The sequence below is a fragment of the Mirounga angustirostris genome, unplaced genomic scaffold (assembly GCF_029215605.1).
Source record: "Mirounga angustirostris isolate CCGP_5_RB_7025 unplaced genomic scaffold, mMirAng1.0.hap1 SCAF_1, whole genome shotgun sequence".
In the NCBI taxonomy this organism is placed as follows: domain Eukaryota; kingdom Metazoa; phylum Chordata; class Mammalia; order Carnivora; family Phocidae; genus Mirounga; species Mirounga angustirostris.
This window is the reverse complement of record NW_026991709.1, coordinates 74,573-135,520: the sequence shown is the minus strand read 5'-3', so window position 1 is coordinate 135,520 and position 60,948 is coordinate 74,573. Positions and strand designations below refer to the sequence as shown.

General features: G+C 45.3%; 1 protein-coding gene across 1 annotated transcript; it reads right to left on the bottom strand.

Annotated features, from left to right (window-relative positions):
- Positions 1–420: 420 nt before the first annotated feature.
- Positions 421–43,831, bottom strand: LOC123842647 (aryl hydrocarbon receptor-like). The gene is made up of 9 exons (XM_064577205.1): positions 43,773–43,831; positions 42,969–43,083; positions 17,818–17,907; positions 13,045–13,171; positions 9,740–9,882; positions 8,919–9,121; positions 6,786–6,895; positions 6,496–6,637; positions 421–2,623 (listed from the first exon to the last, which is right to left on the bottom strand). Exons 1-9 carry the CDS (start codon positions 43,829–43,831, stop codon positions 733–735), a joined length of 2,880 nt encoding a protein of 959 aa, XP_064433275.1. The 3' UTR covers positions 421–732.
- Between the last annotated feature and the right edge of the window lie 17,117 nt (positions 43,832–60,948).

Genomic DNA, 60,948 nt, shown 5'->3' with positions numbered 1-60,948 from the left:
TTTCTAACTTACAACAGGTGGAAAATAAAAAATTGGGACGGGGGTATGAGCTGAGGGACCCCGAGGATGCCAGAAATGAGAGGTGGCAGTGTGACATGAGAAGGGGGCAGAAAATCCAGAGAAGTGAAGGGGAGCTCCCAGTGAAGCTATATCGGGCTGCCTGGGGTTCAGGGAAACCACATTCCAGCTGCGCCCTGAGGGCAGCCCTATGTCACCGGAAAGGCACATCTGCTCCTCTGTGTGAAATGGGAGGGGTCACAACGCTGCTGGTGTGACTTCTATGCGAAGCTGCATTTGAGGGTGTGCATTACGATTATTTGCAGGGTCTGTATGTGTGTCCTCATTCCCTGCCAGCACCAGGCAGTGAGCAATGCTTCAGCACTAACCTGCTTATTGGTGTTGGAAATGGTAGCAGGGGGAGCACAGCAGAAGAGGGTGTCAAATTCAAAATACAACCAATCCAACTCTGGGTGTCCAAAGCTGGGCTAAATTACATTACAAAGTAGGTGTCCAGGTGGCTTAGTGATGCCCAGAAGACTGCAGCTGGAGGGCCCACCAGGTCATAACCACACTATTCCCAGGGGTAAAGCTGCTCCTGCCACCATTACTAGCCTCAGTAGACCAACACTGACAGTGACCTGCTACATTTGAAGAATCCCTCCACGTATCCCTGCACTGCAGCTTCACAATAATGCTGTGCTTAGGACCAGCTGGGCTGGTGGGATACCCCTCCTATACTGGCCAGCTGGGCAGATGCCCCCTCACATCCAGATTTGCTAGGAGCTCTGCACTTGACCAGTGAGATAGAGTGCCCCTCCCTGCTACCCACAAATCCCCGTGGTCCTCCTTGCTAACACTTACCTGGAGCTGGACGTCATGGCTGCCCTGCATAGATGCAGGTGGCCAGGCAGAGTCAGGAGGGCAGGGAGGCAGGGTCAGGCTAGACTGCACCTGGGGTCTCCCCACAGCCCCTGGGGCTGCAATGACCAGTTTGTCCTTGCTGTGCCTTGTGGCTTCAGCTGGGCTCTTGCCTTGGCTGCTGCCTATGCCTAGGGAGCTGTTCTTGGAGGACAGGAAGGGGCTTGGCTCCAGGGCCTGGGGGATGGCATCTCTTGGGCAGCCACCCAAGGGCTGGGCACTTGGCAACCCTTCTCTCACTGGCCCGCAAGCTTCCTGGGTCTGCAGCCCCATTTGTACCCACTGATGTTGCTTGGCAGCTGGGCAGGGGTCCATGCTGTAAGAGTCCTGCATAGCCAAGGGTATATGCAGGAGCTCCTGCGAAGGGCAGGCAGAGCTCCCCGAGAGCTTGCTCACCACCAGGGAGTGGGGTGGGTGCTCTTGACTCCCAGCTGTATCCTTTGGGTTACCCGCTTCTCCCTGCACAGATGGGGGCAAACCCCAGCACAAGTTAGGAGGAATGTCACTGGCTGGCCCTGCCCATGGAGGGCACAGGTTGGCCATGGTCGACCACAGGTGGTGGAAGGGGTCAGGCTGGGCCTGCCTTGCTACCTGCCCTGCCTCCACCTCCACAGGGACTAGTGCTGGCTGGCCCTGGATCGGGGAATCCCAAATGCTTTCCAAGGGATAGGTGCCACAGGAGGTGGGATCTGAGGTGATCAAGGGCTTTTGACACTGACCACTGTGTGAGGCTGTCCAGGGCATGGGTTCTTTGCAAAAATCCAGAACACCAGCACCTGGCTGAGCCAGGTGTCTAGGGATATTTTCTCCTAAAGGGAGTGAAGATGTGTGGTTTGGCTGAAACACCTGGGCAGGTTGGCTGGGGCTGGAGGCCTCAGGGAGGGGGCTGAGGTCAAATATTGTTGGTTTCTGGCATATCCTGAAATTCAAAGGCATATCCTGGCTGTGCTGAAGCTGCCACTGTGGAGAACTCTGGAGTGTAGGGCCAGAGATGAGAAAATGCTGGGTGTGTGTGTGAAGGTAGCTGGGCACTGTGCCCATGTGCTGAGGTGGAGCCACTTCCACAGTAAGCTGACCCGAGCCCAGCGAAGGCTGTGGCTTCAGGGTCTGTGGAGCAGTTGTGCTGGATGGTGGGGGCAATGCCACATTCCCACTGTCATGAAAAAGCACTTTCTTTCCCCTGTGGGAGCCCCCTCCCTGGCTGGGTGGTAGTGGGTGGCAATTCTGAGACCCTGCAGGGCCTGAGTCAGCCCTGAGAAGGCTCTCTTCCCACACACACTGGCTGAGGTCAGTGACCCCCAGGTGCTGGAGAGTGCAGCAGACATTAGGCTGTTCTTCTGTGTCCTTCTCCAGCAGGGTCTCAGTGAGAGCCAGGAGGGAGTTGTCTTCCTCCTCCTCTTTCTCTTCCTTGTGCTCATGACTGTCATTGGACCTCCACCTCTCCAAGGGTGAGCCTTGTGGGGTTGGGGCAATGCACGACAAGTATATGGATTCATCTTGCTGCATCATGGCTCCCAGAAGAGAGCCTGGGTGCACAGGACCCTGACCAGTGGGGGTGCCCTTCCTTGCCCTGATCCTCTTCCTGGCTGGGAGGGCATCCACAGGGCTCAGGGGGCTGCTGTCATATAGGATGGCTTCCCCTGTGGTGAAGATGAATGGCAGCTGCAGGGCTCTCTTGCGCAGGTGCTCCTCCCCCTCTGCATTCCTGTGGTTAAGGAAACACAAGACCACATCTGAGAATGGGTATATGAGTGAGAAAGGGAGTCTCCTGGTCAGGGGACAGTAATGGCCAAGTAACTGAACAAGTGAGCAACGCGCTGGACATCAGCTGTTCTGGTTTTTCCATCCAAGGGAGAAGACATAATATTGAACTTGCTTCTCTTTTGCATTTTTTGGAGTAAAAAATCTTGGCCAATACTTTCTGTCTTGAATTCTGAAGAAGTCTCAGAGGAAACTGCTTATTTGTGGGATGAGTATTCCAAAAACACATGTAGAAATTCCCTAAACTTTATGTCGAAAAGAATAAATCATTATGCAAATATGATACATGCAACTGTTTTTCACTGGGAAAAATAATTTTCCCGTCCTTCCTCCTCTCCCTTCTTCCCTTCCAAAAGACACATGGTATATGGCTGCTATAGGCCGCCCCAACAGCCATGTAACACCATGCTCAGCAAGGTGAAAAACCTTCACTTGCTGGCCTGACTCCACTTGGAATCTCACATTTGGTTTTTAGCTCCACAAAGGAAAACTGAAGTAACATGGAGTGTCTTTGACAGAAGATGACCAGGATGCTGTGGGCATAGGAAACCCCATCACTGGAGGGACCTTTAGAGAAGCTGGTATCTCACCTTAAGATCTCTGGTCATAGCCTTTGTCCTTAAGTCTACTTTGTATGATATGAATACAACCACTCTGGCTTTCTTGTACGTACTGTTTGTACCACATATCTTTTATTTTATGTCTTATTCCTTTCAACTTATTTGTGTCACTATTTAAAAATATATCTCTTGTGCTTGCTTCAACAGCACATATACTAAAAATATATACTAAAAAAATATATAAGGCATATGGTTGAGTGCTTTTTTAAAAATCCATTTCGACAATCTGTGTGTTTTAATTGGAGTGTTTTATCCATTAACATTTAGTGGCATTATTGCTATGTCTGGATTTGGGTCTTTTATATTATATTTGTTTGTCCCCCTTCTTCCCCTCTATTCACCCCTTTCCTGCCTAGATACATTAATTTTTTAAGAAATTCATTTTCATTTATATACTGGATTTTTGGTTCTATCTTTTGCATTATATTTTTAATGGTTGCTTTAGAAATTATGAAATATACCCTCAAGATTTCAATGCCTACTTAGAATTAGTACTGTGCCACTTTACATAAAACATATGCATCTTGCAATGGTCCATGTACTCCTAACACCCATCCTTTATCCTAGAGGTGTCATATATATTACATCTATATATGTTATAAATCCCATACTATATTTTTGGCTTTAAGCAGTCACATGTATTTTTTAAAAAGGAAAAATAATATTTTATATTTATCCACATGTTTACCATTCCTCATCCTGCCCACTCCTTTTTCAAGGTTCAAGGTCTTAGTGGATATCATTTCCCTTCCCCCTGACATATTTCTTTTAGCATTTCTTATAGTACAGATCTACTGGCAATAAGTTGTTGGATTTTTTTTTTCTTTAATGAAAATGTCTTCGTTTGCTATTATTTTTGAGGGCTATGTTCACTGTTCACAGAATTCAGAGTTGACAATTTTTTAAAAGCACTTCAAAGGTATTGTTCCAATGTTTTCTGATCACCATTTTTTCTGTTGAGAAGTCCACAATAATCTAATTGTTTCTTATATGTAATGTGCTTTTTATCTTAGACTGCTTTTAAAGTTTTCTCTTTAGCTTTGGTGTACAACAATCTGACCAGAATACGCCTTGGTGTGTTTATTTTTTGTATTTATCCTGCTTGGAATTCACTGAGGTTCTTGAATCTATAATTAAAATTTTTCCCAAACTGGAGACGTTTCTGGTCATTATTTCTTCAAACATATATACACATCCGCACATAAATATATAGACAGACAGATATAGGTATAGATATACTGCCCACTCTCTCTGTTCTTTTTCTGGGATTCCGTTTACTTATATATATATATAAAACTATGTATAGGATATAATTTCAAGTATAAAACTTAAATATGAGCCAAAACATACCTGAAGGAAATACATCGATATATTGACAACAATCTTGACTGATCCGCAATCACATTAGCGTCGGACCCTTCCTTGGGCCCTCCCTTCCGGCCCTCCTTTGCGTGGGACCCTCCCTTCCGGCCCTCCTTTGTGTGGGACCCTCCCTTCCGGCCCTCATTTGCGTGGGACCCTCCCTTCGGGCCCTTCCTACCGGCCTGCATTTGCGTGGGACCCTCCCTTGGGGCCCTCCCTTCAGGCCCTTATTTGCGTGGGACCCTCCCTTCAGGCCCGCATTTGTGTGGGACCCTCCCTTCGGGCCCGCCCTTCCGGCCCTCATTTGTGTGGAACCTTCCCTTCGGGCCTGCATTTGTGTGGGACCCGCCCTTCCGGCCCTCATTTGCGTGGGACCCTCCCTTCGGGCCCTTATTTGCGCGGGACCCTTCCTTCAGGCCCGCCCTTCTGGCCCTCATTTGCATGGGACCCTCCCTTCGGGCCCTCCCTTCAGGCCCTGATTTGCGTGGGACCCTCCCTTTGGGCCCTCATTTGCGTGGGACCCTTCCTTCAGGCCCGCCCTTCCGGCCCTCGTTTGCGTGGGACCCTCCCTTCGGGCCCTCCCTTCAGGCCCTCATTTGTGTGGGACCCTCCCTTCGGGCCCTCATTTGCGTGGGACCCTTCCTTCAGGCCCGCCCTTCCGGCCCTCGTTTGCGTGGGACCCTCCCTTTGGGCCCACATTTGCGTGGGACCCTCCCTTTGGGCCCTCGTTTGCTTGGGACCCTCCCTTTGGGCCCTCCCTTCAGGCCCGCATTTGCGTGGGACCCTCCCTTCGGGCCCTCCCTTCAGGCCCTCATTTGCGTGGGACCCTCCCTTCAGGCCCGCATTTGCGTGGGACCCTCCCTTCGGGCCCGCATTTCCTTTGGGCCCGCCCTTCCAGCCCTCATTTGCGTGGGACCCTCCCTTCGGGCCCGCATTTGTGTGGGACCCGCCCTTCCGGCCCTCGTTTGCTTGGGACCCTCCCTTCTGGCCCTCCCTTCCGGCCCGCATTTGCGTGGGACCCTCCCTTCGGGCCCTCATTTGCGTGGGACCCTTCCTTCAGGCCCGCCCTTCCGGCCCTCGTTTGCGTGGGACCCTCCCTTCGGGCCCACATTTGCGTGGGACCCTCCCTTTGGGCCCTCGTTTGCTTGGGACCCTCCCTTCGGGCCCGCATTTGTGTGGGATCCTCCCTTTGGGCCCTCCCTTCAGGCCCGCATTTGCGTGGGACCCTCCCTTCGGGCCCGCATTTGCGTGGGACCCTCCCTTCGGGCCCGCATTTCCTTTGGGCCCGCCCTTCCAGCCCTCATTTGCGTGGGACCCTCCCTTCGGGCCCGCATTTGTGTGGGACCCGCCCTTCCGGCCCTCGTTTGCTTGGGACCCTCCCTTCTGGCCCTCCCTTCCGGCCCGCATTTGCGTGGGACCCGCCCTTCGGGCCCTCATTTGCGTGGGACCCTCCCTTCAGGCCCTCATTTGCGTGGGACCCTCCCTTCCGGCCCGCATTTGCGTGGGACCCGCCCTTCGGGCCCTCCCTTCAGGCCCGCATTTGCGTGGGACCCGCCCTTCGGGCCCGCCCTTCAGGCCCTCATTTGCGTGGGACCCGCCCTTCGGGCCCGCCCTTCCGGCCCGCATTCGTGTTGGGGCCTCACTTAGGAGCCTTTATTTCCGTCTTGTTTCAGGATCACACGTACGTCGGGACCTCGCTTTTACGACATGGTCCTCACCGCGGGGGAGGGGGCGCAAGAACCTCATTTCTGTCAGTTCGCTCTGCCGTCGGCCCCGCGGACGTCGGGCCCGCGTTTACGACGGGGCCCTCGCTTCCCGCCCGGGCCCTACTTACGTCAGGGCCCGCTGTCGGGCGACGATGCAGTCGGGCTGGCCGCCGCGGAGCAGCAGGCGGGCGTTGGACTGCACCCACAGCCAGCCGGCCTGCTTGGTGAGCAGCCGGAACACCGTGAGGCCGCTCTCGCCCGTCCTCATCACTGCCGACAGAGACACAGAGAGAGAGGCTGCGCGCGCGCCGAGCCTCGGACCCCCCCCCCCCCCCAGCCCTCTGCCGCGGGCGCCGCGGGAGGCGGCGGGAGGCGGCCGCGGGGCGGGCTGGGCCCCGACAGCGCCTCCCGAACTCACGCCGCACGTGGTTCTCGGCGCAGTGCATCACGTCGGCCGCGTGGATGAACTGGTAGCCGGAGCCCCTCCTGCGGAGTTCGCGGTCGGTGTAGCCCAGGGCCAGCTTGCCTCTGCGGACGAGACACGGCACCCCGCGGCTTACGGCCCTGCCGCCCGCGCGTCCCAGCGCCTCACGGGGAGCCTTGGCCGGCCGCCCGGCTTGGCGCCCGGGCGCGGGGAGCGGTCTTCTCTGGGCGGCCCGGGTCCGGAGGGGGCGCCTCTCCTCGCCGCGGGGCTGGAGCAGACCCCGAAGAGGCGTCGGCCCTGAGCGGGGTTGGCGCCCTGTCAGACGCTTCTACCGCACACCCGTTCCCAAATCCTGCTTTAAACCTGTGCTGTGGGCCGGGGGCCGGTGCCCACGTTAACTTTGTGGAGGACAGATTCCACCGCCTTCATCAAAGCATCTTTGAGGAAGAAACAGAACTGGTAAGTTCCAGTACTAACAGTGCGTTGAAGCGCTTGTTCTTCTTTAAAGATTTTATTTATTTATCTGACAGAGAGAGAGAGAGAGAGAGAACAAGTACGCAGAGAGGCAGGCAGCGGGGGAGGGAGAAGCAGGCCTCCCGCCGAGCAGGGAGCCCGATGCGGGGCTCGATCCCAGGACCCGGGGACCGTGACCCGAGCCGAAGGCAGCCGCTTAACGACTGAGCCACCCAGGCGCCCTAAAGATTTTACTTATTTGACAGAGAGAGACACAGAGAGAGAGGGAACACAAGCAGGGGGAGTGAGAGAGGGAGAAGCAGGCTGAGCAGGGAGCCCAACATGGGGCTCGATCCCAGGACCCCGGGATCATGACCCGAGCCGAAGGCAGCCGCTTAACGACTGAGCCACCCAGGCGCCCCTTTATTGTTATTTTTTTAAAGATTTTATTTATTAGAGAGAGAGAGAGAGACAGCGAGAGAGGGAACACAAGCAGGGGGAGTGGGAGTGGGAGAAGCAGACCCCCCACAGAGCAGGGAGCCCGATGCGGCGCTCGATCCCAGGACCCCGGGATCATGACCCGAGCCGAAGGCAGACGCTTAACCATCTGAGCCACCCAGGCGCCCTCTTTTTCTTTTTTTTTAAGATTATTTATTTATTTATTTATTTGACAGAGAGAGAGAGAGCTAGAGAGGGAACACTAGGAGGGGGAGTGGGAGAGGGAGAAGCAGGCTGAGCAGGGAGCCCAACATGGGGCTCGATCCCAGGACCCTGGGATCGTGACCTGAGTGGAAGGCAGCCGCTTAACGACTGAGCCACCCAGGCGCCCCTTTATTGTTATTTTTTTAAAGATTTTATTTATTAGAGAGAGAGAGAGAGACAGCGAGAGCAGGAACACAAGCAGGGGGAGTGGGAGAGGGAGAAGCAGGCTTCCTGCTGAGCAGGGAGCCCGATGTGGGGCTCGATCCCAGGACCCTGGGATCATGACCTGAGCCGAAGGCAGCCGCTTAACGACTGAGCCACCCAGGCGCCCCTTTATTGTTATTTTTTTAAAGATTTTATTTATTAGAGAGAGAGAGAGACAGCGAGAGAGGGAACACAAGCAGGGGGAGTGGGAGTGGGAGAAGCAGACCCCCCACAGAGCAGGGAGCCCGATGCGGCGCTCGATCCCAGGACCCCGGGATCATGACCTGAGCCGAAGGCAGCCGCTTAACCCACTGAGCCACCCAGGTGCCCCGAAGCACTTGTTCTTAAGCCAGTGCTTTCTAGAATGTGTTCTAAGGGGCATTGGCATTGTAGCATGTTAACTGATTCCCCCAAGAAAGGTTCAATGGTCAAATAAAATTTGGGAACAATTGGGTCAAACCTAGTTAGTTAGATTTTTCATAGTGGGACTTCTTGGGGCTTCACTATGTTTTGTTACTGGAAGGTTCTGAGAGGGAGACAAGTATTACTTGGGATTTGCTTTCTGCATCATACCCGAAACCCCATACTCCTACAGTGCCCTTATAAGGGGCATCTTTTCTACTAACTCTCATTACAGAACCTGTTTGGACAGGATTGGCCAACTGTTCTTGCCTTGCCTTTGGTTCTAGACTCAGGATTTGGGCCATAATTACTCTGGGAGCACCCTTGGTTCCCTAGGAGTCATGATTTCTGGTCAGAGGGATGTACCTGGAATCACAGGCTATGGGTGTGAAATCCAATTTGTGTTTTGTTTGGAAAAGAAATGTTTCATCTTGGAGCTCCAGGATGGTGAGTGGCTGGCGAGGTGCTGCAATGGCAAACAGGGTGCGTTGAGGAGACATGAGGATACCATCTTCTGACCTATTGTTCTGTCCAGGGAGGAACTTCAGATGGCCATGGAAATTCAACTCCTAGAAAAAGCAGACCCCAAACATAATGAGAAGAGAAAAGAGAAGAGGATGTTAAGTAGCTAAAATAGTCGATATGACTTTCCTCTTATGGAACTCAGAGGGTCCCATACCCTCCTTGTAGTTGAACAGGTAGGACTCAGTATAGGTGTGTGCAGGTTTGGAGCTTCCTCATTCTGCTCTGCCCATTAGGCCCTGATCATTTTTCATGGCTTCTCAGTCCTCCCTTCGGTCCCTGACCCACACAGCCTTTTTCAAAGAGCTGCGGAGTTCATTGAGCTGTGAGAGGGTATACAATTCCAGGAATTGGTAGGCACTTTTAGCTGATTTGGGGGATGGTGAAGAAGGTGGGTGTTAACATCCTGAGTTCACCAGGGATCTCCACTTAGGATGTACTATAGGTAACAGGTGTAACTAAATCCCAAGTAAATAAATCCCATATCTTAACCAGGCAGAGGAAGGTTCAAAAGACAACTTGGTATTCTGAAATGGCAGTGAGCTGAAGGCCAGATTCACCATCCTGGGATGGTGAGGAAGCCTGGCTCAACCCTTGGGCAGTGTACCATCTGGGCAGAGCACTGGTATAGGAAGTTCCTGAGCCTATAAGGACAGTGTGATTACCAGAAACCCAGAAGAATTGTCCAGCAGGCAGCGGAAGCGACAAACAAAACTTCTTTCCAGATAGGAGGGGTCATCCAAGGGCTGATGCTGCAGGCAGTCGGTGGAGGAGCCACTAAGTGAGAGAAACTTCTCTCCTGCCAGAGCTGGGAAGACAGACAAATGAGGAAGCTCTACCAGAACACTCATCATCACAGAACTGAAATATCTCTAGTTCCCAAAGAAGCTGGTGGGTGGAGAGAATGTGGGGTCACAAGCCCTGTGGCCCAGTGAACCTTAGCCTTGCCCAGTAGAATGACCTTAATCCACCACTCCAGCCGGCTTTCTCATTCATCAGATGATGCTAGCAGTCCTGCCTGCCTCCATGCCTTAGAGTGTCATGAGAATCAAATTAAAAATGAGATGCTGTACATAGCATATATATCCAGGAACCCTATTGGTTCTACTGTTGGAGCCAAATACTTCTCATCACTTCACTCTGCTGTGCTGGCCAGTCTCTCATTATCAGCTGGGTGGAACATCTAGTTGAGAAGAGCATGGACCCTGGACAAGTTATGTAACATCTCCATGGGCCCCAGTTATCTGATCTGACTTAATAAGGTTGTTAGGAGAAATATATTTATATATGTAAAGCAGTTGCAATAGTGCCTGGCACATTGTAACCTCTATATAAATTGGCTGTTACTCTCATCATTTTTTCCCCCTTGCTTTGAATTTGCCATAGCCTTCTAACTGGTGTCCCTGCTTCCACCCTTGCTCCTATGGTCTGTCCTCCACTCAGTAGCCAGAGTGACTTTATTTATTTATTAAAGGTTTTATTTTTATTTTATTTGACAGAGAGACACAGTGAGAGAAGGAACACAAGCAGGGAGAGCGGCAGGCAGAGGGAGAAGCAGGCTTCCCGCAGAGCAGGGAGCCCAATGCGGGGCTTGATTCCAGGACCCTGGGATCATGACCTGAACCGAAGGCAGACGCCCAATAACTGAGCCACCCAGGTGCCCCCAGAGTGACTTTAAAATATAAGTCAGATCATGTCCATTTTGTGTTTAGAACTCTTCAGTGACTTCCTCCCTTAAAGACTGATTCCTTCCCGCACCCTTTCCTGCCCAGGCGCTGGCCAGTTTCCCCTTCCCTGTGCCCTTCTCAGTGGCCTCCTGGCCATTCCTTATCTATGCTAAGTGCACTTCTGCTTGGGGGGCTTTGCATTCATGCTCTTTCTTCCCCCTGCACTCTCCTGCCCCGTTTATCCATGAAAAACAATGCTGCTTTCACCTGTTCTGGAGTGCTGGTTCAGTTTGCTCTCTTTCCTGTCCTAGAGGTTTGTAGGGAAGTCTTTGCAAAGGATAATGAGAAAAATCCCAAACTCTTGGGTTAAAAACAGAAGTACCAATGAAGCTTCATTAGAAAGTCAAAGATGCAAAAACCAAATTTGTTCTCTTTTGCTGTAATTTTCAACCTGACAAGTCAGATTATAGTTACACGGATGGTTTTCCCTGTGTCACATGAAAATTGATTGGTCTAGACTTAAGTGCTGCAGAAGAATAAAAAAGCAGGCTAGAGGGAGGAACAAAGGAAGGCTTATGATCTGATAAGTTTTACTACTTTTGTAATCTCATTTAATAAAACCCCTAGCACAGTGCCTGGCACATGATATACCCTCAATAAATGTTAGAACATATACACACATGTATAAAACACATCAACTTGAATTTGGTTTAGTTGGGTGGTCTTCAGACATTTTTCTGGCATTTTTATAGCATGGCATTAAAGTTTTACTTTTATTCTGAAGAACTGTCATGCATATATTTATAAACATGTAGGTACACTGCTGTATGGTTTCTGCTATTGCAGGGGTATAACAGTGTAAAAGGTATTTAAAAGTATGAAATTATATGCAAAATTCCAGAGTATCCATTGTGAAGGACATAATTCAAACTTGGCAGTGTCAGGAGCTGTATGAAAGTCGGAACTTCAGATTTCTTTTTTTTTTTTTTAAATTTTATTATGTTATGTTAGTCACCATACAATACCTCAAATTTCTTTTCCTTTCTCTTTTGACCCTAGCTGGTCAACAGGGACAGGGGTGGAGGCACAGAGGTGCAAAGCTCAATGCTGAGAACAGGGTTCCTCCCTTCAGTGAGCTGATAATCTTATGGGAAAGAAAAAAAGTGAAGACCTGTTTTGGGATAAGTAACTACCCTGCTGGACTTATGGCAGGTCAAGACAGAATCTTAGGCGGAATGTCTGGACTGAGAGCAGGCTTCAGAAAGAGACGGACTAAAATCACAGCAGCCAAAGCTGAACTGAATAAAGCTGCGTCTTATGAAGTTACACAACCATATCTTATAGTAAGTCTTGTAAGTTTATTCTGCTTAGTATTTTAAGTTATCCATCACAAAAGCATGTCATTATTAGTGTGCAAACATTGGCATATGGATTCATTTTTTTCTAATTGAAGCCTCTGTTTTTTGAGTATTTTATTTTTTTCTAACCATCCTTCACAACAAAACAGGGAAGAGCCTTTCTTTGCAGCCTGTGTGGGTGCATTAAATGTACTGTAAATACTTGGAAAGGGGTCCTGTATCTGGACTTACAAAATAGCATTTACTTGTAAATGACAATATTGCCTTTTGCCTATGGTATCCCAGCAGTTGGCAGAGTAACACGCTATGGCCATAATGGCCTCATATCTTGTATACTCACCAGATACACAAATATGAGTCCCCTACCAGCTCGATCATCGCTCGGGATGCACCTGTCTGCCGTTAGGGGATGCTCTTACCTGGGCAGGCAGGATATTTCCTCCAGCGTGAGTCTTATCACTCACCAGTTGGATCCATCTGGGCAAACATCACTCTCCTCATCTGAACATTTACATGTTTACTTTGTCTCAGGTACTGTTCTAGGCACTGGGAATACACCAGTGAACAAGATCGGCAAAAATCCCTCCCTGTATCCTACTGGTAGTAAAATCAACAGATGCTCATGCCTTATGTGTATTTTCCAGTTCCTAGGAGGATCACATTAGGTCACAGATATGAGATGGTTCTGAAAGATGCAGAGTCCTGTGCCAACACACACTACCCAATTTCCCGATGCAGCCCTTCCTCTTTTCTTCCCCTCATACACCTGGGACTTAGTGAGTGCTCCATCAGTGCTTAACGAAATATACATTGGAGCTGAGAGAGCTTGGCTTCCTGGTCTGATTTCTTCCTCATGGACTATAAGGGTTGAAACACATGTACAGGGTTGATTCTGCATTTAGCCCTCCCCCCCCCCCCCCGCCCCCGCAAGCCTTGGTGACTTACAGTGGATGTCCTGCTCACCCTCTCTGCTGACAGGTGCTGCATCTGCAGGCCAGAGAAACTGGCTCTGGAACATGGCTCTGTCCTCCTTGTGGATCAGCTCAAACACACTCTGATAGATGACATCTGACTGCAAAGACCAAGTGACAACATCACCCTCCTGGGGATGCTTCTTGCTTCTCTGAGGCTACATGTGACCTGTTCACCTCAGATGTCCCTGAGTCATCTCTAGCACCTCTGATCCTTCCAGGCATCCTGGACTCGCCTGTCCTTGTCCCTCCCCATCCTGGAGGCTGGCTGGTGCATACTGTTCCTGTTTCCCTCTTCTGGTTTTGCACAGCCAACTTCTCAGGCTGCTGCTGCCCCCAGACCCAGAAAATACCCATGAGATGGGCACTCCCATGGTGTTGGAGGCCATGCCCGTGTTGTGTCTTGAAAAGGGTGGCAGTTCTTGGGGCCAAGGGAAAAAAAGACTGCCTAGCAGACAAGTCACAAATCATCATCAGGGATGTGTCCGAGGTGGGGAGACACATAGGAAGCCACTGAAATAGCCCTGGAGAGTTGGCTGAAAGCTTTGTGGAAGGAGAATGTTGAGTTTCCCGGGAAGTCAGTCATCAGCTCTTCTGGATAACACAATTAGACTGAATAAGAGCAAAGATCTCATTTCCAGCGAGATCCAAGTTTGTTCTGTCATTTGTTGAAGGAGATGAGTGAATATAAATGCTAATGTAAACTCAAAAGAAAGGGGTTTGGCAATGTAGTGACTTGAACATGAACAATAATTAAGGTATCCTGTCCTCATACAGATTTTGCAAATATTTTACACATAAAGAGAATGTTAAATAGTTTTCAGATCAGTTTGCCTTGAGAAATCTTAGTGTGTTCCTTGTAAATCACACAGGTTTAATTTAAAAAGTGTAATGAGTCTCTCTACCCTTGCCTGTAGTTAACCATTTATTAAGTTACGTTTTATTTGGGTAAAGTTTGGGATTCTTCTTGATCTTCTGAGAGGAATTAAGTGCAGATGAAAGTTTTCTGTCAGCATTAAAAAGTTCTGATGGCCTAAATTCTACTCCAAATAAGTTATATTCTTCCCCACTCTTCCCCTGCATCCCCCAACCCACACACAACATGATTTTTAGGAACCTCTTGTACATAACCATTTTCTGCACAAAATTCAGGGAAAATGAACTTTTCAGGAGCATCTCCATCTCAGTACATGGCAAGTGCTAAATAAATTATAAGGGTCTGGTCTAATCTATGAAAGGACAAAGATGTTGAGTGAGCCTCCAGGCTGGAAGGAGGGGAAGGGCCAGTGGCATGAAGACCTGAGGAGAAATCACAGGGATGGCAGCATGGGAGCTGAGGCCAAGGGAGGCAGGCTTCTGGGGGACCACCAGGGCAACACAGAACAGACCCCGTGGAGGAAAGCAACAGGGCTCTAGTGGAGCTCAGCACCCAATATGCTGGCGCTCTCTGCCTCCACCTGGTCGCTCTATAAAAACAGCCGCACGCAGTAGTGGAATGGGAGAGCTGTGCACACAGGCAGAGGCCCCAGGCTGTGACCTTGACCTCTCTCCTGTTCACCCATGTTGCTGTCATTCTGCCTGCAGCTCTGCTCACTGCCCCTGGCGTTTCTGAAGGGGAAAGGCATTGCAGCCGGGCAGCACCTCCTCTTCTAACCACGTCACACAGAAAAACCCACAGCATTTCTCTGAGATGAAGGGCTTTAGCCAAGTTTATTTTTTCTTTTGGAAGCTCCTCTTTATAGGGGTTTCTGTCTCTGAACCCTCCCCTACATTATGTTTCTCCTCAGCAACGGCAAGGAAGCAGGTAGCTCGATGCTGCCAGTGCGGGTATGACGAGTGCGCAGGCCTCCGGTCTGCCTTTGACAAATAAAACTCCTTCTCAGATTCTCATCTAAAAACCAGATACAGCATAATGGTACTGACTTTTTTTTCCTAAAGGAAAGGTGAAGGGGCGCCTGGGTGGCTCAGTCGGTTGAGTGTCTGCCTTCAGCTCAGGTCATGATCTCGGGGTCCTGGGTTCGAGCCCCGCATCGGGCTCCCTGCTCAGTGGGAAGTGCTGCTTCCTCCCTTCCCCGCTCGTGCTCTCTCTTGCTATCTCTGTTTCTGTCTCTTTCTCCCAAATAAGTAAATACATAAAATATTTAAACAAAATAAAGGGGAAAAGGCTGTAAAACTCAGCAAGTGTATGCTCATCACAAGTGAGGGATAAAGTCCAGAGGTGGTGTTGGGTATGAGCTGCACTGCCCAGGTGTAGGGTTGGCATGGGAACATGAAAATTGATTGGTCCAGACTTAGGTGCTGCAGAAGAATAAAAGGTAGACTAGAGGGAGGAACCAAGGAGTTTTGAGTCCTATCGCCCCGATTTCAGAAAACCTTCTGTTGCCATGGCTTTGTATGAGCCCCTTCCACTACGTGGTGTGCAATGCACTTGCACAAGCTCTGCTGTTTTCAGTCTGCACAGCAGTTTTGTGGAGCATGGGCTGTCTTCCCTCAGCAGCAGGCCAGGAAAATGCCCCTCAGGTCTCCAGCTGCAGGGAGTGTAACTCAGAGGTGTCCCAGCTGCTGCCCACTGAAATCCACTGGGGCGGCAACTCTAAGGCAGGCCTGCTCCTGGGAGACGGGACTTCTCTGGTGGGCAACTTGGCCTTGAGGGCTCCCCTTTGGCCTTGTCCAATTTCCTCAGAGCCATATGGTGGGGTAATTCTCCTTCCCTAGGGTCAGATCAGAACTTTCAGGACACACAACTTTACACCCTGGCAGGAACCTCAGGAAATGGGACAAACCAACTGCTGGGATGGCTCTTAGGTTTAGATGCTGGGAGAAGCCAGTGGTCAGTGAGGTGGTAATACCTGAATTGTTCTGGCAGATGGCAGAAGAAGGAACAAAAAGGCTGAGGGAAATGGGTGTATTGGAACTAATGCAATTCATTAGTCAAGAAGACCCAGCAGAGATTGCATACCATGGGAGGGCCCAGGGACAAACTATACACCAAGGCCATGAGGAGTGCAATATTGGAGGGACATCAACACCACTAAGAAATTTGGTGGTAGGTGACTGTCCTATTGCAGGTCAGGGCTGATGGAAGGAGAGGAAGACACTGGGCTGGGCTCAGAAGAGCTGGGCTCATGAATGTCCATTGGGATGATGGAGCCCTGAGGTAGGAGAGGCCAGATGGCTTCAATTACAGTGATGGCTAGCAAGGCAGAAGAAATAATCAAGGGGGCTTGGACCATAAGGTGTTGTGGAGTTGGTTAATAGAGCATGGCATCTCAAGGGGCAAAAGAGATGGGCAGCCAACAATGATACTGCTTAACATCTACAATTAAAGGCAACAGTGCAAAGTCAGGAGGCTGAGGGCTGTTATCTCGGTGAAAAATGACAATCCTTTGCTCAGTTTCTGGACCTGAGACAAATTTCAGATCTGAAATCCACTGACTGAAGAGGTGGCATGGTCCCTAGGTAGAAGGGCCCTACAATACCATGGCAAGGTATTTACTCAAGATACTCAAGATACTGACCATGCCTTCTACCCAACAGCACTACTTTCCACGACCTCCCTGGGATATGATATTGCCTGTGATTTACTATCTTGACTGGTGTTGGAGGGGGTAGTTTCAAGGGTTTCCTCTTGGACTTTTCTACTGTGATATCTCTCACTTTATGGGCCAAGAACCTAGTCTGGGGGTTACTCCAGTTGTCAACTAGATTGATTCCAATTACATGCTCAGGAAATGGACAAATGACCACTGGGTGGGTCCTGGACTTGGTAAGTTTGCTGTGAACCAGACTAGAGCTGGCACTTCATGTATTATCTGGCCCCAATGGGCCTTCATCCTGACGTGAGGACCATGATGGTGCTGGGTCCCTGGACTCAGAGATGTGCTGGGGTGATGGCTGAGGGTGAGCAGAATTCAGAATGGAGAGCAGAGGAGGGCCAGGTGCTACCCTGAGACCAGCTGCAGTTTGTCCCACTCACCTCTCTCTTTTGAGGTCCCCCCAGGGAGAGAGGCTCATGGGAATTCCTCCTGTGGAGGAGTAGATTGGTGCAGCACAAGAAGTCAGTATGTGCCTCTCAGGTTTCTGACTGAGGTGCATGTGAGGTTGCCCCTCTTGGATGCACACTTGTTTGTGCTGGGGCCACTCTTCCTACAGATTGCTCCCAGCCAGTGACTGAGCATGGCAGGGACACCAAGGCAGGCCTATTCCTGGGAGCAGAGGGGCTTTTCTGCCAGGTGACTTTGGATTGAGGATGCCCCATTCTGCCAGGTGACTTTGAATTGAGGATGCCCCATTTTGCTGGGTGACTTTGGATTGAGGATGCCCCATTCTGCTGGGTGACTTTGGATTGAAGATGCCCCATTGATCCTGTACTGCAGTTGAAGACACTTCCACCCACCCCCATTCTTTCTGTCTCCTGCCCAAGGGTCAGACCTGCTGCCCCCAACCCCTGTTCCCTTCCAGGTCCTCCCAGGATTTTCTCCTGAGGAATCTCTTGCTCATCTCATCCTGCCTTGGCATCTGCTCCTCAGAGGATCTAGGCTACCATGCCCTCCACCAGATGAGGAAGTCAGTACTCTGGGAAGGCTCAGTTGAAGACTTAGGATGTGCATGTGGGAGACTGAGATGGAGACCCAGATCTTTGAAATTCCATTATAGTCCCATGGAGACAAGCGTCACATGGCCCTGTCTCCCTCCTCTCCCAACTAGATTCACCCAAACTCTTCAAATGAAAAGTACAACCACTCACTTGATGAAATCCTAGGTAGTCCTGGACTGTGGGAGAGACGTAGAAAACATAGCCATCCTCTGTAACAGCCATGAGGAAGCCGTTGAGAGCCTGGGGAGAGGCAGAGAAGAGTTAGTTTGGGTTTATTCCTTATTCCTCAGTCTTGTGGAGCTCCTAAGGGCCAGGATCCAGGTCTGTGAGGGGTTTCTCTGAGTTTCCTTTTGGTGAGCAATGCCACTCATATCCTGAATTGTCTCTTCTAAAGCAGGGCCTGGGATATCCTGTTACAAATATCTCTCACTCATACCAGCTCCTGGAGAGAAGACAAGTGTGTGTGTATATGTGTGTCTGAGGCGGCAAAGTAGAGCCAATTCCAGCTTCAATCTATTGAGAACACTGCAAACTGAATAATTAAACAAATACACACGCACATATTCTGTTTTTCCCTCTGCATCTCTGTTGTGGGTCTCACCCTTTGGTTAAAAAAAATCCATTCAAGGCTTCTCATCTGTAGGAGATGAAAAAGCAGCTCCATGTTCTCCATTGGCTGAGGCTGCATGTTGGTCTCACCTGGGCAGGTGGCTAAAAAAAAGTGCTCATTTATCCTCCCACCCTTCTGGGATCCACCCTATTAGAAACCCTGAGTATAAATTTTTAACCATTTCCCCTGGGGATCCTGAGGAGGCATCCAATCTAAGGACATGGTTTTGGTCATGATTGAGATGCATTTTAATTTTAAGCTTTCAGGGGAACCACGTGGTTATTGTTTGCTTGTAAGTAAATAATAGTTAATCTACTCTGCTCCAGAAACCTCATGCTTGCGTTCAGGATTGTGGAAATAAATGAACACCAAACAAATGAGAAAAGCAGAGGCTATGTATTCAAAGCTTGCTAGAGCAAGGGAGTCAGCCGTGGTCACTTGAGTTTTAGCAGAGACTCAAAGGCAGACAGAGGAGGAGGGAACGCTTCATAGTGGAGAAGAGGGATGGCTTCGGGTGTGACCTGCCTGGAAGCTGTTGGCATGGTGAGCCTGGAGGTGGCTAACTAGAGGCAGGGTCTCCTACATGACTGGTTAAGGGAGCGTATCTGGCTTTCTCTCTTTGGTTATAAGTTGGAAGCAGGGAGAAAAATTAGGGAAGCTGTCAGTTATTCATCACGTCCTGGCCATTCTGGGTAGATTGTTACAGAAGTCATTGTCCTGATTCCTGAATGTTACTAAAGATAGTAGTCTGATTTTCTATAACTCTGACTTTTAAAACAGGCTGACTTTTGGGATAAATGTTTATTGTAAACAAGGGTTTGGATTCCTGGAAAGGCTGCTGCAGGCTGTGAGTCAGAGTCCTATTTTTATATATGGTCTTGCCATTGTCTCCTTGTATATTCAGTCTCCTAGGATAAGTGTAATAGAGAAAATGAAAGATGTGGTTCATATATACAATGGAATATTACTTAGCCATCAGAAAGGATGAATACCCACCATTTGCATCGATATGGATGGAACTGAAGGGGATTATGCTAAGCGAAATAAGTTAAGCAGAGAAAGACAATTATCATATGATTTCACTCATATGTGGAATATAAGGAATAGCACAGAGGACCACAGGGGAAGGGAGGGAAAACTGAATGGGAAGAAATCAGAGAGGGAGACAAACCATGAGAGACTTTGGACTCTGGGAACCAAACTGAGGGTTACAGACGGGAGGTGGGTGGGCAGATGGGGTAGCCGGGTGATGGGCATTAAGGAGGACACATGTGGTGATGAGCACTGGGTGTTATATGCAACTAATGAATCATTGAACACCACATCGAAAACTAAGGATGTACTATATGTTGGCTAATTGAACATAAGAAAAAAAATAAAAATGGAGGGAAAAAAGCCCCAAAACAAAAAAACCCCAAAATAAATAAAATCTTTTAACAAAGACCCAAATAAACTCAGAAATGAAAGACATTAAAATTGATAACAAATAAATATGTAGTATCATAAGAGACTACTGCAAACATCTGTATTCCAAAAAACTGAAAAACCTAGAAGAAATGACCTATATTTGGAATCTGAAAAAGCTGAATTCAGAGAAACAAAGTTTAATGATGGAGCTAGAAGGTGGCGGAATTGGTAAGATGTTAAAGGGTACAAATTTGCATCTAGAAGATGAAAAAGTTCTGGGGATTATGCACTGCATTGTGATTATAGTTAATATTGTGTTATATACTTCAAAGTTGCTAAGACACTAGACCTTAAATGTTAGTGCAGAAAAGAAATAGTAATTATGGGACATGGAGCTGTTAAGCTAATGCTATAGTGTGTCATGTTGCAATATATAAATGTATCAAACAACATGTTTTACACCTTATATATACCTTTGCACAATGTTATATATCAATTATATCTTTAGGAAATGTTATAACAAATATGATCGAAGAGATTAAGGTTACTGAGAGTACAAATGAGACTTCAGGAGTGACATCAGCACACTGGCAGAAGGTCCCATAAACCCTCCTGTGGCGGAAAATGAGAGCTAAGTGAAATAAGCCAGATGCAGAAAAAGACAAATGCTATATGATCTCATTTATATGTAAATTCTAAAATAGTCAAACTCATAGAAGCAGAGAGCAGAATGGTGGTTGCCAAGGCATGGGGAAATGTTGATCAAGGGGTACAAAGTTTCATTTATATAAAAGGAGTAATTTCTGGGGATCTCATGTATAAAACTGTGACTGTAGTTAAAGTGCTATATTGTATGCTTGAAATTTGCTAAGAGGGTTATCTTAAATGTTTTCATTACTAAAAAGAAGATAACTATTTTAAGTGATAAATATGTTAATTAGCTTGTTTTATATTATTTAACAATATATACATATAAAACAAGATGAAAGCAGAGAGGGAGACAAACCGTAAGAGACTTTTAATCGTAAGAAACAAACAAGGTTGCTGGAGGGGCAACCTTGGGGAGTAACTGAGTGATGGGCATTAAAGAGAGCACGGGATGTAATGAGCACTGGGTGTTACATAAGACAGATGAATCACTGAACTCTACCTTTGAAACTAATAATACACTATATGTTAATTAATAAATTTAAATAAATGGGAAAAATTAAAAAAAAGAAACATCAAGTTGTATGCCTTAAATATATGCAATTGCAATTGTCAATTAATCTTAATAAAACTGGAGAAAACACAGGCAAAAAAAAAAAAGGGATAATGAAAGATTTTCAGTCTCTCTTCCTGGGTAAAATCTCAGAAGTGATTATTGTGAAGCGATTACTAAGAAGTGGTGAGTCGAGCCAGAGGAAGCCTGTGACTCGTCATAGCTCCCCAGCCCAGAGGGGGTAGGAGAGCCCCTCTGACTGACTTATTTCACTTAGCATAATACTCTCTAGCTCTACCCATGTCATTGCAAATAGCAAGATTTCATTCTTTTTTATGGCTGAGTAATATTCCATTGTGTATATACCACATCTTCTCTCTCCATCCATCAGATGGACATTTGGGCTGTCTCCATAGTTTGGCTATTGTAAATAATGCTGCTATAAACATCAGGGTGCATGTATCCCTTTGAATTAGTATTTTTGTATTCTTTAGGTAAATACCTAGTAGTGCAGTTGCTGGGCCATAGGGTAGCTCTATTTTTAACTTTTTGAGGAACCTCCATATTGATATCCACAGTGGCTGCACCAGTTTGCATTCCCACCAACAGGGCATGAGGTCTTCCCTTTCTCTGAATCCTTGCCAACACCTGTTATTTTTTGTGTTGTTGATTTTAGCCATTCTGACAGGTGTGAGGTGGTATCTCATTGTGGTTTTGATTTGCATTTCCCTGATGATGAGTGATACTGAGCATCTTTTCATGTGTCTGTTAGCCATCTGTATATCTTCTTATAGATAAAATGTCTACTCATATCTTCTGCCCATTTTTTAACTGGATTATTTATCTTTTGGGTGTTGAGTTTGATAAGTTCTTTATGGATTTTGTATACTAACCCTTCATCAGATATGTCATTTGGCAATATCTTCTCCCATTCTGAAGGTTGCCTTTTAGTTTTGTTGATTGTTTCCTTTGCTGTGCAGAAGCTTTTTATTTTGATGAAGTCCCAATAGTTTATTTTTGCTTTTGTTTCCCTTGCCTCAGGAGACATATCTAGTAAGAAGTTGGTTGATGTCCAAGAGGTTGCTGCCTGTTTTCTCCTGTAGGATTTTGATGGTTTCCTGTCTCACATTTAGGTCTTTCATCCATTTTGAATTTATTTTTGTGTATGGTGTTAGAAAGTGGTCTAGTTTCACTCTTCTGCATGTGGCTGTCCAGTTTTTCCAACACCATTTGTTGAAGAGACTACCTTTTTCCTGTTGGATATTCTTTCCTGCTTTGTTGAAGATTAGTTGACCATACAGTTGTGGGTCCATTTCTGAGTTCTCTATTCTGTTCCATTGATCTATGTGTCTGTTTTTGTGCCAGTACCATACTGTCTTGATGATTACAGCTTTGTAATATGGCTGTAAATCTGGAATTGTGATGCTCCCCACTTTGTTTTTCTTTTTCAACATTACTTTGGCTATTTGGGGTCTTTTCTGGTTCCATACAAATTTTAGAATTGTTTGTTCTAGCTCTGTGAAAAATGCAGGAATTCAGCAAAGTCACAGCATATAAAATCAAGGCACAGAAGTCTGTTGCATTTCTATACACTAATAATGAAGCAGCAGAAAGAGAAATCAAGGAATTGATCCCATTTACAATTGCACCAAAACCCATAAGATACCTAGGAATAAACCTAACTGAAGAGATAAAAGAGCTGTACTCTGAGAACTATAGAACACTTATGAAAGAAGTTGAAGAGGACACACAAAAAAAGGAAAAACATTCCATGCTCATGGACTGGAAGAACAAATATTGTTAAAATGTCTATACTACCCCCAAACAATCTACATATTCAATGCAATCCCTATCAAAATAACTCTCTTGTATTTCTAATTTCAGTAGTTTTCTCCTTTTTCCCCCCAATCTAACTAAAGATTTGTTAATTTTGTTGATCTTTTCAAATAACTGTTCCTTAGCTTTTCTGTATTGTTTTTCTATTCTCTATTTAATTCATTTTCATTCTAGTCTTTATTACTTCCTTCCTCTATGTGCTTTGGGTTTAGTTTGCTCTTCTTTTTACAATTTCTGAAGATGAGGTTATTGATTTGAGATCTTTATTTTTTTTAAATATAGGCATTTATAGCTGTAAGTGTTCCTCAAAGCAATGCTTTAATGGCATTTGATAAGTTTTGGTATGTTGGTTTTGTTTTCATTCATCTGAAAGTATTTTCTAACTTTTCTTGTGATTTCTTCTTTGACCCATTGGTTATTTAGGAAAGTGTTCCCTACTTCCTAAATATTTTAGATATTCCAGTTTTCCTTCTGTTAGGATTTCTTTCTTTTCTTTTTTTAAAAATATTTCTAGTATTTTATTTGTTTTATTGTTTTATTTGTTTCCTATGGTTAAAAGTCTCTTATGGTTTGTCTCCCTCTCTGGTTTCATTTTGTTTTATTTTTTCCTCTCTTCCCCTATGATCCTCTGTTTTGTTTCTTAAATTCCACATATCAGTGAGATCATATGATAATTGTCTTTTACAATAGCACCAAAAACCATAAGATACCTCGGAATAAACCTAACCAAAGAGGTAAAGGATCTATACTCTAGGAACTACAAAACACTCATGAAAGAAATTGAAGAAGACAGAAAAAGGTGGAAAAATATTCCATGCTCATGGATCGGAAGAATAAACATTGTTAAAATGTCTATGCTACCCAGAGCAATCTATACCTTCAATGCCATCCCGATCAAAATTCCAATGACATTTTTCAAAGTGCTGGGACAAACAGTCCTAAAATTTGTATGGAATCAGAAAAGACCCCGAATCCCCAAGGTAATGTTGAAAAAGAAAAACAAAGCTGGGGGCATCATGTTGCCCGATCTCAAGCTATATTACAAAGCTGTGATCACCAAGACAGCATGGTACTGGCACAAAAACAGACATATAGACCAATGGAACAGAATAGAGAACCCAGATATGGACCCTCAACTCTATGGTCAAATAATCTTTGACAAAACAGGAAAAAACATGCAATGGAAAAAAGACAGTCTCTTCAATAAATGGTGCTGGGCAAATTGGACAGCCACATGCAGAAGAATGAAACTCGACCATTCTCTAACACCATTCACAAAGATAAAGTGGATGAAAGACCTCAATGTGAGATAGGAATCCATCAAAATCCTAGAAGAGAACATAGGCAGTAACCTCTTTGACATCAGCCACAGCAACTTCTTTCAAGATACATCTCCAAAAGCTAGTGAAACAAAAACAAAAATGAACTTCTGGGACTTCATCAAGATAAAAAGCTTCTGCACAGCAAATGAAACAGTCAACAAAACAAAGAGGTAACCCACAGAATGGGAGAAGATATTTGCAAATGACACTACAGATAAAGGGCTGGTATCCGAGATCTATAAAGAACCCAAAAAACAAATAATCAAGTCAAAAAATGGGCAGAAGACATGAAAAGACACTTCTCTGAAGAAGACATACAAATGACTAACAGACACATGAAAAAATGTTCATCATCATTAGCCATCAGGGAAATTCAAATCAAAACCACATTGAGATACCACTTTACACCAGTTAGAATGGCAAAAATGGACAGGGAAAGAAACAACAAATGTTGGAGAGATTGTGGAGAAAGGGGAACCCTCTTACACTGTTGGTGGGAATGCAAGTTGGTACAGCCACTTGGGAAAACAGTGTGGAGGTTCCTCAACAAAAAATTAAAAATAGAGCTACCCTATGACCCAGCAATTGCACTCCTGGGTATTTACCCCAAAGACACAGATGTAGTGAAAAGAAGGGCCATATGCACCCCAGGGTTCAGAGCAGCAATGTCCACAATAGCCAAACTGTGGAAAGAGCCGAGATGCCCTTCAACAGATGAATGGATAAAGAAGATGTGGTCCATCTATACAATGGAATATTACTCAGCCATCAGAAAGGATGCATACCCAACTTTTGCATCAACATGGATGGGACTGGAGGACATTATGCTAAGTGAAAGAAGTCAAGCAGAGAAAGTCAATTATTATATGGTTTCACTTATTTGTAGAACATAAGGAATAGAATGGAGGACATTAGGAGAAAGAAGGGAAAAATGAAGAGGGGGACATCGGAGGGAGAGATGAACCATGAGAGACTATGGACTCTGAGAAACAAACAGGGTTTTAGAGGGGATGGGGGATGGGTTAGCCCAGTGATGGGTATTAAGGAGGGCACGTACTGCATGGACCACTGGATGTTATACAAAAACAATGGATCGTGGATCACCACATCAAAAACTAATGATGTATTGTATGGTGAATAACATAACATAATAAAATTAAAAAAATAAAAAATAAAGTAATTAGTATACCCTTAAAAAAAAAAATGGAGTAGGGGGAGCCAGAGGTCGGAACTCTCACACCCTGCTACTCATCATCAACTGCAGACCCCAACAGGAAGAGACAAGTCTATACCACTTTAGCTACTTTACTATTCCCCAGGAAAAAGAATGGCTCTTCTCATCCCCCTAGCAATAGCCCAGCCAATGAGAGGCTGTCACAGCCCAGCCAATGAGAGGCTGTCACAGCCCAGCCAATGAGAGGCTGTCACAGCCCAGCCAATGAGACAGTCACAGCTCAACCAATGAGAAGCCATTACACTGCCAGCTCCCAGTTTACTCCGGTGGACTTTTTGTTGATAAGAGCTCTTCCAACTCCCCCTTTCCTCTATAAGAGAGCATTCTTATTGTTTGTTCTCTGGACTGGCCTATGGTTTTGCCCTAGCGTGCTTGTCTCAAATTATAATTCTCTGCTATTCCCAAATAGACTTGCTTTTGTTGGTAAAATAACTGACAGCTTTATTTTTAAGGTTAACAGTTCTTTATCAATTGAAAGAAGTTAATTTTTTTCCTTAGCAACTAAAATTAATTTTTACAGATAGCCATTTAAAATGCAACTAAACATAAAGTTGTGACAGTTAGCTTTATGTGTCAATTTGGCTAGGCTGTGGTGCCCAGAGATTGGTTCAAATACTAGTCTAGATGTTTCTGTGAAGGCATTTATTTTTAAATATTTTTTAAAAACAATTTTTAAAAATTTATTTTAGAGAGAGAGCACGAGCGAGCAGGGGAAGGAGCAGAGGGGGAGAGAGAGGGAGAGAGAATCTGAAGCAGATTCTACACTCAGCATGGAGCTTGAAGTGGGGTTTGATCTCATGACCACGAGATCATAATGAGCTGAAGCCGAGTTGGAGGCTTCATCAACTGAGCCACCCAGGCACCCCAAAGCCATTTATTTTTAAATGTGAATAACATCTAAATCAGTGGACTTTGAGTAAAGCAGATTACTTTCCATAACATGGGTGGGTTATATCCAATCAGTTGAAGGACTTAAGAGAAAAAAAACGCTGAGGTTCCCCCAGGGAGAAATAATTTTGCGTTCAGTCTTTGGACTCAAGACTGCAACATCAGTTCTTTCCTGAGTATACAGGCTTCCAGCCTGCCCTACAGGTTTCATATTTGTCACGGCCCACAATCACATGAGCTAATTTCTTAAAATCTCTCTTTCTCTCTCTCTACACACACACACACACACACACACACACACACACACACACACAACCTATTGGGTCTATTTCTCTGGAGAACCCTGAATAATTCAGAATTTTGATCATTTTTAGCTAAATAAACATTTGAAATTATTCTTTTTTTTTTTTTTAAAGATTTTATTTATTTATTTGACAGAGAGATACACAGCGAGAGAGGGAACACAAGCAGGGGGAGTGGGAGAGGGAGAAGCAGGCTTCCCGCGGAGCAGGGAGCCCGATGTGGGGCTCAATCCCAGGACCCTGGGATCATGACCTGAGCCGAAGGCAGACGCTTAACGACTGAGCCACCCAGGCGCCCCTTGAAATTATTCTTTAGGAATTTCATTGTAAGAGATGCTTTGTGTTAAAATTTCTATCTTAAGGATAAAATTACAAAACAGTTCAAACTCACTAAAAAGTAGAGATCAAACTAACTAACAGTCATGTATCCAGATTTAACATATACTAATATTTGTAGCGGGTCTCTTTTGAAGTTTAAAAAAAAGATCTGAAGCATTAAAAATGTAGTTCTTTCAGCTTGAGGGTGGGGGGAGGAGACAACAGACCACCTTTAAGTTACTCTGAGAAAAGTCTAATGATTTATCTCAACAGGTAAATGAACCCTTACTATAAAAATAAAAGATGCAGCCATCTTTCATGCCATCCCCTCTTTCCTGAAGAAGAGATCCACCTGCTTCTATGGCCAATCACCCAGTGGTTATGCATGTTCTTCCTGGACTGTCTGTGGAAGTTTTGTACTTCTGGTTTGTGAGAGGAAGATCTGCCATAGTTGTGTCACCCAGAACCTGGATTCCTTGCTAAGGTACCAGCAATATATTATATTTAAATAGAAAATTCCAGAGAAAGAAAGTTTTTAAATGTTCAAAAGTAGTAACAATGAAATATGGTATGCTAATATTGCTAATATTTCCATATACACAAAATATATTTTTCCTTTGTACATTTGTTTCATTTCTTGGGTTTGATGGCTTATAGTATGATTTGCATATACATCCCTCTCCTTGAGTCTCACAACCCTGAGGCAGCTAGGGGAAATCAACATCACCCTTGTGGGGAGAGGTGGCTGCTACTTGACTAGCAGGTGGCCATCAGGGACTGACATTCAAGGTTTCTGACTCTTCCCATGTGTGACTCTCACCCACATGGCAGTATGGTTACAGAATTGTCCAAAAAAATTGGGAATATAGAATACTCTACTCAACCAGAAACTTGACATGATAATTAAAGATAAATTCAATAAGAGTTGAAACAAAATGTTTTCTGGAAAACTCTGAGGTCTGATTCTGTTATAATCATAACCACTGACAGGGAATAGAGATGGAAAATATCATACAGTACCTGAAGAAGCAAGTCCCCTTCAGGAAACAGTTGTAGATTGACCTGTGGAGAGGTATGCTCACTTCCTCCTGGATTCATGGGTGGGTCGGCTGGGCAGTCTTCAATGCTGTCCCTTAGGGTGGCTGAGGAGGAGAAAGCATTATTGAAAACAAATGTTTAACGATCCTCTTTGGCATAGCTCTTGCTTAAGGAAACCATTTTACAGCCACAAAATTTCCCATTAAGTGATCTGGTCCCAATTCCTGGAAAGAAACCCAGGGGCTACTGGAGCTGCTCATGCTTGTTCAAGCTAACATCAATGACAGAGTAGCTGTGAGAAGCCAAGTCTGCTTGAAATCAGAGGAGAATCATTTGTACATAGAGGTCTGGGAGTCATTTTACTTCTTAGTAAGCCCCAAACAAACACCCTTTTCTGTTATTGCAGAGCCCTGTGGAAACCAGGGCAATCCTACCTCTGTGCTCTGGCCCAGGACCACCACAATAGCCCTGGGTCAGATGGTTCTGGAGATGTGGCTGGTTGTCTGTGGAGGATAAAGGTATGGGAAGGGGGCTGGTGTGAGGAAGGAATTCAACCCAAGAGCAGCCCCACACTGAGTTATCCTGGAAACAAGACATTCTTCTCTGCAGAGCAAGGCATTTGGGCCAGGCCCAGGCTAGCAGGGATCCAGAATGCCCACACACCTCTAGTTCTGCACCACCCACAGAGATGCTCCACATCTTCTCAGGTCTGCACCTCCCTGCATGTTGATGGCTAAGGTGCTTGTCCACCAGGTAGAGCAGCCCCAGCCAGGACATCCCCCAAGTTCCCAGAGGATTGTGAGCAGTGGGTTCTCATTCAGCCAGTGGTCTCTTTGGGACATGTGGCAATGTGCTTTTCCCCCATGTCTCCAGCAGAATCTCTCATCTGCTTACTCTGCAGTGGAGCCCATCCTGTCTAAGACCCAAGAGATGGGCCACCCAGTCTCCTCTAGCTCAAGTTTATGGCTTCAAACTACCTCATTTCACATGGCAAAAGAGGCTCTGCCCAGTGCCGTGGGAGCAGGCTCATCCCTGTCTCTCTCTCACTGCCATGCCACCTTTGGAACCCTTCACTTCTCTGAGCCTCACTTTGCTATCTGCATGGGGGATAAATGACAATGCCTCACAGACTCAGATGAGATACCTGGGCAAAAAGCCTGGCTCACAGAGGATGCTCAATAGACAGCAGTTCTTTCTTTTTGAGAATAAATTACATAATATGAAAATTATATAATGTTGAGTCACAGAGAAAGAAAGAAAAGGGAAACAGGGTAGCCAGATTTGAGGAGCATACAGTGGATGAATATGGGCTAACAGTTTAGTTATGAAACTTTTGAAACATGGCACCTGTCCTGTTGACTGTGGAAGTGGGCGGGGGCAGAGAAATGCTCCCCAGAAGCAGTTGGACATATCTACCCCGTTTACCAACCTTCCAGTGGATGCATAGGGAAATGGCATGAAGGTAGCCAAGAAGGGTTGGGATTGATACAACATAGTCAGAAGAAACAAAATCAGAATGTGCTGGAGAATATGCCCAGAGTTAAACATATTGATTCAAAGCCCATTTGGGCCAACTTTAGACTTTTAGGTCAACTACACCTCTTTTGGTTCAGTGATTTCATAACAGTAGCTCAGATGAGGCAAAGGTCCAGGTGGTGGAGCTCCCCTTGCGCTGGGAAGGGGGTGCAACAGGAACATGCAGGAGGCTTTGTTCATACACACCCTTCTCCCAGGAGCCTCTGTCCACATGTCCAGGTCCCAGATACTTTGGGGAAGGTGTTGGTAGGAGGAGTGACAATGGGCAGTGTAATGGGGGTGTGTGGTTAGTGGGTGGAGGAAAATCTCACCCCCACCCCATCAGAGCAGATGGCTCCTCTGCAGCCCCCTGGTCTCTATAGAGCCTCTTTTGGCATCACTGCAGCTCCCTGGTGAGACTAGTGCCTTTCTAACTGCAGAACACTGAGGTCCAGGCCTTGGTGACCACCTGGCCTCCTGCCTGGTGAACATTCCCTGGAAGAGCAAGCGCCCTCAGTGTTGGGGCAGGTGAACTCTATGGGACATGTCCCTACTGGGTTTGGATAGGCGGTCACTCCATGAAAGGGCTGCAGACTTGTCCCTGACTAAGACATGTGGTAAGAGTTACAGGGACAGACTGGACAGGTTCATCTCATTGCCTTGAGCTTAAAAAAACCATTATGGGTCTTGTTGGCTCTTAACCTCTAGCTGAGGTTAAGAAGCATTTTCCAAAGAAAAGTGTGGATTTCTACTTAAATCTTTAATTTTAACTTTAGCCAGTCATTTAAAAAAATATGTCCTTGTTCAGAACATGGAGATTTCTAGAGAAAGGATGGAAGCTGGTCTTCAGCTGCCCTCTCCCCTGGGGATGGCCTGCCTGGCTCTGTGTGCAGGCAACTCTCTCCCCCTCAGTCCACTTGGGGTGTGTGCCATGGGCTCCTAGGAGTAGAGGCAGCTGCCTGGCTGTGTCTCACCACACTGGGTGCCTGCCACCCAATGTGCCTGCATGGAGCCCACCTGACCCCTGACCAATACAGAGGACAGAATGTAACCCAGGGTGGCCATCAGCTGCTGGCCTTGGGGCAAGGGGTTGTGCCCACCCATGCAGCCCTTTGCCTTCTTGTCTGACTCCTGGACTCCCTGCCTTGCCTGGTGCAGCCCCTGAAAGGCAGATGGGAGTTAAATAGGTGCCAAGCTCTCAGGGTTTGGTCTCTCTCCTCCATTTACTGGACACTAAATGATAAAGACAAACTGGCACCTGCTCTTTCAGGCACCTTGGAAGGAAAATAAAGAGGGTCACAGAGTCACACAGTTAGGAGCTAGATGGCCAGAGTTGCAGAGGGTGTCATGAGGGGGCCAAGGGTTAGCTCAGAGGGGGAGGAGAGCAGGGCAGGGGACATGAGGAGTGGTGGAGATCAGGCAGAGGACAAAAATGGGAGGGCAGGGCCATGAGAGCTCCAGAGTTGGGGGCAGGGGAGGAAGACCCAACCGAGCCTCGAAAAGCAGGCTCTAAAGTCCATCCACAGTGGGGAAGGAAGGTCCTAGCCCCAGTCTCAGGCCATGTCAGGAGGAAGCTGGGCCCTTGGGGTAGCAACCCAGTGGATTCTGTGGTTTGGGGAGGCTAGGATCCTATGGACAGCAGCGTGTCTTGAACAAAGCCTTCGGTGTGGATGCTGTGGCCCAGCCTTCTGCCTTCTTGAGGGTCCAGCAGGAGTGGGGACCGTTTTCCCCAGGCTGGCTCTTGAGGTGGCTGTGCCTGTCACCCAGACTCTCCCTACTCCTGTCTATACCAGAAACAGCGTTGGAAGTCATCTATCTGTTCAGAGGAGAGACCCAGAGGAGGAGTGTACAGAAATAATGGGAGAGACAGGACTCAGATCCACAGCCCTGAACAAACCAGGACTTGGACCGGCTGAGGATCGAGGTGTTTCCATATGAAAGCAGTTCACAACACACAAAGGCACACGTGTGCCTCTTTCCTTTGGGCCACGCTGGGGAGAAATCAGACCTAGGGCAGAGGGTCTGAGGTCTCCACTACTGTCAGGGGCCTGCAGCACAGCTGAGTGGGTGAGGACAGGCCCCTGTGCTCACTGGCCCGCACCAGGGACCTCTGGAGGAGAGGAGGCCCTGGCCCAGCCCTGGGCAGGCCACCTGGAGACAGATGGCAGAGGCAAGCAGAGGAGCCACTCAGGGCCTTTGAGTGCTGAGAGGGCTGCAAAGAGCCCCTGCCTCCCTTCCCCCGAAGGATTCCAGCCCCTGTGGGATTCATGTAGCTTAAAATGAACCATTTTAAACTGAGCAGTTCAGTGGCATTGAGCACATTCACAATGTGGTGCAACCGCCACCTCTCTCTAGGTCCAAAATACTGTCACCACAGCAAAAACTAATGATGTATTGTATGGTGACTAACATAACAGAATAATAAAAAAAAAAAAACTCCACCACTAATTTCCTTACCAGCAAAATAAGTAGATCCACGCCAACTTTGCAGGGTTGTTGTGGGAGTTAATAGAGATTGTAGTTTCTTGACTCCGGGGATGTTCTACAGTTTAATTTTTGCTGTAATTGAGCACCTAACCTAGTGTCTCTTACCTTATAGGAGTTTAATAAATATTGATTGAGTGATGAATAAAACAACAACAACAACAAAAAACCCAAAATACTGTCAATACCCCCAAAAGAAAACCCTGTACCCATTCAGCAGTCCTCCCCAACCCTCTGATCCAGCTCCTGGCCACCACCTCAGACGTGCTTGACCACCGCATGGACAGGCCACAGCACTGTTGTACCTGATTACACAGCTGCGGCTTCTTTGCAGTTATCACTACGTTTGGGGCAGTTTCATAATTTCCAGGGTATTTTCAAGGTCGACTGGACCCATTTGATTTTTGAGTTTCTTTTTTGAGCTGCTATTACAATTTGTAACATGTTGTTCAGGCCCAGAGTCTTCCTCTGTCCGTCTTGCTGCACTGCAGCTTATCAGTTATGGGGGGTTACATCCTCCTCCTCCAAGGGAAACAGGAGGCCACAAGCTCACCTGTGTTCAGGTGCATCGCCCAAGTTACTGAGTGCAAGTTCCACTTGCAGGAATGGGTTAGAACCATCTTTCAGCAATGACAGTGAATTATTAGCAGGAAGGACACGGAAGAGCAGACTGTGCCTATTACATGGTAAAGGAGTTTAGAAGAATAAGGGCTCCAGAAGATGATAAGAAATATCCCAGTTCATGTCTTAGTTTAGAAATGTCTTTGTTCTGAGCCAAAGCTCTACGAGGTGGAGGGACACTTGGTTTATCACAAGAAATGACAAAGCAATGGAAGGAAAGAAGTCAGGCCATCAGCTAGGGACTTCTGCACATGCTATTCTGTAAGCCTGATGTGCACATAGGCAGGCTGGCACCCGTGCCCATCTCCTTCCATGGAGAGCCTGAGAGATGGTGCAGAGCCCAGGGTTTGTACATCATGTTGGGCATGAACCGATGCACCTGTGTTCTGGTTCCCCTATTGCACCTGTGCTGAGCATAGTGCCTTCTTCCTCTGCCCAAGACCCAAATACTGTGATGCAGCTTTTGCCTGGACAGCAGGTAAACTCCAAGTGCATGTGTGCACAGCCACCTCTCATAGCTTGTTTTGGAACCACAGCTGTCACTTACCTGCGAAGTAGCTCTTCACCTTTAGATAGCCCACAATCAGCCTGAGGATGGAGAGCTTGTCAAGGCGGGCCCGCACATCCTCAGGGAAGGGAAGCAAGTTGGTCAGTTTGCTTAGCTCTTGATTCAGGCGGTCCCGGTGCCGTTTAGAAGGGTTGGACTTGGCTCCCTCTGGAGGCTGTGGTTTGGGACTTGATGGAGAGAGAGAAGCAATTATTCTCTACCTTCCTCTTCACTTTCATTTTTATCTCCTGTGGGGCCTCAATGCCGTGCCAGACACTATTTGGCCCCAATTCCTGGTGTTTGGAGGCAGAGACCCTTATTGTACAGTTTCACGTTCTGCCCATCCATGAAGCCACACTGGGGTTCTGCCCTCACTACCCTCCTGGCCAGTGGGCCCTGGGTAGGGACGAGGCCACTTCATACTGTGCACATGTTAGACCTGGTGGTCCTCAAAGCACCAAGGCCTGGGGGCTGGCTATCCCCTCCCCACTCTCTGGTAGCCTGACATATTTGCATCCATACATACTTTTTAAATTAGGAAATCTCCATACCACAGTTAACACCGAAAAGGCTTAAACTCCATTTAGGAAATTATAGTTCATTAAGAATTGAGCTTACACACACACAAACATACATTAACATACATCTATATATATGCTCTCTTTCTTTCTCTGCACACGCACACCCACACACACCCCAGACCAAGGTACATCATAATTACATTGCTAAAAACCAGAGATGGAGAGAGTCAGAGAGAAAAGACCCATTTCATACAGGGGAATAAAGAGAATGAATGCCGACTTCTCATCAGAAAAAATGCAAGCCAAAGCACGATGGCATGACATCTTTAATGTATCAAAAGAAGGAAGCTGTTAAGCCAGAATTCCATATCCAGAGAAAAGATTCTTCAAAAATGAGGGCAAAGGAGGAGGAGCAAGATGGTGGAAGAGTAGGAGACCTAAATTTCCTCTGGTCCCAGGAATTCAGCTAGATGGTTATGAAACCATTCAGAACACCTCCAAACTCAACAGGAGATCAAGGAAAAGAATAGCAGCAACTCTCTGAACAGAAAAGCGACCACTTTCTGGAAGGTAGGACTTGCAGAGAAGTGAATCTGAGGTGATATACAGGAAGATAGACCGCGGGGGGAGGGAGCCTCCGTCAGCCGCTACCGGCAAGTGATAGAGCAGCGGAGCACAAATTTGGAACTTTTAGAAGTCTGCTCCACTAAGGGATGTCGCTCCAGTGGTTAAGCAGGGGGTGGAACCCTCATTGGGACAGTGTGGTCTCAGGGCCCTCTGAGTCACAGAAAGACCGGGGGTGCCTGAGTGTGGCAGAGCTCCCAGGTATCAGAGTGGGGAAGCTGGCTGCAAAGACAGAGCCGAGGAGTGGGCTCTCAGCTCGGGGTTGCCATAACCTGTGATCTGTGGCACAGTCGGGCCACTGCTCTTCTAGCAGGGACCCAACAAGCAGCAGATCCAGGGAGACTCCCCTTCCTCTCCTGGGAGAAGCGGCGCGGGAGCACACCTCAAGAATCTGCTGGGATTGGAGACTCCAAACGGGGTCATGTGCCAGAGATAGAAATGCTCAGTCACAGGCTGGTGAGCACGGAGTGCGGCTGGAGACTGGGGAGACGAGAGTACTGACTGCTTTTCTCTGGGGGCTCACTGAGGAGTGGGGCCCAAGTTCTCGGCTCCTCCGGGACCAGAGATTGGGAGACCTCCATTTTCACTCTCATCCTCCAAAACTGTATAGAAAGCTTTCAGGGAATAAAAGCTACTGAGCAAACCCCAGTAGATTACTTAGCCTGGCCGCTGGCAAGGGCGGTGCAATTCCACCTCCAGCAAAGACATTTGAGAATCACAGCAACAGGCCCCTTCCCCAGAAGATCAGCAAGAACATCCAGCCAAGACCCAGCGTACTGATCAATGAGAACAGCAAAACCCCAGCGCTAGGGGAGTACAGCACATAGAATTCATGGCTTTTTTAACATGATGCTTTAGTCTTTCAAAGTTAATTTTTTTACTTTTATTTTTTCTTTTTCTATTTTTTCAGTTGAATTTTTCTTCTTTCCTTTTTCAACCAACATCAATTCCTTTTTAAAAATCTTTTTTAATTTTTCATTTTTACAGTCATATTCTATCTCTTCATTGTAGTTAACCTTATATTTTGTATATGTATAAGTTTTTCTTTCTTTAATTTTTGGGATACAGTTTCTTCTCACAGACCAAAATATACCCTAAATCTAGTGTATGTTGTCCTAGTCTCCCACCTGATCATATTCTCTCTTTTTTCATTCTTTTTTCAACCAACTTCTTATCAATTCCTTATTTATTTATTTATTTTTTAAAGATTTTATTTATTTACTTGACAGAGAGAGACACAGCGAGAGAGGGAACACAAGCAGGGGGAGTGGGAGAGGGAGAAGCAGGCTTCCTGTGGAGCAGGGATCCCTATTCAGGGCTTGATCCCAGGACCCTGGGATCATGACCTGAGCCGAGGCAGACACTTAACAACTGAGCCACCCAGGCGCCCCATCAATTCCTTTTTAAAAATCTTTTTAAAATTTTCATCTTTACAGTCATATTCCATCCCTTGATCATATTTACCCTTATTTTTGTTTATATATATTTTTTCTTTCTTTAAAAATTTGGAAGGCAATTTCTTCTAACAGACCAAAATACACCCAAAATCTAGTGTGTGGCTCTGTTATTTTCACCAGCCTGATCATACTCTTTTTTTTTCCCCCTTTCTTTCCCCCCTGGTTTTGGGTCTCTTCTGATTTGTTTAGTGTATATTTTTCTGGGGCCATTGTTACCCTTTTAGCATTTTTTTTAGCATTTTGTTCTCTCATTCTTCTATTCTCCTCTGGACAAAATGACAAGACAGAAAAACTCACCTCAAAAAAAAAAAAAAAGAATAAGAGGCAGTACTGACTTCCAGGGATCTAATCAATACAGACATTAGTAAGATGTCAGAACTAGAGTTCAGAATTATGATTATAAAGATACTAGCTGGGCTTGAAAAAAGCATAGAAGATACTAGAGAATCCCTTTCTGGAGAAATAAAAGAACTAAAATCTAACCAAGTTGAAATCAAAAAGGCTATTAGTGAGGTGCAATAAAAAATGGAGGCTCTAACTGCTAGGATAAATGAAGCAGAAGAGAGAATTAGTGATATAGAAGAACAAATGATGGAGAATAAAGAGACTGAGAAAAAGAGAGATAAACAACTACTGTCTCACGAGGGCAGAATTCGAGAGATAAGCGATACCATAAAGTGAAACAACATTAGAATAACTGGGATCCCAGAAGAAGAAGAAAGAGCGAGAAGGGCAGAAGGCATATTGGAGCAAATTATAGCAGAGAACTTCCCTAATTTGGGGAAGGAAACAGGTATCAAAATTAAGGAGGCACAGAGAACCCCCCCTCAAAATCAATAAAAATAGGTCAACACCCCGACATCTAATAGTAAAACTCACAAGTCTCAGAGACAAAGAGAAAATCCTGAAAGCAGCTCAGGACAAGAGGTCTGTAACCTACAATGGTAGAAACATTAGATTGGCAACAGACCTATCCACAGAGACCTGGCAGGCCAGAAAGGACTGGCATGATAGATTCAGAGCACTAAATGAGAAAAATAGGCAGCCAAGAATACTATATCCAGCTAGGCTGTCACTGAAAATAGAAGGAGAGATAAAAAGCTTCCAGGACAAACAAAAAACTAAAAGAATTTGCAAATACTAAACCAGCTCTACAAGAAATATTGAAAGGGGTCCTCTAAGCAAAGAAAGAGCCTAAAAGTAACATAGACCAGAAAGGAACACAGACAATATACAGTAACAGTCACCTTACAGGCAATACAATGGCACTAAATTCATATCTTTCAATAGTTACCCTGAATGTAAATGGTCTAAATGCCCCAATCAAAAGACACAGGCTATCAGATTGGATAAAAAAACAAGACCCATTGATATGCTGTCTACAAGAGACTCATTTTAGACCCAAAGACACCTCCAGGTTTAAAGTGAGAGGGTGGAAAACCATTTACCATGGTAATGGACACCAAAAGAAAGCTGGGGTGGCAATCCTTATATCAGACAAATTAGATTTTAAACCAAAGACTATAATAAGAGATGAGGAAGGACACTACATCATACTTCAAGGGTCTATCCAACAAGAAGATCTAACAGTTTTCAATATCTATGCCCCTAACATGGGAGCAGCCAATTACATAAGCCAATTAATAACAAAATCAAAGAAACGCATTGACAAAAATACAATAATAGTAGGGGACTTTAAAACCCCCCTCACTGAAATGGACAGATCATCTAAGTGAAAGATCAACAGGGAAATAAAGGCTTTAAATGACACACTGGACCTAATGGACTTCACAGACATATTCAGAACATTCCATCCCAAAGCAACAGAACACACATTCTTCTCTAGTGCCCATGGAACATTCTCCAGAATAGATCACATCCTAGGTCACAAATCAGGTCTCAACCGGGACCAAAAGATTGGGATCATTCCCTGCATATTTTCGGACCACAGTGCTTTGAAACTAGAACTCAGTCACAAGAGGAAAGTCGGAAAGAATTCAAATACATGGAGGCTAAAGAGCATCCTACTAAAGAATGAATGGGTCAACCAGGAAATTAAAGAAGAATTGAAAAAATTCATGGAAACCAATGAAAATGAAAACACAACTGTTCAAATTCTTTGGGATGCAGCAAACTCTTTGGGATGCAGCTAAGAGGGAAGTATATAGTGATACAAGCCTTTCTCAAGAAACAAGAAAGTTCTCAAATACAGAACCTAACCCTACACCTAAAGGAGCTGGAGAAAGAACAGCAAATAAAGCCTAAACCCAGCAGGAGAAGAGAAATAATAAAGATCAGAGCAGAAATCAATGAAATAGAAACCAAAAGAACAGTAGAACATTGATCAACGAAACTAGGAGCTGGTTCTTTGAAAGAATAAAAAGATTGATAAACTGAATCACCAGGGGAATGTTGAAAAAGCAAAGCAAAGCTGGCGGCATCACAATTCTGGACTTCAAGCTCTATTACAAAGCTGTCATCATTAAGACAGTATGGTACTGGCACAAAAACAGACACATAGATCAATGGAACAGAATAGCGAGCCCAGAAATGGACCCTCAGCTCTATGGTCAATTCATCTTCGACAAAGCAGGAAAGAATGTCCAGTGGAAAAAACACAGTCTCTTCAACAAATGGTGTTGGGAAAATTGGACAGCCACATGCAGAAGAACGAAACTGGACCATTTTCTTACATCACACAGAAAAATAGACTCAAAATGGATGAAAGACCTCAATGTGAGACAGGAATCCATCAAAATCCTTGAGGAGAACACAGGCAGCAACCTCTTCGACTTCAGCTGCAGCAACTTCTTCATAGAAACATCACTGAAGGCAAGGGAAGCAAGGGCAAAAATGAACTATGGGGACGTCATCAAGATAAAAAGCTTTTGCACAGCAAAGGAAACAGTCAACAAAATCAAAAGACAACTGACAGAATGGGAAAAGATATTTGCAAATGACACACCAAGATCTCGGCATCAGGGAAATCCAAATCAAAACCTCAATGAGATACCACCTCACACCAGTCAGAATGGCTAAAATTAACAAGGCAGGAAATGACAGATGTTGGAGAGGTTGTGGAGAAAGGGGAACCCTCCTACACTGTTGGTGGGAATGCAAGCTGGTGCAGCCACTCTGGAAAACAGTATGAAGGTTCCTCAAAAAATTAAAAATATAGCTACCCTACAACCCAGCAATTGCACTACTGGGTGTTTACCCAAAGATACAAATGTAGTGATCCGAAGGGGCACATGCACCCCAATGTTTATAGCAGCAATGTCCACAATATCCAAACTATGGAAAGAGCCTAGATGTCCATCAACAGATGAATGGATAAAGAAGATGTGGTATATATACACAATGGAATATTATGCAGCCATCAAGAAAATGAAATCTTGCCATTTGCAACGATGTGGATGGAACTAGAGGGTATTATGCTAAGTGAAATTAAGTCTATCAGAGAAAGACAATTATCATATGATCTCACTGATATGAGGACTCTGAGAAACAAGACAGAGGATCATAGGGGAGGGGAGGGAAAAATGAAACAAGACGAAACCAGAGAGGGAGACAAACCATCAGAGACTCTTAATCTCAGGAAACAAACTGAGGGTTGGTGGAGTGGAGGGGCTTGGGAGGGATGGGGTGGCTGGGTGAAGGACATTGGGGAGGGTAAGTACTATGGTCAGCGCTGTGAATTGTGTAATACTGATGAATCACAGACCTGTACCCCTGAAACAAATAATACATTATATGTTAATAAAAAAATTAACACACACACACACACAAAAACAAACAAAAATGAGGGCAAAGACATTTTCAAACAAACAAAAACTCAAAGAATGTGGCTCATGAAGATCTGAGCTACAAAAATATTAAAGAAGTTTCTTCGAGCTGAAGAAAAATGATACTAGATAGAAATGTGGATCTCCATGAATGAATGAACAATAGGCACTAAAATTTTAATGATTTTAATTTGTTTAAATGATAATTGCATAAATAAAAATAGCAGTGTTGCATCATGGGGTTTGCAACATATATAGAGTAAAATTTGTGAAAACAACAGCACAAAGGATGGGAAGGGCAGTGGAATTATATTGTTGTGAGGTGCTTAAGTTTTCCATGAAGTAGTTTAATATTATTATTATTATTATTTTTAAAGATTTTATTTATTTATTTGAGAGAGAGAGAATGAGAGAGACAGAGCATGAGAGGGGGGAGGGTCAGAGGGAGAAGCAGACTCCCTGCTGAGCAGGGAGCCCGATGCGGGACTCGATCCCGGGACTCCAGGATCATGACCTGAGCTGAAGGCAGTCGCTTAACCAACTGAGCCACCCAGGTGCCCCTAGTTTAATATTATTTGAAAGTAGACAGTAATAAGTTAAGATGTGCATTGTAAGTCTTATAGTAACCACTGAAAAAATAAAACAAGTACAGCTAATAAGCCACAAAAGGAGATACATGAGATACTAAAAAAGAATTAAATCCAATGGAAGGAAGGAAAAGAGGAAAAATGACAACAGATGGAACAAATAGAAAACAGCAAGATGGCAGACTTAAACTCAACCATATTGATAATTACAAAAATGTAAACAAGCAGAGACTATCAGACTGGCCCAAAAAACAAAACCTGATATATGGTGTCTGGAAGAAACACAATTTAAAGGTAAAGACACAGATAGATTAAAGTAAAAGGGTTGAAAAAGACACACTATGTACACATTAGACATAAGAAAGCTGGAGGGGCTGAGTGGTTATATTATCAGACAGAGAAGACTCACCAAAGATAAAGAGAGACATTTTCACAATATCAAAAATGTTAAAAAATATTAACTATCATATGCATTTAATAACAGAGTTTCAAAATATGTGAAGCAAGAACTGACATAATTGCAAGGAGAAATAGACAAATCCATAACTGGAGTTGGGGACTTCTGCACTGTTCTCTCAGTAACTAATAGGACAGATTGTTAGAAAATTTTTAAGTATGTATAAGACATGAACCCTGTCCTCTAACTTGGGTTTTATAAATGATTGACATTTATAAAACACTATACCCAACAACTGCAGAATAACGATTCTTTTCATGCACATGTAGAAATTCACCAAGGGAGACCATATGCTGGGCCATAAAATAACTCAATACATTTAAATAGATTGAAATCATACAGAGTACGTTCTCAGACCACAATGATGTTTAGGAATCAGTAACAACAAAAAAAAGGTATCTGAAAAATCCTCAAATATGTGAAAATTAATGTATTTTAAAATAATTCATGGACCAAAGAAGAAATCACAAGGGAAATAAAATATCTAAATGGTAATGAAGGACAAAATGCCAAAATTTGTGGGGTACAGAAAGGATTGTGTAGAGGGAAGATTATGTAAGTAAAGGAGAAAAGTTTTACAGTAAATTATCTGAGTTTCCTCCTTAAGAAGATAGAAACACAAGAGTAAGCTAAGCCCAAAGCATGTAGAAGGAAGGAAATAATCAAGTGAAAGCAGAACAATGAAACAGAAAATGGAGGAAATAAATGAAACCCAAAACTGAAAATATCAATGAAATTGATAGTCATCTAGCTAGAGTAATCAATTCCCCTCAAAAAGAAAATGCAAATTACCAACAGTAGGGAAAGAAGGGAGATAGTTATAGATCCTACAGACATTAAAAGCAGAAAATCTTTATGACCCTGCAATATGCCAAGATTTCTTAGATGGGTCACCAAAAGCACTAACCATAACAAAAAAGACTGATAAACTGGACTTCAACAAAATTCAGAAACCGAAAAGGCAAGCCACAGAATGGGAAAGAATATCTGCAGTACATGTAGCTGAAAAAAGAATTGTATCCAGAATACATGAAGGACTTTTACTAACCAATTAGAATGGGTAAATAATTTGAATAGATACTTCACTAAAGAAAATATACTAATGGCCAAAAAGCATATGAGATCACAGGAACCATAATTCATCAGAAAATGCAAATTAAAATAAATCACTTGTACACATATATTAAAATGGTTAAAATTCAAAAGAGTGACAACACCAAGTGTTGGAGGGGATTTGGAGTAACTGGAACCCTCATTCACTGGAAAACTTTCAGTTTCTTAAAATGTTAAACACGACCTAGCAATTCCACTCCTAGGTACTTACTGGAACGAAATGAAAACATGTCTGCAAAGGACTATTTATAGCACTTTATTCATAATGGCCCAAACTGGGGGGACCAGCCAGCCAAGTGGGTGAAGAGGGGGCTCAATAACTCAGCACCGACCCCCCCCCCCCCCCCCCCCCCCCCCCCCCCCCCCCCCCCGCCCAAGGCTTCTTGCAGCCTGCTCACAAGGTGACCCTCTACCACGAGGTCTGCCCTGGTCTTCTCCAGCAGGATCCCAGCCTCTTTCAACAAGCCACAGAGAGGGGCCAGGTTCAAATGAGGCGGCAGGTAAGGTGGGTATCCTCCTCACCACCCAGCCTCGTTGCCTCAGCCCTAAGAGGGGATGGTAACAGAAATCTCTACCTCCTAGGCTGCCTGAGGATCAATGAAAACACATAGATGCCATGGTGTAGAACCTTGTGCCAGCTTTGTGTAGTTTGCTAACAGTGTTAGTCTGTGTGTCCCTGTCATTGTACTATGCAGAAATGTGGACAATTTCATTTTACATTTGTAAAAATTAGGGCGCTGGAGGATGTAACTAACTTCAAAGGACTTTGGGTGGATTCATTTGTTAAATCTTCATAAACTGCCTTGAAACAGAGCCTTGAGGAGGTCTGTAGAACAGAGTGATGCTACCAACACCTGGATTTGAATCAGCAGAACAAGATTGGCAAATTGGTATATGTTGATGTTCTCACTTAAAGTGTACAGTATATGTAATACTCTTAGAGACCCCCCACCCCATTTTAAACATCGTTTTCAATTATCCAACGATGACTGGTTTCACTGCCCTGGAAAAATAACTTCTGATGAGCTTAGTTCTGGGATACCTATGTATCCCTACTGAGAAGTGTCATGGTATATATATATTATTGTGGTAAAATACACACACCATAAATTTTACCATTTTAACCATTTTTAAAGTGTACCATTCAGTGGCATTAAGTACACTCAGGATGTTGTATAAGCATCACCACTATCTGGTTCCAGAACTTTTTCATCTCCCCAAGGGAAACCCCTAACCCATTAGCAGTCACTCCCCCTCTCCCTCGCCCTTGCCACCACGGACCTACTTTCTGGCTTACCTATTCTGGGCATTTCATATAAATGGTATCATGGGCTATTTGCCCTTTTGCGCATGGCTTCCATCATGGCATTTTATGTATTTTAAAATGACATGGAATTATAACTGATATTTTGAGAGGTTTTGGAAATTTCTCACAAAGCCGCCCCCATGCGCTGGGAACCCTGCGCCCCTGGGGGTTGTGCCGCCAGGCTCCGGGGTCTCCGCGTCCCTGAGGAAGCCCTCTGAAGACCGGTTGACGCCAGGCCTGGGTCTGCGGGAGGCGGGGGGGTGGGGAGGGGGTGGGAGCGTCTCCGCCGCCCTTGCTGCCAGGTGTCCTGCAGCTCCCCGGCCCCGCCCCAGCCTCTCCCGGCCACGCGAAGACCCTTAGATATTTGGCCCAAGGACTCTGCCTAAGGAGTGTCCTCTCTACAGGACTTCTGATTTGTTGTCCTCAGGAACGTCGGCTGAGCCCGAGGGGCCACACAGATCTCTTGGGCCAGGTCTTAGGAACGTGGAAGGGACCCTGCCCGGGATCAGAGGGGTCAAGGCCGGCCAGTGGGTCCTCAACCCCGCGGGGCCTCGGCATCCCGTCTATAAGTGGGGGTGGGGGACCACGCAAGGTCTTTCCCTTCCAGTCCCCCGCTGTGACTCGGGACCCCTACCCCGGCCCGCGTGTGCTTCGCGGTCCCGGGCCTGTGGACCCGGGAGACCCCCGCGCGCCCTTCTCAGACAGCAATCGCCATCAGCATCCCGCTCCCCCAGGCCTGAGCAAGGCCCCCAGAGAGATTTCCGGGGTGGGACGGGGGAATCTTGGCATTGCATTCCATCCTCCCCAGGCCAGTACCCTCGGCGTTGGATCCCGCGGAGCTCCGGCCGCGGGAAGGGCTTGGGTGCCGCAGACACGGGACTCCCACCCCACACTCGCGGCCCCGCGCAGCCCGCGCCCCTGCACCCCAGTACCTCCTTCGCACCGGCTTTTTCCTCTTCTTCACCGCATACGTGCCCGCGGTGGACAGCATGGTGCCCGCCCGAGGCCGCACAAAGGGGCGCGGGCCCGGGGCGTAGCCGCCCAGCGCCTGGGAAGGGGCGCCCCCGCCCGGAGGGCTGCCTGCCGGTTCGGCTCGCCACACCCGGACAGGTCCGTCCCGACCGGTTTCCAGAACCCGAGCGCTAGGGGCGGGGGTCGGGGCGAGGAGCGTCCGCCTCACACTCAGTACGAGCCCCGCGGCGCACGATTAGCCAGTTTTCCTCTGGGGGTCCTGTGTGCAGACAAACGCAGGTTTCCTCATCGGCAGGTGTGTGCGACACACGCAGGTGGCGAGTCGGCGCGACACAGCCCAAGTGGAAAGCGCTCGCTTCCGCGAACGAGCCCCCGGGGGGAGTCGGGAGAAGTCCTCGTCCCCACGCGCCGCGCTTCCCCTTCGCGGGTCCTTTGCGCAGTAAAGCCGGACCCCAGACGGACTCCCTCGACACGCGGCGTCAGCGCCCGGGAACGCGCTCTCTGGGAAGGGAGGTCTCCAAGGAGAGACACGTTGCAGGGGCGCAAACTCGGGGAGCGAAGAGCCCCTTGCAACCTGCGGTCCGTGCAAACAGAGGGACCCGCCCGCCGGGCCGCCCAGACCCCGCCTGCCCGGATGGTCTATTCCAGATCATCCGTGGCCACTGGCTGACATTAGACCCCTGAAGCCAAGGCCTCTGTGGGTGAGCATGTCTGTGCCCAGGAGCCTTTATACTTCATCTTACTGGCTGCGCGCGCGCGCGTGTGTGTGATGCTTCCGATGTTTTTGTGGGCCAGGTATTATGCAAGTAATGGAAATCCCTCCGGGCTTCCTGCGCTCAGGGGTGACAGGTGAGATGTGGTTCTCCCGGGAAGCTCCCAGGGCGGAGCTGCCTTGATGTTTAGGTCATCCCAGGGCCCCTGTTTTAGGACCTTCAACTACTCACTTTGGCATAGGGATGAGAACAAGAAGTGCTTTTATTTTCTTTAACTGACCATAAAATGGAAAATAATCAAGGACACTTAAAAAAAAAACAGTAATAAAATTCATTAGTGACTCTAGATTCTTCAGAAAGCGTAATAGGCATCTAAGTATGTTCATATCAGCATCAGACTCCTGCTTTGCTTTTTATCAAGTTGATTAGAGCAGCGGAGGCAGAAACACTGAGTCCCAGTCTTGAGAGCACCTTCCAGCCAGGCTGTTGCAGACTTCAAAACAGCACTCAAGTTTCCCAAAGCCGCCTCAGCAAACTCTGAACTGCAGTGGGAGGTGTTTAGCCATCGGGCCGAGGAGATGAGGTTGGCGGGAAAGGGCTCTCGTGCCCCGCCCCCCAGGACCAGCCGTGCGGGTGCAGCCCCTCCACAGCCATAGCTGGATACCCCCAAACAAGTCAGAAAGTCACGGTGATGCCACAGAGACTGGCTCTTCTTCCCCGGTTTCTCTCTCTCGCTCTCTCTGCTTCTCCTTCTTCCCTTTCTTCCAGGTGAGAGAAAGGCCAATTCCTGCAAAATCTGGGAATGTGTTTCATGGCCTCCCCCTGCCGATCCCTCTACCTGCCGATCCCTCAGCAGGTCCGGGAATTGGTACATGGCAGCCTCTTTCTCTCTAATGTGAGGGGTGCTGAAAAGGGGTCTCTAAGTCCTTTACAATCTTTCCTCAAAAAAGACTTGTAAAACTTCTGCTTCTGATTCAGTGGCATCTTTATTCCTAGAACCACTTGAGTTCACATGGTGTCGCCTAACTTCCCCGTCTGTGGTGTCCTCCAGTGTTTTTTCTCTGCCTATTTTTAAAAAACAGATGAGGTAGATAATGTGAATATCAAACTAGGCCCCTTTCTTTGGACTTTATAACAAGGAAAACTTAGTAATAATTAATTAGATACGGGGTGTAGATAGGCTTCCTAAAAGAACCAGGATGTGTGTTTCATTTTATGATTGGACATGCTATGTTCATTATTCAGCAAGGGTGCTGGGTCTTGGGGCCTGGCACTCTTGGTGGAGGAGCCAACGTTTTTAGGGTTTGTTAGCTCTTTATTGAGGCCATCAGTGAGGCGGTACAAGACTGATATATTTGGTTTCAGTCCTGCTGATTTGAGGGCAGAAGGCTGTCAGCTGGAAAAGTATCCTGAGATTTAAGAAATGCACTCTGCCTGTGGCCAGGGACCAGGGCCACTTAAAATTCAGCAATTGTCGACCTTCTTGAATTGCAAAAGCTGAATTATTTGCCCTATGGCAGAGTTAGGGAGGGGACCATCAAACTGTGGTATTCTGGAAGCTGGGATGTGATAGCCTGGAGGATCAGGGGGATCCTGGACCCTAAGCCCCTCTTGCTATGCCTGCTGCTGTTGAAGGTTCTGACCTGCCTCTCTGCACCTCTGCATCTGCCATAAATCTGGGTGTGGTTGTGACCTGGGGCCTGAGCAGAGTTCTGGGAATGGTTGGATACCTTAGTTCTTTGTTCCCACTGCTTGGAGGCAGAGAGGAGGGCTGGCCCAGAAGCCACTGACTAAAGTCATAGAGACAGGGGCGATTGTCATGGCAGGACTCAGGAAATAAATCAGTTGGCATCAAAACAGTGTTTGAGATGGTATCAGCAGAGGGTGACCTGCCTCAGGAGACTCTTACTGTTCAGTCCCCTCCAGGATGGTTACCTCCACCCTCAGAATGTTGTCCCCAGGCTATAACCCTTCCCAACACCCCTCTCAGGCAAGGCCACAGAGAACAGAAGGGAGCAGAAACCAAATCTTCCATGCAGGTGGAACCCAGCCAACCAAGTTGTCCATTGATCAGGACCTCACTTCCTCCCTACCCAGAGGGGCATGATGTGTTATTCAGACCACTGATGACTGGATTTATGTTACCTTTTCTGAAAGAGTTTTTATTCTGATTGTTTTATTTTCCCCCTTGATTAGGTTAGGTATCTGGGTAACTGTTAAATCCGTAGCACCTAGAGGTTGCAAGATCATGAAACTCAACATTTTCATCTTCCATGATGCGTGGACAGTACCTCCAGGTCTTCGGCTTGTTGCAGTATGATCTACTTGGATCCAGTCCTGAGCCATCTCCCAAGGGAAGAGGAGGAGTACTTTTATGATTGAAAGAAGGATTGTTGCATTATGATAAGTGCAGTCATCTTTGGAATTATCAGTTAGGGAAAGGGTGTGTGTGTGCATATACATGCATGCACGCATGCATGCATACTCAGGAGCCAAGGGGTGGACTGTAGTTGAACATGTCTTGTTTTTTGTTTGCTCTGTTGTATTAATTTTCAATTACTGTTGTAACAAATCACTTGGTGGCTTAAGACAACACAAATTTATTCTCTTTCAGTTCTGTAAGGAGTCAGAAGTTTAATACAGGTCTCACCAGGCTAAACTCAAGGTGTTAGCAGGGCTGCATTTCTTTCTGGAGGCTCCAGGGGAGAAGCTGTTTCCTGTTCATTCAGCTTGTTGGCAGGATTCAACAAGTTGTAGGACCAAGGTCTCCCTTTTCTTGCTGGTTATGAGTTGAGGGCCATTCTCAGCTTCTTCTTCTTCTTTTAAGATTTATCTATTTATTTGAGAGAGAGAGAGAGAGAGCAAGCATGGGCAGGAGGGGCAGAGGGAGAGGGAAAGAGAATCCAAAGCAGACTCTGTGCTGAGTGTGGAGCCGGACTGAGGCTTAATCTCATGACCCTGAGATCATGACCTGAGCCAAAACCAAGAGTCAGACACTTAACTGACTGCAACACCCAGGCACCCCCATTCCCAGCTTCTAGAGGCCAATCACATGCCTTGGTTTGTGGCTCCTTCCTCCATCTTCCTCCCAATCTCAAGGAGAAGGATTTTAAGATTTTAACATTAAGCATGTTTGGTGTAAGTGTTTTGAAGACATATTAACAGATTAAGTAAATGTCCTTCTATTCATAGTTTGCCAAAAATTTTCCCTTTTTATCATGAATCGATTTTTAAGTTTATACAATGATATTTCTGCCTCCACTGAAATGATCATATGTTCTGTAGGTACGGTTAATTGCTTAAGTAGAGTTTTGAATGCTAAATGAATCTTGCTTTTCTAGAATGAGTCTATTTGATCACATTGTACTACCCTTTAATATTGTTTGATATTTTGATAGCACTTTCCTTTTTTTGTTTTGTTCTCTAATATTTTGTTTAGCAATTATAGACTTGACTTTCATTTCCCTTTTATTTTTTATTTTTTATCATCTACATTTTATTTTTTATTTAAATTCAATTAGCCAACAAATAGTACATCATTAGTTTTTAATATAATGTTCAGTGATTCATTAGTTGCGTATAACACCCAGTGCTCATCACATCACATGCCCTTCTTTTTTTTTTTTTTTTTAAGATTTTATTTATTTATTTGAGAAAGAGAGAATGAGAGAGAGCACGAGAGGGAAGAGAGTCAGAGGGAGAAGCAGAGAGCCTGATGTGGGACTCGATCCTGGGACTCCAGGACCATGACCTGAGCCGAAGGCAGTCGCCCAACCAACTGAGCCACCCAGGTGCCCATCACATGCCCTTCTTAATGCCCATCACCAAGTTACCCTTTTCCCCACCCAACCTCCTTCTGCAACTGTCTGTTTTCCAGAGTCAAGAGTCTCATATGGTTTGTTTCCCTCTCTTATTTCTTCCCCTTTAGTTTTCCCTCCCTTTCCCTATTGTCCTCCATGCTATTCCTTATGTTCCACATATGACTGAAACCATATGATAATTGTTTTTCTTCTCTGATTGACTTATTTCACCTACCATAATACCCTTTAGTTCCATCCATGTCGATGTAAATGGTAGATATTCATCTTTTCTGATGGCTGAGTAATATTCCATTGTATATATGAACCACATCTTCTTTATCCATTCATCTGTTGAAGGACATCTGGGCTCCTTCCACAGTTTGGCTATTGTGGACATTGCTGCTATGAACACTGGGGTGCATGTGCCCCTTCTTTTTACTACATTTGTATCTTTGGGGTAAATACCTAGTAGTGCAATTGCTGGGTTGTCGGGTAGCTCTATGTTTAACATCTTGAGAAACCTCCATACTGTTTTCCAGAGTGGCTGTACCAGCTTGCATTCCCACTAACAGTGTAGGAGGATTCCCCTTTCTCCACATCCTCACCAACATTTGTTGTTCCCTGTCTTGTTAATTTTAACCATTCTAACTGGTGTAATGTGGTATCTTATTGTGTTTTTTGATTTGTATTTCCCTGGTGCTGAGTGATATTGAACATTTTTTCATGTGTCTGTTAGCCATTTGTATGTCTTCTTTGGAGACGTGTCTGTTCATTTCTTGACTGGATTATTTGTTTTTTGGGTGTTGAGTTTGAAAAGTTCTTTATAGATCTTGGATACCAACCCTTTATCTGTAATGTCATTTGCAAATATCTTCTCCCATTCTGTGGGTTGCCTTTTAGTTTTGTTGACTGTTTCCTTTGCTGTGAAGAAGCTTTTCATCTTGATGAAGTCCCAATAGTTCATTTTTGCTTTTGTTTCCCTTGCCTTTAGAGATGTGTCTTGCAAGAAGTTGCTGTGTCCAAGGTCAAAGAGGATGCTGCCTGTGTTCTCCTCTAGGATTCTTGTCTCCCATTGAGGTCTTTCATCCATTTTGAGTTTATCTTTGTGTATGGTGTAAGAGACTGCTCTAGTTTCATTCTTCTGCATGTGGCTGCCCAATTTTCCCAGTGCCATTTTATTGAAGATACTGTCTTTTTTCCACTGAATATTCTTTCCTGCTTTGTCAAAGATTATTTGACCATAGAGTTGAGGGTCCATTTCTGGGCTCTCTATTCTGTTCCATTGAGCTATGTGTCTGTTTTTGTGCCAGTACCATGCTGTCTTGAAGTCAGGCATTGTGATGCCCCCAGCTTTGGTTTTCTTTTTCAACATTCCCTTGTCTGTTCGGGGGCTTTTCTGGTTCCATACAAATTTTAGGATTGTTTGTTCTAGCTCTGTGAAAAGTGTCGATGGTATTTTGATAGGGATTGCATTGAATGTGTAGATTGCTCTGGGCAGCATAGACATTTTAACAAGGTTTATTCTTCCAATACATGAGCATGGAATGTTTTTCCATCTCTTTGTGTCTTCCTCAATTTCTTTCATAAGTGTTCTGTAGTTTCTAGAGTACAGATCTTTTACCTCTTTGGTTAGGTTTATTCCTAGGTTATCTTTTTTTTTTTTAATTGTTATGTTAATCCCCATACATTACATCATTAGTTTTAGATGTAGTGCTCCATGATTCATTGTTTGTGCATAACACCCAGTGCTCCATGCAGAACGTGCCCTCCTCAATACCCATCACCAGGCTAACCCATCCTCCCACCCCCCCCCCCCTCTAGAACCCTCAGTTTGTTTTTCAGAGTCCATCATCTCTCATGGTTCGTCTACCCCGCCGATCTCCCCCTTCATTCTTCCCCTCCTGCTATCTTCTTCTTCTTTTTTTTTTTCTTAACATATATTGCATTATTTGTTTCAGAGGTACAGATCTGAGATTCAACAGTCTTGCACAATTCACAGCACTTACCAGAGCACATACCCTCCAGAGTGTCTATCACCCAGTCATCCCATCCCTCCCACCACACCCCCACTCCAGCAACCGTCAGTTTGTTTCCTGAGATTAAGAATTCCTCATATCAGTGAGGTCATATGATACATGTCTTTCTCTGTTTGACTTATTTCGCTCAGCATAATACCCTCCAGTTCCATCCACGTCGTTGCAAATGGCAAGATCTCATTCCTTTTGATGGCTGCATAATATTCCATTGTATATATATACCACATCTTCTTTATCCATTCATCTGTCGATGGACATCTTGGCTCTTTCCACAGTTTGGCTATTGTGGACATTGCTGCTATAAACATCGGGGTGCACATACCCTTTCGGATCCCTACTTTTGTATCTTTGGGGTAAATACCCAGTAGTGCAATTGCTGGATCATATGGTAGCTCTATTTTCAACTTTTTGAGGAACCTCCATACTGTTTTCCAGAGTGGCTGCACCAGCTTGCATTCCCACCAACAGTGTAGGAGGGTTCCCCTTTCTCCGCATCCCCGCCAACATCTGTCGTTTCCTGACTTGTTAATTTTAGCCATTCTGACTGGTGTGAGGTGGTATCTCATTGAGGTTTTGATTTGGATTTCCCTGATGCCGAGCGATATTGAGCACTTTTTCATGTGTCTGTTGGCCATTTGGATGTCTTCCTTGGAAAAATGTCTGTTCATGTCTTCTGCCCATTTCTTGATTGGATTCTTTGTTCTTTGGGTGTTGAGTTTGATAAGTTCTTTATAGATTTTGGATACTAGCCCTTTATCTGATATGTCATTTGCAAATATCTTCTCCCATTCTGTCGGTTGTCTTTTGGTTTTGTTGACTGTTTCCTTTGCTTTGCAAAAGCTTTTTATCTTGATGAAGTCCCAATAGTTCATTTTTGCCCTTGCTTCCCTTGCCTTTGGCGATGTTTCTAGGAAGAAGTTGCTGTGCCTGAGGTCGAAGAGGTTGCTGCCTGTGTTCTCCTTGAGGATTTTGATGGACTCCTGTCTCACATTGAGGTCTTTCAACCATTTGGAGTCTATTTTTGTGTGTGGTGTAAGGAAATGGTCCAGTTTCATTCTTCTGCATGTGGCTGCCCAATTTTCCCAACACCATTTGTTGAAGAGACTGTCTTTTTTCCATTGGACATTCTTTCCTGCTTTGTCAAGGGTTAGTTGACCATAGAGTCGAGGGTCCATTTCTGGGCTCTCTGTTCTGTTCCATTGACCTATGTGTCTGTTTTTGTGCCAGTACCATGCTGTCTTGATGATGACCGCTTTGTAATAGAGCTGGAAGTCTGGAACTGTGATGCCGCCAGGTTTGCTTTTCTTTTTCAACATTCCTCTGGCTATGCAGGGTCTTTTCTGGTTCCATACAAATTTTAGGATTATTTGTTCCATTTCTTTGAAAAAAGTGGATGGTATTTTGATGGGGATTGCATTGAATGTGTCGATTACTCTAGGTAGCATTGACATCTTCACAATATTTGTTCTTCCAATCCATGAGCATGGAACGTTTTTCCATTTCTTTGTGTCTTCCTCAATTTCTTTCATGAGTATTTTATAGTTTTCTGAGTACAGATCCTTTGCCTCTTTGGTTAGATTTATGCCTAGGTATCTTATGGTTTTGGGTGCAATTGTAAATGGGATCGACTCCTTAATTTCTCTTTCTTCTGTCTTCTTGTTGGTGTATAGGAATGCCACTGACTTCTGTGCATTGATTTTATATCCTGCCACTTGACTGAATTCCTGTATGAGTTCTAGCAGTTTTGGGGTGGAGTCTTTGGGGTTTTCCACATAAAGTATCCTATCATCTGCAAAGGGTGAGAGTTTGACTTCTTCTTTGGCAATTTGGATGCCTTTGATTTCTTTTTGTTGTCTGATTGCTGTGGCTAGGACTTCTAATACTATGTTGAATAGCAGTGGTGATAGTGGACATCCCTGCTGCATTCCTGACCTTAGGGGGAAAGCTCTCAGTTTTTCCCCGTTGAGAATGATATTCGCTGTAGGTTTTTCATAGATGGCTTTTATGATATTGAGGTATGTACCCTCTATGCCTATACTCTGAAGAGTTTTGATCAAGAAAGGATGCTGTACTTTGTCAAATGCTTTTTCTGCATCTATTGAGAGGATCATATGATTCTTGTTCTTTCTTTTGTTAATGTATTGTATCACGTTGATTGATTTGCGGATGTTGAACCAACCTTGCAGCCCAGGGATAAATCCCACTTGGTCGTGGTGAATAATCCTTTAAATGTACTGTTGGATCCTATTGGCCAGTATTTTGGTGAGAATGTTTGCATCCATGTTCATCAGGGATATTGGTCTGTAGTTCTCCTTTTTGATGGGGTCTTTGTCTGGTTTTGGGATCAAGGTAATGCTAGCCTCATAAAATGAGTTTGGAAGTTTTCCTTCCATTTCTATTTTTTGGAACAGTTTCAGAAGAATAGGTATTAATTCTTCTTGAAATGTTTGGTAGAATTCCCCTGGGAAGCCATCTGGCCCTGGGCTTTTGTTTTTTTGGGAGATTTTTGATGACTACTTCAATTTCCTTAGTGGTTATAGGTCTGTTCAGGTTTTCTATTTCTTCCTGGTTCAGTTTTGGTAGTTGATACATCTCTAGGAATGCATCCATTTCTTCCAGGTTATCTAATTTGCCGGCATAGAGTTGCTCATAATATGTTCTTATAATTGTTTGTATTTCTTTGGTGTTGGTTGTGATCTCTTCTCTTTCATTCATGATTTTGTTGATTTGGGCCATTTCTTTTTTCTTTTTGATAAGTCTGGCCCAGGGTTTATCAATCTTGTTAATTCTTTCAAAGAACCACCTCCTAGTTTTGTTGATCTGTTCTACTGTTCTTTTAGTTTCTATTTCATTGATTTCTGCTCTGATCTTTATTATTTCTCTTCTCCTGCTGGGTTTAGGCTTTATTTGCTGTTCTTTCTCCAGCTCCTTTAGGTGTAGGGTTAGGTTGTGTACTTGAGACCTTTCTTGTTTCTTGAGAAAGGCTTGTATTGCTATATACTTTCCTTTTAGGACTGCCTTTGCTGTAGCCCAAAGATTTTGAACAGTTGTGTTTTCATTTTCATTGGTTTCCATGTATTTTTTAAATTCTTCTTTAATTTCCTTGTTGACCCATTCATTCTTTAGTAGGATGCTCTTTAGCCTCCATGTATTTGTGTTCTTTCCGACTTTCCTGTTGTGATTGAGTTCTAGTTTCAAAGCATTGTGGTCTGAAAATAGGCAGGGAATGATCCCAGTCTTTTGGTCCTGGTTGAGACCTGATTTATGACCTAGGATGTGATCGATTCTAGAGAATGTTCCATGGGCACTAGAGAAGAATGTGTATTCTGTTGCTTTGGGATGGAATGTTCTGAATATGTCTGTGAAGTATTTGGTCCAGTGTGTCATTTAAAGTCTTTATTTCCTTGTTGATCTTTTGCTTAAATGATCTGTCCATTTCAGTGAGGGGGATGTTAAAGTCCCCCACTATTATTGTATTTTTGTCGATGTGTTTCTTCGCTTTTGTTATTAATTGCCTTATATAATTGGCTGCTCCCATGTTAGGGGCATAGATATTTACAATTGTTAGATCTTCTTGTTGGATAGACCATTTAAGTAGGATATAGTGTCCTTCCTCATCTCTTATTACAGTCTTTGGTTTAAACTCTAATTTGTCTGATATAAGGATTGCCACCCCAGCTTTCTTTTGGTGTCCATTAGCATGGTAAATAGTTTTCCACCCCCTCATTTTAAATCTGGGGGTGTCTTTGGGTCTAAAATGAGTCTCTTGCAGACAGCATATCGATGGGTCTTGTTTTTTAATCCATTCTGATAGCCTGTGTCTTTTGATTGGGGCATTTAGCCCATTTACATTCAGGGTAACTATTGAAAGATAGGATTTTAGTGCCATTGTATTGCCTGTAAGGTGACTGTTACTGTATATTGTCTGTGTTCCTTTCTGGTCTATGTTGCTTTCAGGCTCTCTCTTTGCTTAGAGGACCCCTTTCAATATTTCTTGTAGGGCTGGTTTTGTGTTTGCAAAATCCTTTCGTTTTTGTTTGTCCTGGAAGCTTTTTCTCTCTCCTTCTATTTTCAATGACAGCCTAGCTGGATATAGTATTCTTGCCTGCCTATTTTTCTCATTTAGTGCTCTGAATATATCCGGCCAGTCCTTTCTTGCCTGCCAGGTCTCTGTGGATAGGTCTGTTGCCAATCTAATGTTTCTACCATTGTAGGTTCCAGATCTCTTGTCCCGAGCTGCCTTCAGGATTTTCTCTTTGTCTCTGAGACTCACAAGTTTTACTATTAGATGTCAGGGTGTTGACCTATTTTTATTTATTTTGAGAGGTGTTCTCTGTGCTTCCTGGATTTTGGTGCCTGTTTCCTTCCCCAAATTAGGGAAGTTCTCTGCTATAATTTGCTCCATTATACCTTCTGCTCCTCTCTCTCTTTCTTCTTCTTCTGGGATCCCAGTTATTCTAATGTTGTTTCGTCTTATGGTATTGCTTATCTCTCAAATTCTGCCCTCGTGAGACAGTAGTTGTTTATCTCTCTTTTTCTCAGCTTCTTTATTTTCCATCCATTTGGTCTTCTATATCACTAATTCTCTCTTCTGCCTCATTTATCCTAGCAGTTAGCGCCCCCATATTTGATTGCACCTCATTAATAGCCTTTTGATTTCTACTTGGTTAGATTTTAGTTCTGTTACTTCTCCAGAAAGGGTTTCTCTAGTAACTTCCATGCTTTTTTCAAGCCCAGCTAGTATCTTTAAAGTGATGATTCTGAACTCTAGATCTGACATCGTACTAATGTCCATATTGAGTAGGTCCCTGGCAGTCGGTACTGCCTCTTGTTCTTTTTGTTGAGGTGATTTTTTCTGTCTTGTCATTTTGTCCAGAGAAGAATAGATGAATGAGAGAACAAAATGCTAATGGGGTAACAACATCCCCAGAAAATATACTTTAAACAAATCAGAAAAGACCTGAAGCAGTGGGAAAAGAAATGGAAAGAGAGAAAAAAGAAAAAGAAAAAAAAAAAAAAGGAAAAAGATAAAGATAAAAACCAACAAAAGCGGAACAAAACAAAATAAAAACGAGAATGTGATCAAATATGATCAGGCTGGTATATAGATCATTGCCACACACTAGATTTTGGGTGTATTTGGTCTGTTAGAAGAAAGTGCCTCCCAAAATTTTAAAGAAAGAAAAACTTATATATGTACAAAAATAAGGGTTGATATGATGAAGGGATGGAATATGACTGTAAAGATGGAAATTATAAAAAATTTTATAAAAGGAATTGATAAGAAGTTGTTTGAAAAAAGAAAGAAGAGGATTTAAAAAAAAAGAGAAAAAAAAAGGTAGAGAATGTGATCAGGCAGGGGAGTAGAAAAAAACCATACAATAGAGATTTAGGGTATATTTTGATCTGTTAGAAGAAACTATCTCAAAATTTTAAAGAGAGAACAACTTATATATATATGCCAAAAATAGGGGTAACTACTATGAAGGGATAGACTATGACTCTAAAAATGAAAAATAAAAAAATTTTTTTAAAAAAGGGATTGATAAGATGTTGGTTGAAAAAGGGAAAAAGAAAAATTCAAAAAAAAAATTAACTTTGAAAGACTAAAGAATCATGGGGAAAAAGCCATGAATTCTATGTGCATTATTCCCCTAGCTCTGGAGTTCTGCCATTCTCATTGATCGGTAAACTTGGTCTTGGCTGGCTGTTCCCGCTGATCTTCTGGGGAGGGGCCTGTTGCCGTGGTTTCCAAAAGTCTTTGCCGGAGGCGGAATTGCCCCACCCTTGCCCGGTCTGGACTAAGTAATCTGCTCGGGTTTGCTCTCCGGAGCTTTTGTTCCCTGCAAGCTTTCCGTACAGCTTTGGAGGCGGAGAGTGAAAATGGCGGCCTCCCAATCTCTGCCTTGGAGGAGCCAAGAACTCGGGGCCCCACTCCTCAGTGCGCCCCCAGAGAAAAGCAGTCAGTCACTTCCGTCTCGCCAGTCTCCGGCCGCACTCCATGCTCACCCGGCCTGTGACCGCTCATTTCTATCTCTGGCACACAACCCGGTGTGGAGTCTCCAAACCCAGCAGATCCCTGTGGTGCGCTCCCGTGCCACTTCTCCCGGGGGAGGAAGGTGAGTCTCCCCGGATCTGCCGCTTGTTGGTTCCCTGCTAGAGGAGCAGGGGCCCGACTGTGCTGTGGATCACAGTTTATGGCAACCCTGAGCTGAGAGCCCGCTACTGGGCTCTGTCTCTGCAGCCGGCTTCCCTGCTCCGATACCTGGGAGCTCTGTCGCACTCAGGCACCCCCGGTCTTTCTGTGACCCTGAGGGTCCTGAGACCCCACTGTCCCACGAGGGTTCCACCCCCCGCTTAGCCACCGGAGTGATGTCCCTCAGCGGAGCAGACTTCTAAAAGTTGCGATTTTGTGCTTCGTGGTTCTATCACTTGCCAGAAGTGGCCGACGGAGGCCCCTCCCCCGCCGTCTATCCTCCCGAGTATCGCCTCGGATTCACTTCTCCGCATGTCCTACCTTCCAGAAAGTGGTCGCTTTTCTGTTCAGAGAGTTGTTGCTCTTCTTTTCTTCGATCTCCTATTGAGTTCATAGGTGTTCAGATTGGTTTGATCCCTATCCAGCTGAATTCCTGAGAGGAGACAAAATCTAGGTCTCCTACTCCTCCGCCATCTTGCTCCGCCCCTCCATTCCTAGGTTATCTTATGGTTTTTGGTGCTAATGCCTTTGTCAAGCTCTTGTCTCAAGGTTATGTGAGCCTCAGATATTGAGTTGGGAGTGTTCCTCTTCTTCCCTTTTTCTGTGTAAATTGATGTAAGTTTGTATTATTTTGACCTTAAGTGTGTGGTACAGCTATCCAGCCTGGAGTTTTTGGTTAGAAAGTGACCCAGGAGGGGTGCTTTCAGCATCAATTTAGTGTCCGACGGTCGGTTCAGTGTCCAACTGGTGATTTTGGTTCAGGTCATGATCTCATGGTCCTGGAATCGAGTCCGGAGTCTGGCTGCATGCTCAGCAGGGAGTCTGCTTGAGGATTCTCTGCCTCTGCCCCTCCCCTCATTCGTGCATGCTCTCTATCAAATAAATAAATTAATCTTAAAAAAAAAAAAAAAAAAGAAAGTGACCCAGGCATAAGGGATGCAGGACCTGCTTGTAGTGGAGCCAAGGAATAGAGATAGAAGGAGGCATCTGAAGGAAACAAAGACAGGACTTACAGCATGTTAGCTACCTGGCTCCTCTCCACACGAAAAGGGCAAGTGTCTGAATCTCAAGGCTTGGGAAAATTTTCTAAACCTGTGCCCATAAGTGGCTGACTTTCCTCTGATATGAACCAGCATCAACTGTCAAACTATAAACTCCCTCATTTGCTCCTCTGTTATCCTTGGCTTGTTAAGAGTTTAAATAAAAATGCTTTAAACTAAGAAACAAATAATTGAGGGGCCTGAATCCCAAGACTTCAGTGAGTCTGACTTCCTGCTGCTTCCCCTCAAAGTGCCCACTGTTTCCTTGGGCTGAGAAGTTGGGCAGAATGCGGCTGATCAGAAGCAGATGATAAGCAGTGAGCTCCAGCACCTGGGAAGACAGAAACTGGAATTCTGGGACATGATTCTACAGAAAAGTGAGCCTCACACTCTGTGTTCTCTGCCCACAACAGTATGAAGCCAGAAACCAGTACCGAGGTATATTGATACATAAGGTATATAATAAATAATAGATGATGATGATAGATAGATAGATAGATGATAGATAGATGGGTAGTAGATAGAAAGTACCTGTCTATAACACCTAATAACAATGAGCCCAGATCTTGGCTTCTACTGAAGGAACCAGAGCTCCCTGGAGAAGTGGCTGATTCCAGGGCCACGTTAGGGAAATTACAAGGTGAAGCCCGGAACATCTTGTGCCAAAAAAGAAAGGAGGGGCTCACAGGCTGGAGGCAAGTCACAAAGACACAGGAGCCAGCGTGGAGGGCCTCCCATTGGTCAAGTCTAAGATAGTTTGAATGTCAAGATAAACAGTGAGATAACAGACTGTAACTCACTGAATAAAATAAGAAGTCGTAAAAGCATACAGATATAAGTACCTAAGTGATTACATTGAAAATTCTATGAGGAAGGGGATATTTATATAGTTGGAAAGTATCTCCCCACAAAATGCTTAGTAATTTCAAAGGAGGAAGAGTATCATCATGGTGGAGACCTCGGGAGACCCTGGGAGACTCCAGCTTCATTGGGTGATTGTCAATGGTACGAGGAGAACCTGTGTGCCTCCTGCTAGGACACAGGAACAGCGTCACCTCAGGATGTTTGCCAAAGACACATGACCTTAATCTACTCAGGAGGACATGTTGGAGGATCCAGATAAGGGACCTTCCATGTTCCACAAACAGCTGGCCTGTGGTCTTGGAAAGTCCCCAGGAACTGGAGACGAGACATGCCGTGCAGCAGGGATCCAGAGGGTCCTTGTCACTCTGCAGGGTGTTACTGGGATGATAGATGAGACTCAAGGACAGCCAGAGGATAAGGTGTCAACTCTACATCCATGACAATCCCTGGTTTTCATGGATGCGCGGCAGTTGTGTGGGAAAAAGTCCTTGTTTGTGGGAATTACGTGCCAGAATCTTCAGGGGTGATGCAACTTTCTCACAAATGTATGTCTAAATTTTCTCTAAGTTTGTGATTATTTCAAAATTACAAGAAACAAATTGAATTTATAACTTTCCCACTCAGAAAACTCCAGGCCTAACTGGCTTCATTTGGTAAATTCTATCAAAAACCTAAGGAATAATTAAAGTCAATATTACACAAAATCTTTTAGAAAATAGAGGAGGGAGTACTTCTTATGTCATTTTATGAGCCCGGGATAACACTGATGCCAAACTCGACAAGGATATTACAAGAAAAGAAAATTGCAAATCAGGATCCCTCACGAACATAGACAGAAAAATCTTCTGCAAATCTATCAGCAAATTGATACAGCAATCCATAAAAGGAATAACACATCACCACTTCCTTGTGTGATCTTGGGCATTTTACTTGGCTGCTCTGAACCTCACTTCCCTCACACACCCTTCCGGAGGATAATGCCTGCAATGTTGGTTGTAAGAATTTCCCCACCCTTTTCTCAGTGGTAGGCCAGGGTGGGCCTCTATGAGGACCCCAGCCCCCGGGGTCATTGGATTAAGGAGCAGGCACACTACCTATGCTGGATCAATCAGGTTCTCTCTTCCTGGAACTCAGATCTTGAGCAGACACACCCAGGGACCAAAGGCAGCAGCAAGAGGACATGAAGGTGGCACCCCCAATTCCCGAAGCAGCCTGGACTCTGTCTTGCCAGGTGTCTGTCTTTCCCTCACCCCTCAGTAAATCCCCATTTGCTTTGGTGGTCAGAATGAGTTTCTCTTGCTTGTAACCAACACCTCTCACTGACATCGGGGTGCTCCAGACCCTGCTGTGGGAGAGGGGAGGACGTGCCTGGACATTGGTAAGAATGGCAGGACTTGAAGGAAAGGCACTGAGGGCTGAGTCCCTGAGAGCAGGTCACACGGCCAGCCCTGAGGGGAGTGACCTCCTCAGGGTGGGCAGTGGAGGGAGCAATATTTACATGAATATAGCTGAAACCTGCCAGCTTGATGGAAGATTTTGTAATTAAGAGTCTGACTCAGTTTTTGAGGTTGCACTGCTGACAGCATCCCAGCCTTATCTCCCTCTTTCCTTCTGTCCCATGTCTGGGTGAGGTGGTGAGAAAGTGAGGTGCTCCCTCCTTTGGCAGGTGGGAGATTCAAACCAAGAAAGCCCCGCAGCAGGAACTCTCCCCCTGGTTCATCCCAGCCGCAGTAAAAGGCCAGGCCAGTCTCCTTTTCCTGGCCTCTCAAGCCATTTTCAGTACTGCATGGGCTTTCCACTCAATGAAGGCACCTAGAGGAGGGTTGGGGGATGTGAGATGGGGTTAGTGCTATGGTAAGAAGAGACACCAGAGAGCCCCCACTCCTCCCTCCCTCCCCTCCTCTATGCCAGGACACAGTGAAACCATGGCCATTTGCAAGCCAGGAAGAGAGCTATCACCAGAACCCCACAGTGCTGCCCTTCCCCATCTCAGACTTCCACCCCCCAGGACTATGAGAAAATAAATTCCTGCCTTTTTGAGCCAGCCAGTCTGGTACTCTGTTATGTCAGCCTGAGCTGATGAAGATATCTGCGAACAGTCTTGAGCTAGAGCAGAGAAGGCTGCCAGCCCCCAGCAGCTGGGGAGGAAAATACCTGAGCATCTGGAGAGCAGAACTGTGTAGAGAAGGCAAATAAAGTCCCAGGCAGTTCAGGTTCTAAGTATGTATAATAATATCTGTCAAGAGATAAGGGGCACATAGCAACATAAAGCAACAGAAAACTTATAAAGAAGAACCAAGTAGATATAGTGGATATAAAAATACAATTCTCGTAAAAAAAAAAAACAAACAAACAAATTCAATAGATGGGATAAACAGCAAATAAGAAAAGAACAAAATATCTTGACTATGGTGGCATTTAATGACACCCCAAATTAGGACACATTTCTATGAGTTTCCAGAGAGAAAAAGATTACAAAAAAGAAAG

What these genes read in the sequence shown, in the direction of transcription:
- LOC123842647 (XM_064577205.1), bottom strand. Translation starts at nt 43,831, where the DNA reads ATGCTGTCCACCGCGGGCACGTATGCGGTGAAGAAGAGGAAAAAGCCG. An exon ending in CGCCGAGAACCACGTGCGGC is followed by an intron (nt 6,638 to 6,785) that starts GTGAGTTCGGGA and finishes CTCTGTCGGCAG; the next exon opens with TGATGAGGACGGGCGAGAGC. An exon ending in GCCCGACAGCGGGCCCTGAC is followed by an intron (nt 2,624 to 6,495) that starts GTAAGTAGGGCC and finishes CCTTAACCACAG; the next exon opens with GAATGCAGAGGGGGAGGAGC.